General features: G+C 38.2%; 3 protein-coding genes and 1 pseudogene across 16 annotated transcripts; 3 read left to right on the forward strand and 1 right to left on the reverse strand.

Annotated features, from left to right (window-relative positions):
• Positions 1 to 15,017: 15,017 nt before the first annotated feature.
• Positions 15,018 to 19,274, forward strand: LOC113303420 (bifunctional TH2 protein, mitochondrial-like). Of its 2 annotated transcripts, XM_026552451.1 has the most exons (6): positions 15,018 to 15,530; positions 15,706 to 15,950; positions 16,039 to 16,150; positions 17,208 to 17,480; positions 17,606 to 18,434; positions 18,638 to 19,274. In XM_026552451.1, the coding sequence occupies exons 5-6, from the start codon at positions 18,131 to 18,133 to the stop codon at positions 19,084 to 19,086; spliced, it is 753 nt and encodes a 250-aa protein (XP_026408236.1). In that variant the 5' UTR covers positions 15,018 to 15,530; positions 15,706 to 15,950; positions 16,039 to 16,150; positions 17,208 to 17,480; positions 17,606 to 18,130; the 3' UTR covers positions 19,087 to 19,274. The 2 variants fall into 2 exon arrangements, with proteins under 2 accessions (XP_026408236.1, XP_026408237.1); XM_026552452.1 differs by having other exon boundaries at positions 15,018 to 15,950.
• Positions 19,275 to 19,310: 36 nt separating this feature from the next.
• Positions 19,311 to 20,871, reverse strand: LOC113303419 (annotated as a pseudogene).
• Positions 20,872 to 27,238: 6,367 nt separating this feature from the next.
• Positions 27,239 to 29,709, forward strand: LOC113303491. 9 transcript variants are annotated; one of them, XR_003337536.1, is made up of 4 exons: positions 27,239 to 27,554; positions 28,701 to 28,830; positions 28,932 to 29,042; positions 29,233 to 29,709. XR_003337536.1 is itself a non-coding variant. In XM_026552530.1 (4 exons), exons 1-4 carry the CDS (start codon positions 27,520 to 27,522, stop codon positions 29,271 to 29,273), a joined length of 264 nt encoding a protein of 87 aa, XP_026408315.1. In that variant the 5' UTR covers positions 27,239 to 27,519; the 3' UTR covers positions 29,274 to 29,709. The 9 variants fall into 9 exon arrangements, 2 of the variants coding, with proteins under 2 accessions (XP_026408315.1, XP_026408314.1); XR_003337537.1 differs by having other exon boundaries at positions 28,771 to 28,830; XR_003337532.1 differs by having other exon boundaries at positions 28,771 to 29,042; positions 29,233 to 29,377; positions 29,455 to 29,695.
• A 12,022-nt stretch (positions 29,710 to 41,731) lies between these two features.
• On the forward strand, positions 41,732 to 44,127 carry LOC113301221. 5 transcript variants are annotated; one of them, XM_026549972.1, is made up of 5 exons: positions 41,732 to 41,966; positions 42,272 to 42,347; positions 42,554 to 42,717; positions 43,800 to 43,878; positions 44,011 to 44,127. In XM_026549972.1, the coding sequence occupies exons 1-4, from the start codon at positions 41,951 to 41,953 to the stop codon at positions 43,844 to 43,846; spliced, it is 303 nt and encodes a 100-aa protein (XP_026405757.1). In that variant the 5' UTR covers positions 41,732 to 41,950; the 3' UTR covers positions 43,847 to 43,878; positions 44,011 to 44,127. The 5 variants fall into 5 exon arrangements, 4 of the variants coding, with proteins under 4 accessions (XP_026405757.1, XP_026405756.1, XP_026405759.1 ...); XM_026549971.1 differs by having other exon boundaries at positions 43,800 to 44,127; XM_026549974.1 differs by lacking the exons at positions 43,800 to 43,878; positions 44,011 to 44,127 and adding an exon at positions 43,313 to 43,596.
• Positions 44,128 to 72,089: the final 27,962 nt, after the last annotated feature.

Raw genomic sequence — 72,089 nt, forward strand, 5'->3', positions numbered from 1 at the left:
TTGCGCCATCATTGACCTAACCATGTCTAACAAAGTACGATTCCTTCTCTCTGGTACACCTTTTTTTTCGGAGTATCAGAAAGGTGTCTAAAACACCCAACTTTGATAACGATTTCTTACACTTTTCTTCTTAGTTCTCTTGGAATTTTGTATATTACGTTATATTTTCTTTGTTTTTAGATAGCATGGCTTGAAGTTGCGGAAAGGAAGAAGAAGCGCCACTAATTTTGTTTTCTTAAATGTTTTATATCAGAAAAATTCCAAGACATATACTCCGACATGTTTCAATTTGGTTACACCAAAATGGAACTTATGTGGTGGTCATGTGGCCAATTCATGGAGTGCATTTTATTTTTGAACAAAAGAAAACAAAAGATAACAGAAAAAAAGTAATGATTAAGAAAGTGAGTGAATGTCACACAAGGCACTACACGTGTGCTGGTGGAGGAAACAAAGAAATGGGATTTAGGTTTCTTGTCTTTGTTACCAGCAGAGAAGAAAAATTAGGTCTCAATAGAAACCAAAGTTCCCAGCAAATGAAGCATGTTTGGAAGTAGCTGGGAGGTGTATTAGGCAGTTGTGGAAGCTTGCAACTGAATGGAAGAAGCTGTGTTGTGTTGTGCTGTACAGGGACAATGGTGTTGGCTGAAGAAACTTGCAAGAAAACAGTGAAGAAACGAGGGTTGTTGTTGTTCATTTTGTGATGCTGTTTGCAAGGTCTTTTGGCAGAGCAAACAAGAGCTGGAGAAAGAGGAAGAGAATGAATGTGCTGTTGATGATTCTGGTGGTTGTTTATAAAGGGTTATGGTGGCTGTGCTTCAGCAGTTGGAGGTTGAGATGGGCAGAGAATTAGCTGAATACTACAGGAAGAAGACAATTTATGTGTTGCTGCAACTGTCTTTAGTTCAAGTTTTCGGTTGAAAATCAGTGAGACTGATGCTATTCCGTCCATTACAAAAGTGATATTGTAGTTACTGCCATGAATGGATGTGAACTGTGGTGTTATGATGTTAAGGGATTTGATGTGGAAGGAGAATACGGGGAAGAAGATAATGGTGGTGCTGTTTATGAACAGTTGATTGTGATGATACATGGAGCATATTATGAAGGCTTAAATGGTTTTTGAGTTATGGTTTATGTTGAATTGAATTTGCAGAAATTGAGAAGCTGAGAGAGAAAACGCATTAATTCAGAACAGCACCACCAGGTTATGCATATTACTTGTTCGACAGAAAAGCTAAACCACCAGTTTAATACCAACTAGTTCGTAGCCGTTACAATGGTTGCTGCTATGGACATTGCTGATTATCTGGGTCATGTAAGAAGAGGAGGAGGCTGTGAAGTATTTCCATGGATCAGTGGTGCGAATTGGGAGCTGATGTTGATGAAGGTCAGTTGAGCTGCTGCTAAGATATGGAGGAGGAACAAATGGGAATGAACTTGAAGACTATGGCCTGGAATGAGTTGAACTACAGTCGAAAGAAATGTTGTTGTTGTCTATTGTGTTAAGAGCTGTGACTTGTGACTTGTGATTGTTCACAGATGGGGTTTGTGGTGATTTTCAAGAGCTGAAACCAGCAGAGAGAAGTGGTTTGAATCAGTGATTTAGGTAGAGCTACAGTGGGAATATGGACCCAGTTTGAGCTGGTAAACATAGTTCAAGGGCTGAGTACAGGGGTTGTTTTCCAATGATTCGATGGCTGTCTTTGTGTTGGCACTGGTTAGAGTGGTGGTGCATATGAGTTCTGTGGTTCGAAGTGCAGCAGTTTCTGGGTCCATGGCAGGTCTGAAAATTATTGGGTTCAGTTGAGAAGAACAAGGAGAAGTGGCTGGTTCTTGGTGGCATTACAGGTCGAGTATTTGGCAGTTATAATGTTACCAGTGCAGCTGCAACCGACTGCACCACTCTGAGCTGTTTGCCGCGGATCTATGGGCTGTGTATGAAGCTAAAGAAGACAAGTGCTGGTGCTGCTAAGACGAGTAGAACTGTAGATTGTTTACAACTGAAATTCGAGAGGGAATGGTGGTTGGCACAAGCAGTTAAGGAAAAGTGGGTGTTGTGTGTTGTTGCAACAGGGCAAAGAAGATTACAGGGTGTATATGAGTCTAGTCTGTGAAGACAGTAAGCTGCTGCTGATAGATGGAGGAGTTTGTGTTGGTTAAGTAAGATCAGATGGAATTGTTGGAGTTCAGTTCAAGGTTTTGGCAGCTACAGTCACTGCACCATTCTCTGGTCATCTAAACAAGGTCAGTGGTTCCAAATAATGTGTGATTTAGGCAAGGTTCCGTGCTTAAGATAAATTTGGTGTAGTCCTGCCAGTAAGAAAGCAGGGAGAGAACCACCGGTTCTGTGCTTGTCATTTGAAGTTATGATCCATGGCTCTGTAGGCAATATATGAGGTTTATTGACAGTAAAGACGGAGAACGAGAAGTGCAGTTCTGCTTTGCTTGTGTGCAGCGTTTGACAGTGGTTCCTTGGCTAAGAACAAGGTGTATCTGGCAAAGGCTAGGGCTCATATTTAGAGCCAGCAGAAAGAGTTAACTTGGATACCAATTTATTTCAGTTTTTGAGAGAGTTTTTGAGCGTGAGGACAGCCAACAGATGATAACTTTGCCGAGAGTTTTGGGAGATGAATGGTTGTGATTTAAAAGCTATAGGGTTTGTGAATGTGGAGTATTGTTGGGTGTTGATCAAGTCACAATTTTACAGGGCAGAGAAGATATAAAAGAGAGGCGCAGGATACAAAGAAAACTACCTCTTTGGCACCAGTTTTCTACACATCATCTACTTGACGAAAGTTCTGAAAAAGCTTCACCACCAGTTTGCACAAGGAAGCAGCATCCTGAACCTGTTTTCTGCAGCTGCTTAGTTCTTCACAGTGGTTTGCTTTCGCAATCGTTTAAGCTTTGAAACCTTACTTATTTTGAATATATTTTTGTGTTTGAACCAAGACTATGAGTAGCTAATTTCATTGATTTGGGAGGATTTCAAAACTCCAAACATGTTTTATTAATCAATTCAAGCAAGTTATTCTTTTAGAAATATTCTTTTGTTGATTATCTTTTACCGTTTATATGACCATGAGATGTATGCTTGCTATCTAAGTGCGCAATTAGGTATTTTGTATGCAACTCTAAGGCTAGTATAGAGAACTTTAATCCGTAATTGTTAGAGTAATCTTTACAAAAGTAGCGGTCCACTATTTGTCGCAAAGGGATTTTGTATGCAATAGTGTGTAACAGATAACCCTAGGTTAATGTGCCGAACTTACGAGCATGTGACTAGGAACAACTTGATTCACAAATATTAATACAATCGTTTGAATTACACCTAGAGAGCTTATTTTAGGTGGTTCACTTGATTAGAATCCGCTAGAGAACTTATTCTATGCGGTGATATAAGGAATCTAAAGATTAGTTGAACTTATAACTTGTCTAAAAGTTGTTAGCAATCGAAATTTATTGAAAATAGAACTTGTATGATTAGTAATATCTTATTTGGTAGTGGCGAATGAATCTCTAATCAATTCCATCTCATAATTTGAAGTACAATCTTTGCAATCTTCTGAATTTGTGTTTTTCAATCACAACAACTTGTTACAAATAATAACTTAAAACTCACACCTCCTTGTGGATACGAACTCGACTTGCCTCACTACTTCTTTATAGAATTGTGTAGCATAAGAGAATTATTATTGATAGGTTGACAACCACATCAAAATTAGCGCAGCTGCCGGGGAGGCAGTGGTAGTATTAAGTTGTTATTTTTCTTTTTAGCTATTATTTTTGCTTTTTGTTTCACTTTTAGATTACTACGTAAAGTTCCTCGTTACGCAAAGTTCTTAAAGAAATTGTGCACTAGTAAGCAAAAATTGATCGGTAATGAGGTTATGTATGTGGGTGAGAATGCTTCCGCGTACCTTCAAAAGAAACTTCCACCAAAATTGAAGGATCCCGATAGTTTCACTATACCATGTACAATTGGTACAACCAGGTTTGATCGTGCTTTACTAGTCTTAGGTGCAACTATTAATGTTATGCCAGCCTCAATATATGAATCGTTAGACCTTGGTCGTCTTAAAGATACCGGTATTATCATTCAACTTGCTGATACGTCCACTACTTACCCAAAAGGGGTTGTGGAAGATGTCTTGGTGCAGGTTAACGAGCTTATTTTTCCTACATATTTTTATGTTCTAGATATGAGGGATGAAGATTCACCCTCGTCTACACCTTTGTTGTTGGGTAGACCTTTCATGAGAACTGATAAAACTAAAATCGATGTCTTTAAAGGCACCGTAACTATGGAATTTGACGGTGAACCCATAAGTTTCAACATCTTTGAGGCTATGAGATACCCGAGTGACGTACATTCCTATTTTTCAGTGGATGTGATTGATTCTTTGGCTCAAAAAACGTTCGAGTTAGATGGAAATGATGCATTAGAGAAAGCTATAATGAAAAGTTTAGATTGTGGAAATCATGATGACATGAAAAGTGATATAGAAATGTGTGATGAGCTTAAAGAAGTTATTTTCTCTCTTGCTGCATTACAAGAACTCTCACCTAGAAATGATGTTTCTTATATTTCCTTACGTTGTACTAATGAGAAACTCTTGTCGTCTATTTTGCAGGCACCTGTCCTTGAATTGAAACCTCTTCCATATCACTTCAAGTATGTTTATTTAGGTGAGAAGGAAGAGTTAGCGGTTATTATTGCCAAAAACCTCACCAAGGTGCAAGAAGAGAATCTTATTCGTGTGCTAAGAGAATCAGCACTTCATAGGGTGGACCATTGCAGATATCAAGGGAATCAACCCTTCCATGTGTATGCACTAAATACTTCTTGAGGAGGGGGCAAAACCAACAAGAGAATCTCAACGTCGCTTGAACCCTCTGATGATGGAAGTGGTCAAGAAATAAATCTGAAGTTGTTGGATGTAGGGGTCATCTATCCCATATCCGATAGCAAATGGGTAAGCCCAGTTCAAGTCGTTCCAAAGAAATCCGGTGTCACAGTGGTGAAAAACGAAGATAATGACCTAGTTCCAACTAGAATTCAGACAAGTTGGAGAGTTTGCATTGATTACCGAAAGCTGAATTCTACTACCCGAAAAGACCATTTTTCCTTACCATTCATTGATCAAATGCTTGAGAGATTGACTGGACACTCTCACTATTGTTTTCTTGATGATTTTTCAAGGTATAGTCATATTGTAATAGCTCCGGAAGATCAGGAAAAGACGACATTTACTGTCCATTCTGAGTTCGTAAGAGAAAACAAGAACTTAGAAGACTAAAAGGGGGAAATGGTCATTTTCTAAGGGAAATGCTATTGGCAACCCTACCAAATGTTAAGAGACACCTTCCTGTTAAGGGTCAGATTGTTTCAAGGGAACTGATAAGGGAAGTTCGGTCTTTTACAAAGGAGAAGGAAGGTATTTAAATGATATTAAGGCAAATGCCGAATTACTCAGGGCACCTCTTCTTCTTCCTTATTATGAACATAAAGAACATGATTTGATTGTGGTAATCATGATGATCACGATGATGATGGATTTGATCAGCAATGATATTCTAATTTGAATACATCACTAGGTTCCTGGGGACGATAGAATGCATGGGTACTAGCCTGATTTCGATAAATCAATCATACTCGAGTTTAGAAGTGGATTATTGGTTGCTGCATTGATCTGATCTTGGAAATGAAGAAGATTGCAGGGTTACGAAGTCAGTAAAGAGATGGTTACAGTCGAGCTTGGTTTGATGGCATGGCAGAGAAAAAACATTGATGGAATTTGCAGCTGCCATTAGTGATTGATTGCTGATGACGGAGAAGCTCGTGATGTTCACAACAACCATGATAATGGAGATCTCGATGAGAGATGGGTTTTGCTGTGACGAGCTCGAGAAGGCGATGATCATGATGTTATGAAGCAGAGAAGTATTGAAGATGGGTGATGATCATCATCAGTGGAAGAATATAGAGATGAAATCGAGCTTGGCAGTGATGGTGGTCGAGCCAGTGATTAAGCTGCTACCATTATCGATCATGGAACTCAGGGTCTCTGTTGCTACAAAATATACCCGCGAGTATAACGGAAGTCGATATGATAATAGCAATGGCAGAAGATGGAGTACGAAGCTCGGAGCCGTGGACGATGTAAGTAATAGAGAAGTTCATGATGATCACGATGGTGCTGTTTGATCGGTGATGATGGAGCTCGATATGAAGTTCAGGGAGACGCTGCTATCATTGGAGATCGGGTTGATGATCATGGCAGGGAAGATGGTTTGTTGATGTTTGTTCTAACGTTATCTGCGGGGCCATTCAACTTCCAGTTTCACGTGGTGCAACATAAGCTGGGTTGCACGGACGCTAGACGCTGACACGACGCGCGCCCGATGCACCAATGTGTGCGTCCTGTGCACGTCTTATTTGGACGCACTGATGACTCAGATTTGAAGCATTTTTTTTTTTCATTTTTATTTAAACTCCTTCCATTATTTTTACTATTATTAACTAAATGAAGAAAGACGAACATTTAGATCAATCATTATTAAGGTTTGGTAATTGGATATGACATCAGCTATACCCTTAGTTGGGAATGTGTTGTTCTAAAAATGCATTTTGATTGTTACATGTGTTTAATAATGATTGATTGTGTTACTCAAACATGAATCAAAGTAAATGGATTCGGATAGGAACTTACCTGCGGAAGATCCGAAATCCCCAAGACCGAATGATTGTTGTTACAAGCCTCTTGAGAATCCTTCTTTGATCTTCAATTGCAGTGAAGCCTTGAATATAATATACTAGAGAATATACTACTTGTTCACACTCTAATCTCCTAGAGAAGTAATGGAAGAGAAGATACTTTCTGTGTAAACCCTAAACCTTGCGGCAGTTCACATAACCAATATAAGAATAAATTATACTCTTATATATGTCGTTTAGGGAAGTGGAAGTAGTCGTCCGAGTACTTCTGAGTCAAAACTTATCAGAGAAACTGATTCCTCCACATCTCCCACGTTCAACTATTCGACCCAATATATGCGGGTATACAAGAGTATTTGGTCATGGGTCAGGGTACGTAACTTGACCGACCAAATACTAACATATCGCTTGACCTTTGGTGTATATAAAAAATATAATATCTTCTGCTTTTTCGAAATTTATACACATGTAGCATCGTTTTCTAATTTTAATTATGGAAACACTTAAATTTGTTGCATAAATACATGAATGTATATATAAAAATATATATATATATATATATATATATATATATATACGTGTCCGCATCCGCGTCTTAGTTTTTTGAGGATTTTGGAGTGTCCGCGTCTGCGTCTGCGTCATGTCGTGTCCGCGTTCGTGCAACCCAGAACAGAAAAGAAAATAAAGTGGCTGATTTTCTTCTTCCCATCTCAATCAAGTGGGTCCGTATATATTTTGATAAGGAAGAAAATGTCCGACAATGTATAACGGGATAAGAGAATATTTGACGCGTTTTGGGAAAGGTAATGGTCGGATGCAACGTGTCCCATTGAATCTAAACATATGTATGGACTACATGAAGACACGTGGAGTTCTTGGTGATCGAATGGACTGAGAATCTTGTATACGTTTCTTAGGTGCATTCCGGTACTCCCGATCCACACCACATAATTTCAGAAACTTCTCAACCGCCTCTGTGTGTATATCAAGTACGGAATGTTAGGAAAATGTCGGGATCCTTTTGTATAAATAGGGGTCAAATATAAGAGACGAAAAGTACGCTTCTTCTTTAGTCATTTTGGGTTCATTGCGAGTAGTCAGAAACATAGAGTGAGAAATAAAGTTTCATAGTTCTTGTTGTGAGCCTTTGTTTTTTGTTTTATCTTAATTCCTTCTTCCTTATTTATTTGGTAGTACTTTTAATTATGAGTAGTTAAACTTTTTACTGATTAGGGATGATTTCAAAGTCCTGAACAGTGAAGCACTATTTTCTTTAACCACGTTTATTTCAAGTTTTATTTTATTATTGATTTCTTTATTATTTTTATTATCTAAAAATATTGAGGGTTATTCAAAATGATCAATTAAATTAATCAATCAATATTTCTTCTACTAGTTTAGGGTTGTGTGATACGTGTAATTGTCACATCAACTCTTTACAAAAGTAATAAATCGCAAGAGCTGACAGAGGGATTTTGTTAAGCAATTGTGTGTAAAGACAACACTAGTAAGCAGGCCGATCCTATGCGTCTGATGCTGTGATCAACCTGATTCACAGAGTGTAAAGCATTCGACTAATTTACACCTTGAGAGCTTATTCTTGGTAGGTTGGTTTAATAGAATCTGGTAGCCGATCGTTTCCGTATATAGTGACAGTAGGAATCCGGGGGAATAGCAGAGCTTATTTCTATTCTACGGTTGGTAACAATATAAGTTCAACAAGAAATAAATTTGCATTTAATTAGGGTTCGGTTCAGTGACTGCGAATGATTCCCTGGTCATCTTTCTCCATATATTTTCTTTTATATTTTCTTTTAAATCAATCTTTTATATTTTCTTTTATTATTTAATTCATTCAAAATCTAAAAAAAAAAACTTTTGGTTACTTTTTAACAGCTAAAATCTCCCTACTCTCCTTCCCATTATATTACCAGTTAATTGTGTAGAAAGAAGTAATTAATTTGTTGTGTAAACGACGCATACCAGTTGCTCCCGAATCTACAACGCATAAATGAGGAGAATTAGCAACTAGTGCTTGACTATAAACAAAACAATTAGAGCCACGAAGAGGTTCAGAAGTTACCTTCTTTGGCTCAGTGCATTCACGAGAAAAGTGTCAATTCTTATCTCAGTTAAAGCATGTCATCTCTGTTTTGTCTTTCTTGCCAGCACGCTTGCCTCTTTTGTGCTTGGGAGCGTTGGAAGTGGCTGGCCCAGATCCATCACGAGGGAGCTCAAACCCATTAATCTTACGCGAAACAGATTCAACAACGAAAACAGACATTGTCATTATGTGTCAGTCTTAGCAACTTCCAAGTTCTCGACTTCTAGTTCCACACGACGTGAAATATCCTCAAAAGTGCAGACATTGTCATTATGTGTTATGTTTTGCTTCATATGATCTCAAAAGTTAGGTAACGAATGAATAACAGCTTGTACATGTTGCTCATCTGTCAAGTAATGACCTACAACCTCAAGTTCGCGTATCATTGACAACATTGTTCTCAAATGTTGCCTCATTGTAACATTCGGCTTCTTTTGACAAGTGTCAAACTTCATAGTTCAAGCGCGCAACTTAGCCACAGAGGTAACTCTGAATTTCTTCCTGACTGCCTCTAGCATGAAATGAGCAAATTGGTGGTTCTAAAACTCGCCAATGAGATCATTGTGTATTGATCTCGGGATCATATGACGACCACTGCGATCTTTCTTAATCCATTCCTGGTAAGCCTCAAGGATGCGACGGTGTTGAGGCATCGTACCCTGCTCAGGTTGAGGCATCACATGCTCAGTTATTTCCTGCAGCCCATTATCATGCAAGAGAAAAACGATCTTTTCGAGGACAAATGTTATAGTTGTCGTCATCAAGCTTTTCTCCCTTATTCAAATCAGTAATGATGTTCTTGAAAGCAATTTAGTCTTGAACTTAGCATGCGAAAAAGAGTAAAGATATTAAACTTATGGCACTAACACACATATTCAAAAATAACTTTGCAGCATTATTCTAAATAAATAGAAAAAAAACATTACAAGTCGCAAGATCGAAAATTCGTTAAACTCCTAATCATCTTTCGCGCCACAAGTAACATTTTATACATCTATTTAATATATGCGCAAGTTAATTGTTTTTGGGAATTAAATAAACCCAACCAAACAACCTCCCACTAAATTGTTTAATCACTTAAACAAGCAATAACATGTTATTCAATCAAGATAATAATTCAATCTAACATGTTATCAAATCAAGATGATTATATAATCAATCAATATGTTATGTAGACATATAATTCAGTAAGATTATGAATTCAATCCAGCACCATACATGTTGTATATAAAGGAAAGAGATATTTTGTAAAAGGGTCGTATGTTTAATGGATAATTAGGGTCTGGGTCGTATAAGATGCAGTTGATGCGTTAGGGTCGTTGAATATCCAAAGACCGTTAAAAAATTGTTAGCTGACTTTTTTTTGCATTGCTAAACACCTGGACTATCAGTTGACTAGCTCTGACGGTTTAATATTATCAATATGTTTAGCTCTCTCGTCCCTTTTCCATTTGTCTTCCATTTTTACGAAGTCTTCTTTCTTTAGCCTGAATTTCACCATTCACCCGATTCATAAACCCCAAACTGAAGAGAGAGGTAATTGTACTCCTGAGTTTTGAGTTAATAGATTCAAATCAATTAAACCAAAAGATTATTCAAATCAAACAATGGGTTTACCTGAACAAGTATCCAATCTTCAAAACCCCATTAAGAATCGAAATCATTTGATCTATGTAGCCGCAGAGAAGAATGAATTGGGGCACGAATTTGCGAATCAATCTTGTGTGTAAATACAAGGGAGAAAAAAATATATTTGTGAACAATCTTCTGGATTTGGTGAAAGAAGATCTGTCTAAAAATGCAATTAAAATGTTCGATAAAATGTTATTGTGTAGCTTAGTTAAGTATATAACTGGGTTAGGATATAATGTCAATTAACTATTTTACAAAGGCATTCTGGTAAATAATCAGATGGTCAAAGTTATTCAACGACCCTAATGCATCAACTGCATCTTCTACGACCCAGACCCTAATTAGCCACTAAACATGCGATCCTTTTACAAAATAACTCTAAAAGAAATTAGACAATCACAATATAGAACCATTCACATGTTATCATGGATTAAGTGATTAACCACATAATTTCAAATAACTCTATCATGTGAATCTAATCAGGTTCTGAAAATAGTTTTATTGAATTCGGAGCTTCGAAAAATCCCAGTGTACCAAAATTGGAGTTGATTCGACAACCACAAATAGAGAAAAAAAAATGTGAACAAATAACTAGGGTCGAACCACCTGTCTGAACCCCGAGTTGAACCACCGATCCTGGACTGGGTTGACTCGCCGATTTGACTCGGTTACTGTTCATCGTCTTCTCCAAATTTACAGCAGCGTGCAGACGTGGATGGCCAACTTCGGGAGATGATATCTCACTCATACAAGCTTTCATTCAAGCAAATAATATGTCAAAGGAAAGGTTTCATAGAGAACTATCTATATACATTAATTTTAATTAACATGGATCGACATATATACATCAAAAACAATAAACAAGTCACTGTTCATAAACATGATATAAAACTAGGGTTCTGCTATATCTCTCAAAACACACGTTCAAACGATACAAAACTTTCCAAGATATCATTTTAATCAATAATGAACATACTCATTTAAATATTTCTAAACAGAAACACCCTTATCAAGATTCAAAATATTTATATATCCATTAATGGTTTTGAACCAAAACAAGAACCTTAATCATGATACTATCATGTTGTCAGCAACTTTAACCACACAAAGCAAGTTGTTTCAAGCACGAAAATTCCTAAAACCAATAGGTCATGATAACAATATCAGAGATTATACGATTAAAGCGGAAGCGAGTATCAATTTATACCTTGAACTTTAACTCCGATAAGTAAGAACAAGAAGCAGCAACAGAAGTAACGTTTCAACATGACGGTCAGCAGGTACTTCAATCTCCAAAGATAAACACGAACTTGATTCACATGCTAAGAACTTGAAACCTTTTATCTCCTGATGATAAATCTCTTTGGGGTTAGAGTTACCACTTTTCTAATGGTAAAACTTTGGTGTGATATCGGTGGGAATCACTTACCATTCTACACACATGCTAGAGATGCTTATATAGATTCCAAACCCTAAAGGAATATGGAACCCCACGGACTTTCCACATACTGATGCGTGTCGTAAGTGAAAAAAATTAATCAAGATATTTCCCACTAATTAACTAGTAATATAGCGGTAGTAAGGATCGTTCCCACAGAGAGTTGTGTAATTGATATGTTATTTAGATAGCAAAACAAAGTAAAAGGGAGGGTGGTTTATGAAATAAATAAAAAGACAATAATATGAAATGGATTATCAAGGAATCTTTTACTGTTACCAAGCATTAACAGAATTAGTATACTTATCTATCTTTCGTACCATTCATCACCAATCGTAAAATAACAACTCGATCAGTGTTATCCCCAAAACTCCTTCTATCACTGGATACGGAAGTTCTCGACTACCATATTTTCCCTAGACGGACAGATGTAGGAGTTGCGAAGAAGAAAACTCTCTTTTATCCAACGAACCACCAAGTAGTAGATCACTCAAGGTGTTACCCAATCGAATGCCTTAAGCTTTGTGAATTAAGTTGCTCCCAGTAGTTAAACTCTTAGATTAAGGTCCACTTGCTGATGCTTTATTCACTGGCAATTGCTCCACAGAGTCCCTCTGCAAGGTCTCGCGATGTCAACTTGTGTAGAGAGTCAATCGATGATTACTTATCTCATAATTTCTACTAGCGATAGAACAATCAATATATTAATATCGCATGCATCCCAAATCACTTTAAGAATCATTCATAAGCCCTAGATACAGTAAAGACAAACAATGATGATTAGAATTTCAAACAAACTTATATAATAATAACGATCACGTCTAGAACATTAAATTCATCCTTAATCAAAAGAAAGTTTATCTACTCATATTACAAAGATGATGAAGATGGAAAGATAGATAGTTTCCCCCTAAAGGGGTAAACCCTAGGTTTTGATGTGGAAATTATGATATGAGTAGAAGAGTATATTTGTTGAGGCCTTGGATGTCTTCTTTTATAGCCTTCAATACTTGGACTTTAAGTCTCCTCTCTTATAGGGTTAGGAAACCAATTGGGATCAAGTTTACTACTTTTAGAAGTCTAATACGCGTCCAAGAAGTCTCTCTTGACTTGCTAGCTACAGTCATCACGGTCCTTAACCACGACCCCAACGACTCTAAACACCCAAAATATATAGATCATACTCTCTCTGGAAACGCTCAAGGGTCTTCATGGTAATTTCCCTAAATCCTAACGACTCTAATTGCTCAAATTGACTCTTCTTTGCCCAAAAATCTCAGAGAATCGTCATGGTATAAAATTGGGTCGTCACTGTCTTCTTCCTTGTATTTTTCAACTCGTTGTTTTGGTCGTAACTTCTTCGTCCGAATTCAGAATGACCTCATTCTTTCGACATTCACTTCGTATTTGAATTCTCTTCAAGATGGTGATAAGAACTTCTATATTTGAATGAGTTGAATTTGTACTTTGGCCTTCCTTCATTGATATACTCCACTTTCTTGCTCATTTAAGCCCTTTGTAGCTCCTTTTTGGATGATTCACCTAATATGATACACAAACTAGAAAGTAATCATAATAGCAAGTAATATGCAAGAATAATAGCTTAAACAAGTATGGAATTCACATTCTAAACATGTAAATTATGCACTTATCACATACATAGCGACCATATTCGGATCCAACACGAATATCTAACAATATGCAATGAAGGGGAACAAACAACAAAAACAAACAAGTAAATTGCTTAAGCATTATCAAATATTATTGTTCATATATATCTTCCAAACTTTTCCTAACTGAAACTAAACCAAGAAAATATGACTGCGACTAAAGTTCCGCCAATCTCCAAAAAAAATTTCATAATTTAATATGACAAAAGTATACCTTAAACCAAGGGAAAACACAACCCTACCATGAACAAAAATTAATGAAACTAGCGAACAATGTTACTTATGTATTCTATATATTGATATTGTTTTATCTGGCGTTTGAGATTCATAATATAATGTTGTCCCGTGGAGTTCATGTTGTTATCACAAGGTAGACATGCTTTCACATTGTGCTCTTTCACTATCTGGAATATTTGGCTAGCTATAAATGCAAGAGTATACAAAAAAATTATCCAGGTGCCACAACAGACTTTTCAAATTGTACTGCTTCAAACACAAGAAAACAGATGGGCCCACAACACAACCTTTCCATGCAGGGTTCTACTACAGACTCCCAAAAAAAACACAATGATCGACAACAACCGAAAAACAAAATATTAATTTGGGTAAGGTGGATCCCACCACCTAATAATTGGTTGAAAATTAACACCGATGGAGCAAACATAGGCAAACCGAGAAGCCTACTGGAGATAGTAGAAGCGAGATGAATTTGTAGAAAATGATCAAGGGTTGGTCATAAGGGCGATGATCTTACCCATTTGAGTATCGACAACATTATTGGCGGAAACTTGGGCTTATCTACTAGCACGAGAATGGCAAGTTCACAAAGTTGGAGGAAAGTATGGTTTGAAACAGACTTAGATACACTAATGAACTTAATAGAAAAAGCTAACATACAAACATCATGGATCACTCATAATGTGATAAAGGAAATATACCAACACCTATACTTGATAGGAATTCAAATTAACACACACTTATCGAGAAGCGAATTACGAAGCAGGTGGATTGGTGAATTTCGCAATAGAGATATAACTACAACTACGAGACATGGGAACGCTTTATTTGAGACAATTCATACCCAACCTTCCTTAAATCGAGCAGTATTCATGATAACGATGGCGATAAAGATTTTGTCGCTGAAAATATAATCTATTTTGTTCGCTAGAAACTCCACTGCTCAGTGGTTTTCTCATAACGGTATAACTCGTTTTCCATGCTACCTATTATACCAAACAAGTTTTATAACCACGGATGTACATGAAAATAGGCCTAGTGTGATTTTTATTTTATTTTAATGATATCCCCGAAAGATTTGGCATCACCCTTTAGCAATCATGCGAACTATTCAATTGGAATTGATTTGGCTGGTTGTGAGGTTCGGCTTGGGCCAAATTTTGATCCGATATGATCCAATCCGATCCAACTATTATGCGCCATTCAAATACAGATCACTCGAACTCCAACTCGTCTCGTCATTTGTTCCGTTTTCCTTATTCATTTAATCGAGGTTTTTCAAGCGTTTGCCTGAGAATTTCATTGATTCTCATTTCAACAATTCACCTAATTCTCTGTTGAAAGATTTTCCCATCGCCTTCTCAAACCGGTGTTGCTACGGAACCTAATCGTACTAGAAGATGTTCTCAGAAATTGCATCGTTTCTCCTTACAATTAAGGTTTTAGATTGGATTTTAGGGTTGCAAATGAATCTTTTCTTTATAATTTTCAGTACTTGAAGCAGCTTTCAGTTGCCAATTTGATGATCATGGGTGGTGTTGCTACTTATTATCTGAAGACTGAAATACTTCCTACACCAGCGGAGATGATTCAACTTCGTTATGCCCGAGAGTATAAATTCCTAAACACGCAGCAGCAGTCAAGGTATGAAATACTACGGCCAAGGGTGGCTAACCAAGCTTGTTGGTGTACAATCTTGGTGCACCCAAGGTACAAATGGCGCTTGTTCAGGTTAGTTGGTTAACCCTCTTCATTCTCCACAGCCGATGATCAGTTAACTTCCCCTTTGCTTATAAATAATCAGTCACTCTACTTCTTGGTCTCTTGGATTGTTCTAGAAGCTGATCAAGAAACCATATCTTCTTCTTCTCTTAATCTCTCTGCTTATCACTACTCCACATTACAGGAATCATCAGAAGAAGTTGTTGAAATCAACAGCATGTCGACATTAAAAGAAATTGAAGAAATGTTAGAATCTGATTTCGAGTAGATTAGTTTTTCAGAACAATTATGGACAAACTGTACAAATGAAGCACTGTACTTACTGTATTCACCTTTGTTTGTTCACATCGCTTCTGGAAGTTTAGATGATAAAGAATTTGATCAATACGTTGCTGATTATGCATATCTTCTGAAAGATTTTGTGGAAGTGTAAGTCTAGCCTTTTTCTTGATTACTTTGGTTTTCTTGCGTTTGTGTATTGATATCCATGTGTATTTGTTCTGGTGTACGTACTCAGGTATAAGTTAGCAGCAGTTCAATGTAAAAATGTTTCTCATAAGACTGAATTCTCAAGGTGGAGTTTTAATGTGAAGCAACAATTGGGAAGGCTCAATTCTCTTGTTGGTCAAGTAAGTAGTATGAGGATTCTATTTTCTTGCAATGATTTATTGATTATGCTGTTTATTTACGATTTTTGGTGAATTCCATCTTTCTTTTTCTTGCAAGATTACTAGGTTAGGTCATTTCAATTAAAATAAGTTGCGTGTGATATCGTACATTCAGCTTTCACATCAGAATCATAGATGGCTAGGAACTATCTTCTTTTCGTACAAAACTCTTTGGCCGTTTCTGTCAGATGTTATGTTATAATGCGATGGGTAATAGATTGTAGAAGGAAAACTTCGTTGCCGCACTTCTTAATTGGCATCAGATCAGTGTAATGTGGGTCTGCTTATTGAGAAGTTCATGTGGGTATTTTCTTTTATTTTCTTGTGTTACACCTGATGCATAATATCTAGTTCCCAAACAGGAGCGGAGACTATCAGGAACTGTCACATTCTTTGTCGCAACAATCTTGAAATATTTCGATTAATTTAGGGCAAGGACGCATAACAATGCTTAAAACTGGATATGTCAATCGTAGATGCAGTGGCGCCGTTTTTTTGCCTAGAGAATATTTGGACTGACATACATAGAAGTTTTAGTAAGGTAAATAACAATAAGAAATGTGAATCCTAGATGTAGATCAAATGCAGCTGTTAACCTACAGTGTTTTCACCTGCTTACATAAAAGTTTGTATAAAGGAATAAGTGGATGATTTATGTGCAGTTTATGTAATTCATTAGAATTGTATTAATTAAAGATGATAATGTAAATCTTCACAAATAAGCAGTAGCTGGAAATGGATCACAGTCCTTGAGAATTAAGAAGTATTCACCTTTCGAAATGATATATTCAATCAAGTTTGTCCGTCAAGCTCCTGCACGGTTTGAGTGCTAGATGTTAATTAGGAAATGTTGCATCTAAATGTTTTCAATGTTGCCCCTGTGTACTTTTTACGGTTTTCTTGATATTGTTTAATGATTATCTTTGCACATCTGATTTTACATTTACCAGTTAGCATGATTTTCGGTGCGTTCAAAGAATTTACAGTTATGTATAATGAAGAGATTCTCCTTGTACAGAAACTGGGTTTAAACCCTACAAAAGAGACCACTCTTCACCCTGCAACAGCGAAATACAAAGAGTTCTTGTTAGCAACTGCTTCGGGTAATATACAAGTTAGTGAATTTCCAATACAGCAGTCAAAAATTCCTGCTTATACTCTTGGTGCTGTGACGCCAAGCCTGAGACTCTATGCCTTTCTTAGTGAGACGATGCAGAAACTTGTCAGTCCTTATGATTATTCTCACCCATACAGAAAGTGGTTCACGGAATATTCTTATGCAAGTTTCGAGGTGTGTTTATCATTAGTCACAGAACTTTTTCCTTGATTTATCTTTCCAACACTTCTCAGGAGATTAAGAATGATTGATATTTTCTGCATAAGGAGCTTATGAACTTCTTTTACATTTCTCCTCAGACATCATACCTGGATTCTGAGGAAATGCTTGATAAGCTATGCAACTGACGAAGAGATTGAAGTCGTAGAAAGGCTTTATTATCAAGCTATGGCACTTCAAATGGACTTCTTTTATTCTCGACAGTCTGAGCAAACCCTGATCATCCCAATATATACAAAGCTTGATCCTAAGGAGGAACATCTGATGCTTTTTGCAGATTTTGATTTTACATGTACCAGTGTGGCTTCTTTGGAAATATTAACAAACATCGAAATATTGACTGCTCAAAATCCTGATCAGCAACTGCACGGTGAGGATAGAGAGAGACATTCTCAGGTTACATCAATAGATTTGAGGAAGACTTGGGAGCTTCTTTCCCAGCAGTATACTTCAGAAAATAATAATTTCGTTGAGAAAATTATGCTAGGTAAAAAAGGTAGGATCAGACGATCGGTTCATGAATTGGCATGTAAAAACTATCTAGAATGTTTTGAACTCTTAAGTTGTGTAAACAGAAAAAGAGCAAGTGTTTGCTTACTTCTTAGATGTCTGACCCTCAAATCTCAACCTTGTGTTTTCTTTTTCTTTCCTTTGCACCTGTTACTTTTGATTATGAAGGACTCTACAGTGCACTTGTAAAGCTCTCATCTTCCAAGGAGCAAGCAGTTTCAAGAATATTTGGTTCTGGTGTACTGAAGGGTATAAGCTTGGAGGACATAAAGCAAGCTGGCAAATGTATGATACTTCAAAATGGTTGCATGAACTTTTTTGAGAAGGTGAACAATCTGGATGCATCTCTCGTTGTAATGTCATGTTGGAGTGGGGACCTAACTAGGTCAGCTCTTTCAGGTGCTAAATCATTTCTTACTGAAGGAATTTTTATATGTTTATGTACAGATTGCTAGGTAATTCAGGTGTTTTTATGCTATCATCCAACTTGTCACTTTGCAAGGTCTTAGTCATGAGAATGGTTCCAGTATATGCTCCTTTCCGGTCTAAAGTGTTTTTGCATGGACACTCCTTAAACGAAAATATTTATGGTTTTTCTACAGGTGGTTTAGACATGTTGAAAGTAGACGGGAATGAGTTCAGTTATGGAGATGGAATATTTACGGGTGAAGTAACTCGTCAGGCACATCAGTCTGTTACAGCTAAACTTAAATATTTTGAGGACATGGTGCAGGAGAATGCAAGTGAACGTGGCGTTGGTGCCCGTACTGTTTTCGTTGGCGGCTCAGTTAGTGACTTGCTATGCCTGCTTACAGCTGATATTGGCATTGTGTTTGGGTCAAACAAAAGCTTAATCAAGGTGGGAAAGCACTTTGGTATTACATTTGTACCTCTGTGTGCTGGTGTGGTCCAGGAACAGAAAAAACGCTTCAAAACTGGCAACCCTATTGTCTGGACAGGTGGTCTATCTGGTACTCTTTACACAATTACTAGTTGGATTGAAATACACGCATTCATTCTGGGTTGTGATTTAGTAAATGAGGAACTCTGATCCCTAGTGACTAAGTTCTAGAACTCAGCTTTGGGTATGTACAGATGGTGTGTGATGGCGAGTTTTACCGAGGGCTGTGAATTTCATTAGCGAACTGTTTGAACGACGATGAAGATTTATCTGAATAGTTTTTTGTTTGTTTGTTCGCTTTTACGTCTGTTTTGTCAATGGACTTTGGTATCTGTTCACCTTTCTTCTTCAATTATTTGAAATGACAACATTGTAGTATTACCATACAGGAGCAACATAAATACAGATTTTGATTTGGAGTTCCGACTCTTTTTTTAACTGAAAATTTTAACTTTCTAAGTAATAAACTTGGGTCTGCCACCATGAAAGGAGCTACATGAATTTCTATTTAGAGTTAATTACCCAGACCAGCTAACATAGCAGCTTGAATTGCAGCACCCTCAGCCACAGCTTCGTCAGGGTTGACGCTCTTGGATAGTTCCATCCCAGGAAAGAATTCCTGCAATAGAGACTGAACCTTTGGTATTCTAGTGGACCCACCAACGAGCACGATGTCATGAATGCTGCTTTTTTCAATCTTGGATTGCTCCAAACTTTTTCTAACAGATCCCATACATTTTTTGAACAAATCCTTGTTCAGTTCTTCAAACATACCACGTAGAAATTCCACATCGAAATCAACTCCTTCATATAAAGATTCCAAGGTAATTCTTGTGCTAGGCTGGGATGAGAGAGTCCTCTTTGCCTTCTCACATGCTGTTCTCAGCCTCCTAAGAGCCCTTGGGTTTATAGTAATCTCCATCTTGTTGTTCTTCTTCTTGAACACTTTCACAAAGTGATTAACCACTCTATTATCGAAATCCTCCCCTCCAAGATGAGTATCTCCATCTGTAGCCTTGACTTTAATGACACCATCTGCAATGGTGAGTATCGAAACATCAAAAAGTAGCCCCACCGAGATGAAATATAAGAACATTCAATTCGTCAGCAACCTTCTTCTTATCAAGACCGTAAGCAATAGCAGCCGCCGTGGGTTCACTAATGATGCGCATCACATTAAGGCCAGCAATGGTTCCAGCATTTTTTGTAGCTTGACGCTGAAAATCATTGAAGTGAGCAGGGACCGTAATAACAGCATCCACAACACTTGTACCGAGATACCCTTGTGCAATTTGTTTCAGCTTACTCAGGACCATAGCAGAGATCTCTTCAGGTGAAAATTGTTTCTCCTCCCCCATGTATTGCACGTGAAACACCGGCCTCTTGTCTTCTCCAGCAATGACTTTGAACGGCAATAGTTTCATATCATTCTGAACAATCCTATCACTGAATTTCCTACCAATCAAGCGTTTAACATCTACGTAAACAACACACATTCAGAACAAAACATGCATTCAGTAAAGATACAACAAACAACTGATGAACCAAGTAATGAAACACATACAGAAAATCATACAACAAACAAGTAATGATGGACAGAACAAAAAAAACGAAAGAAGGGCTTGGTATTTTTTACCAACAATGGTGTTGATAAGATTCCTGGCAACTTGATTCTTAGCAGCATCACCGATCAAAAGATTGGTATCAGTAAAAGCAACATAGGAAGGAGTAGTCCGATTTCCATCGTCATTAAATGGAATCTCAACTCGACCATTTCGTCATACTGCAACACGCGAGTATGTAGTACCCAAATCAATCCCAATTGCTGCCGTCTGTGTGATTTTCCGACAAAATCGGTGGGGGCTTATGAAAATAAGTGGGGTTTTAGAGGGAGATTTGTTAGGAATTTAGGTAAGAAAAGTTTTGGAGTCTTGATTTGGGTTACCTAGATACTAGATTTAGGGAAAAGATGGATTATATATTCTTATCCAAATAGTTTTTTATATTTTAGAAAACTTTTTTAGATTTTTCTAAACTGATAATACGGAAATGCCCTTTTTTATATTGTTATTTACCTTTTCTGTCAAAGGTTGCACATTGTTGGGTTGTTTGTTTTGGGAGGCTAGGAACACCTACAATTTTGTTGTGCGGAAATCTAAAATTGATGATGCGTTAGTGAAGTTATATGCTTTACTTGTTATGGACTCATGGAGGGGAGTATAAAATTTGTTGCAGAAAAATAGTTGTTTCACTTGAGGTTTCTATTTATAACTCTTATAAAATAATAAGGTCTGAATCGACAAGACTCCTGATTTAAAATCCAAAATCAGTCCTTTTTATTTTGAGTTTTAATCTCTCGGTTCCTTCTCTCTCCAATGTACGACTCCTTCTCTCTCCAAACCCCCACCTGAGCTCTCCTCTTCCCGACCCTTTGTTGTCGTTTCTCTCTTGTCTCTTCTCTCCAACGGCTCTCTCAACGGTCGTCTCCTACCAGACTTTTCGCAGGAAACTGTCAATACTTGATGTTCTTCAATTTTGAGCTCTAATGGCTACTACAAATCACCACCAATTACGCTACTGCAATTGTATTAACCACATTCATCACAAGCTCGCCTCAACAGATAAAGGGAAGTGCATCACTCAACATTCTCAGTTTCCCCAAATCACATAATTCACCCAAATCACAAATTCGACTAAAATCACTACACATGAACAACTCACTAACTATGCTAATATGGAAGATGGAAATTCCCCTTCCATGAAGATCAATTAACTATTGTTACATCTTCACTACACTCCTCATCTAATCAATTTCAACAACACCAATAATTCTTTATCTCCTGTTCATATCAAGTTTGACGATTACAAATTAGTTCAAGTTCTTACTATGCCAATATTCCATAGTAGTTCTCTTTTGATTCAGCATAGGCAAACAAGACTAATCTCTATGAAAATTTTCTACACTAATTTTTCTTATCTACTTCCACTCAAGGAGAATCACTATAAGTATCACTCAGGGTAACCTAGTTTCTTCACTCTTCTATTTGTCTAGTCATTCAATTCTGATCTATCTTTTCACTTCTAGTAGTACTTTCTCAAGTTCTATAGAGTGTATGACCAGATATACTAATTTTTACATTTTCTGCAATCATACCAGTACCAACATGCTTTACTCTACATTTATGTTAAGATTAGATATAATATGTATGTATCTAATTGAAGTGCAAATCCAAAAGCACTTTAACCATGTCATATTTACACAAAATAAGTTTAGATGTTTCCTTAGTACCAAAAAAAACCAAAGTTTTATGTGCATCATTCTGCTTTTTAACTAATCATCACACCACCTGAAGCTTTCTAGTGCACTTTATCTTTTCAGTCAGCCACTGCATCGTCAGATAGTCCTGCAGCTCCTCCAGATGGCCCTGCTACTGCAACAGTTGGTCTTGTAGTCTCTCCTTGCACTCCTACTTGCTCTGGATGGATATGATCTGGCTCAGGCACTGGATTTGGACCTTCATTGGGTGGATTGACCTCGACAAGCTCTGCATTGACCTCACCATAGCCCGCATTAGCTATGTCGGCTACTTATGCTGCAATCCTACCAACTACATGAGTCAACATTTCCAATCGGGGGAAATGCACCGCATGAGGAGGCATGGGAAGGGTAACATTCTCTCGAATAGATGCTCTGACTGGTGCTAGCATGGTAATAGAATCGTTGGCGCACTCCAACGCACACAACAAACTAATCTCCCACCACAACCACACCTTCATTGATCACAAAGCGACCATGTCGAGGATGAGTATAAAAAATCACCCAACCATCCCTTACTCCCCCATACTCTATCACCGAGTGGGTGAGGAGGAGCCTCCTGTTTTCCTTAACCTTCTCCACCAATATTTGGTTCCCCTGCATCTCCAATGCCACTTCCCCCATCATCACCAACACCTCATGCACCTCCACTACCACTTCCAACCTCGTTAACACTATCCCGAAATACATGTCTTCCAGGAGCAGCACCATTACCATCTCTAGAAAACCCCTGAAAATGTGGTAGATAAATATTTACATCAACAATCAAAGTACCATGTCAAAAACCAGTGTTCCAAGAATAGGCTACTATGATTTGAGAATCAGATAAATCAGATTAGATAACCCTATGCATGTCAAAGAAATTTACCTGGTTAGACCAAGGAAAATTAAACCTTGGCCTTTTCACCATTGGCCCATATCCTGGAGGGATCTGATCATACCCCTGCTCTATCTTTACTCTACGATTGTTGCGCATATTAACCCAATGCCAATTGAAGTTACGAGTATAGTTCCCTGCTTCTCTGCCATTTGGAAATGCAATTCCATATGGAAAACTGGATATTGGGATATGGGGACAATACCACTCCAAGGTATGATCCATAAATATATCTGGAGTTTCTTCCACGACCTCCCCATCGCTACACATTACTCGAGGCATTTTTCTAGATTTACTCTGAAACTAGGAATTGTTTCTCTCTGTGTCTATGATACTAAGAAACTGAATGAGAAACTAAAAATATTTCTCTTTCCTCTTCTTATAATTTGGTTGGGAAGAGCAACTGACTCACAATCTCAACCGTTTATCTTTTCAATTTCCCTCTTTTTTATTAAGAGAAAAGTCTCTAATCACTACAATCATACGCATTTTAGCCCTGTCAAGTCGATTGACTACTTGATTAGGCACCACACCCCTATTTCAATATCATTGGCACATGCGGCGGGGATTCAATCACTTGGAAATTGCAAGTATTTTAATCTCCCGGGTCTGGATCCGGGTTTTTTCCATGTAAAATTGGTCCTTTTACCCAATTTTCAAGTTACTGCAACTCTATATTCTTTGGGGTTAGACCATTACTATGTTAACATCGGTCTTCATAGGCCTTTTTAAACATAGTTCCTAGTAGCTGTTGGAATCTTTTTCTCAGCAATCATCAAATACATCAACACAATTGGCATCAGCTGTCTCAAGGTAAAAAATATAAATTGTCGTTTAGCTCTAAATGTCTACTTTGTTTCAGGCAAACCAGCCGAATCCCGTTAGCCATCAAGACCACGACACAGCACATGCTAACTTATTCGCAGGTGAAATTGAAAGCTAATCAAGGTGCAACAGGTTATCTTATGGACTACCTCATCATAGTTGTACTTGCACAACAACTAAAACTGCATTGCTAACCCCAATACTCTGAAAAATTGCAAAAGAGTAATTTGGCACCAGAAAGTGGAAAAAAACAACCAACTGCAATACAAACCCGTGATACAAATTCAAATTAAAGCCTGCACATATTCCCTCAATTCTTACATCTGGCTTATTCACCTCCCTAAAACCAGTGACCTTTACCCTCTTCTCTCCTTCTTCTCTAAAAACATATATCTAACCATTATGGCTTCCTCCTCAAACACCACATCCCCCACCATTGACAATCTTGTTACAAAGATGAATACTGCTTTCACTCTTCCTGAAGATCTCTTCTCTAAAGTCTTCATAAACCCAAAAAATGTCAGAACTAAACAACCTCTTGACTGGAAATGGTGTTTCATTGGGAAACTATGCAGTAACATTTGTTTTCAGACATCAAGGGTAAGTAACTTTATCAACAACAATTGGGAACTTCAAAGTAAAGTTGAAATGGAAATTTGGAACAGAAGGAGAAACTTTTATGTTCTTAGGCTTACTCATGAGGAAAACTACTCAACCCTGAGAAATGGAGGAACAAGAGGAGTGTTTGACAAATTGATGGTATTAGTTGGAGTGCATGCAGAAGGTCCAGATCTGATCCATGAAGAACAATTATCAAAGGTTATGATATGGATTCTCATCAAAAGGATTCCAACCCATATCATCCCTGACATCCAAAAGTTACTCAGGCCTGTTGGAGTCTACCAAGCTGCAAAAAAATCTTATGGGAGGAATAGATTTGAAAATAATATGGAAGTGAAACTAACAATTGATGTTACCAGGCCTCTTAAGTTTGGAATTGAAGCCTTTGAAACCCCAACAATCTCACACTGGCTGGAAATTTTCTTATGATCTAAATGGAATAAAGTTCTGTAAAGTGTGTAGAGTTTTGGATCACCCAAGTCCACCTTGTCCAACACCACCAAATCTCTCCCAATCTCACTACAACAATCTCCCAACTCCCCAACCAACCCCCCCACCTCAAACCCAATAATAAAAAATTGTTCAAGCTGAAAGAAATGTCATCTACAGGCCTTACTCTGATGTTGATGCTGCAGCTGAATTTGAAATAAAAATGAAAAATGCAAAGAAATTGAGCTAGAAAAAGCTATTGCCAATATTTCCTCCACCTCAAGTGATCCCATAACCTTTGGATCTTCCTCTAATGTGGTGCCTGATTCCCCCCATCCTGATGTGATTGCTTGTCAAATCAGAAACAGAAAATTGGATCTCTCCAAGAAAATTGCAAGCAACTACAAGAAAAATCTCCCAAAGTTGAAAGCTGCGGTAAGAGCCAAACATGCTAGCACCTCTAACATTGACCAGACTCAATCTGTTGATCCTAATGGTATCCCCCCCCCCCCCCCCCCCCTCCCACCACCACCACCACCTAAACCTTTCTCATTCAACACTCTACCAACTCTTCCTCAAATTAAGGAAAGAATGGAAGCTGAAATAACAAAAAAAAAAAGAGAGGAAGATTGGCAAGCCAAAAAGAAAACCCATGTCTTTGATCAGTCTAGTCCCCCTTCCTCTTTGGCCAATCAGATGGAACCAAAAAGAAAGAAACCTGCTCCTGCTGAAGATGCTATGGACACCACCTCAAATGATGCTAACTGTTTCAAAAGATTCAAAGAGCATGATGATCTCTATGCAGAACCTCTGGACTCAAGCATCCCCTTAATGGCTAATGGTGATTCTGGCAACACTTCCTCAGACACTGTGGTACTTTTTTATACTCTATACAATATAATTTTGCATGCCATAATTTACCATGCTAGATTACTTTCTCACTATGACCATATTGTTAGAAGACCTACTTCCAAGTACCCTTTCTTCACATCTTTGGCATGGAATTGTCAAGGTTTGGGTACAAAGAATGCCAAAAATCATCTCAATGATATGTTAAATAAACTAAACCCTGATATCTGTTTCATTTCTGAAACAAAACAAAAACAAGAAAAGCTAAGAAAAACTATGAAAGATATCAATGTCCAAAACTACTGGTTTGTTAATCCTGGAGGTGCTAGTGGTACTGCTGGTGGACTAGTTTTGATATGGAAAAGTAGTCTTGATGTTGAGAATCTTGACTACTCCATGAATCATATCAATGCTATTGTTAAACCTACCACTGGCACTTATTGGTTATTTACTGGCTATTATGGTAGCCCTTATGATACTAAGAGCAAAATTGAATCATGGAAAATTTTAGAACAAACTTCAGTCAACAACTCGATCCCCTGGTTGGTTATTGGTGATCTCAATATCATCTTGTATGATACTGAAAAATACAGTACTCAACCATTAGACACAAATGAGGCTAATCTTTTTAATACCAAAATTCTTGAGTTAGACTTAACTGATCTGGGCACTACTGGCTGCCCTGTCACTTGGTCAAACAAAAGAAGTGGTCCTGCTCTTGCTGAACAAAGATTGGATAGAGGACTACCCACTGAAAGTTGGATTCTCCTTTATCCAAATACTATTATTTCTAATATGTTAGCTATAGGGTCTGATCATCACCACTAGCAGAAAAATGACTTTTGGTAACAGTTCAAGTTTTTAAAAGGTGACAGTTCAGAAAATACGTGTTACTAAATGTTGGGTTCTTGAGCAATAGTAACAGGTTCCTGTAAGAACTGTTACACATATTTTCAATGTATAAGTATTATACTGCAACAGTTTCAAGGCGTCATCTAAGTTTCATATTATAACAGTTCTAGAACAACTGTGATTGTATACCACTGATTCTGTAACATATTTGATCTGACACCGTTGTTGACATTATCGTGACAATTTCTTAAACAAACCGTGTCTAATATCTGAGTTACTGTGTCAATGGGCCTCCAGATATAGTTATCAGGGCAGCCACTTCAGAAAACTTCTTAAGCAGGCGGGGATTTATGATCTAGCGCACCAATACGACCATTGTAATCTGGAGTCTGGACCAACACGTCACAGTACACTTCTTTGGGGTTCTTTAAGCTGCACTAGGTTGGTCATCACCGTGTAGCCATGGCTCGTATGGCTGGTTACTTAGGTTTAAAGAGAGATTCACTATTTCAAGATATAAGAAGAATCAGTGGTTGCAGCCGTCAAAATTATCCCCATCTTCGACCTAAGGAGTAGGACTACTATTCTTCTCCGCAACAGAAGCAGAGCCACCACCTCGTTAAAGATCTGCATAACCTCATCACTATCTTCTCTACCTTGCCACCATGACCAGATTCACCACCATCGGCTACCAGTCTAGCACCACCTTTTCCTCCTCCTCCTTTCTGTGTTGTCTCGAACCGCTCCTTCCAGTTCAGTTACCAGTATCAAGTGACATAGACGTATTTTTTTTGATCAGTGTTGATCAAAATCAATGAGTAGCTTGGTGGAGAAATTGATGATAATTAGGTATGAATTCTTCATTCGTGTTACTTTTATTGTTCAACGTTGTTTGATTTCAAAATTGAAACCTAGGGTTTCATAAATTTTTGGGAAATTGTTTGTGTTTTTTTTTTTTTAATTGGGTTGAAAACTGGAAATAGCAAGATTAATCCTGGGCATGGTTTTTTTTTTTTTTTTTGGGGTTGTATTATATTGAGTTCGGTTATCTGATAAGAAATTTGAGCAGTGGTTCTCTAAGTGGTCACTGGGCTTCCTTGTGAGTTTTTGGCCTTTTTATTTCATAATCCTCCCTCAATTTCAGAATTATGTATCTGCTCTAAGCTCAAAGCATTCCCTGCTCAATTGATAATCTTCCTCTGTGAACCTAAAATGGAAGCTCAAAAAAATCCCCATTCCAATAATATGTATTTTATGTCAACGAATTTGTGTAGGTTAAGTGTTCGCTAAAATGTTTTCTTCAAATGTCATCCTGTTTACGAACTAGGTTGCATTTCTTATATTTGGATGTCGTATTTTGGGATCCATATCCACTGGTCTGTTACCCCTTTAAGTATACCAAATTTCTGGATTAAGAAATTTATACAAGACTTGTCCAATAGAAATTGTTAGACAATTGATGAGGATCAGTTTCTGAAACGGGTTTGAGTTCCTGCAAACTCTGTTTCTTAGACATAGGTCCTTTGTGGGTTGTTAAAATGTTCCGTGGGGATGCATTGGTGCTTAGTAATTCGTAAGTGCTATTTCATTTTTGCTTATGTTATAAAGCATTAGACCTGTGCTATCAATCACTATTAGGAGTTTTGAGGTGTTGATTTCGTATATAAATGCCGACGGTAGTTCCCCACATAAGTAATATGAACAATTTATTTGAAATTATATTTGAAATTATTCCACCAGTCCAACATATATTGGCCTCGTTGTAACCGTCATCACAAGGTAAAGTTGCGCCTGGAAATCTGATTGTTTGGGCTTGTATAATCGCACCACATGCATCTTAGTTATTTACCTAATTTCAACTAATTGGTGGTACTGGATTCCAAAATTTGTTCTTTTCCCTCTTGTTTAGTTCCCATATTGTTTATAATTAACATTCTTTATTGTCGATAGTCAATTGTTCGGTCTATATCCTACTATTCATTGCCATGTATTCAGTTGTTTCTGAAAAATTAGGTCCTACTGTGGTCTCATTGGATTGATTCCCTTAGTGGTTGCAACTCTTTAGTGGGGAAAAGCGAACAAAGAAGTGGGCATTTAAGTGGGATTTATACAAATGTGGAATTGAGTTAAGTATTGAGGAAGATTATAAGAACATAATGTTGAATTACAATTTTACTGTTAGAATGCTATCTGTTTCAGTTGGTAATTATTATGTGGACATTGCAGGACAGAAGCTGATTCTTGCAAAAAATGTTGTAGCATTGTTTAAGAAGGAAAAATATATTAAAGGCCTACAAAATCTTTGTGCAGAGAACTTAATGGAATTTCTGGGTCAAGGTATTTCTGGTCAAAATCTATATTTCCTATCGCACTTTCATTAAAGACTCTTTATTCCTACTGTTTTAAGAATACTACTCTCAGATCTTTTTCTCGGTTCAGGCTAAATACACAACTTGAAATCTTATACGTAATCCATGTCTTTAACCAAAATACGGTAGATACTGATTCTGACTTGCTTCCTTTGCAGAGGTGGACCCTCAGCATTGTAGTAAAAGTACAGTAACTTAGAAGGCACATGTTTACAGCTTTGGAGTACCTAGTGGTTAAACTTGCAGCGTGGAGTGGACAAAAACCTTTCAACTTCCCAACAGATCATGCAAGAAACCTTCAAGGTCTGGTAAATTACACCTAAATTTCATTCTAACTCAGACAATGAATTGGTCAAGTATTATCCAATCTAGCATTTCAGAATTTCAGTTGTTAGGGAGACTGGAAGGTGTAAAAGAGACAGATACAGATTAAAAGAAAACAATGGAGCTGCACATATGGATTGATTACGTACAAGCTGCTGTTATTTGAAGCTTATTGTTTCATGTTCTTTTTGTTTTTGCTTTTTTAAAATAATTGTAGTAATTCTTTTTCTTTGGATTTTTCATTTAACTTTTTTGATATGATAAAAAAAATTAAGACATCATTGATACATTTATTAAGTATATTTGTGCAATAGTTTACTTTTGCCTACGTAGGAATATTGTAGTAATACTACTCTAGGCCTAAACCTGCCCCCGTGCAGGCCTACCCAACCCAACCCAACATATGCCCACTTGGCCCACCTCGCTAAAGTGACATATGATAACGCTTTATAGAATTATGTGTCACTTTAACCCGACATTTAGTAACAGAGTGTTTAACAAATGTTACTGTAACACTTTACAATGATAGTTTTATCATATTTATACCATGTTTAAGTCGAGTCTGGTGACATTTTGTGAAAAATCTGTTATGGTTACTCTAACAACAACAATAGTTTCTGTAAAAACAGTTACCATAATAATTAATTCGATAACATAAAATCCATATAAAGTGTTGCTGAAAGCAACAAACAGTGACAGTTTTCGAACTAACGCAACATTTCTTAAGAACCATTCTGTAACAGTTCTTATAAACATTCCGTAACAGGGGATTTGATAACACCGTGGAAAAATGAAAACTGTTACAGAATAATATAGTAACAGTTTATAACTGTCACCTAATTTTCCTCAACTCCAACCCTACTTGGAAAACTGGTAAAATTGCTTTCAAATTATTTGGTCCCTGACTGGACCACAAGGATTAGGGCTGAACATGGTTTCGGTTTTCCTTTGTAACCGGACCGAACCAGACCAATTAAGAAGAAACCAAACCGAACCATTTACTAACGGATCGGTTATGGTGTACAAAGTGGAAAACTGATAGTGTTGGTTTTGGTTTGGTTTGACTTCTAAAACCGAACCAAAAACCATTGGAAAACCGATTAATTTTTAAACTTAGTTTCTACCTTGATTAACAAGTATTAGATTCTACCCATTGATTTAGAGGATAAATAGAAACCCTAAATCTAATATTTCAGTATGATATTCTCCCTCTTTCTCTTTCTCCTTCTCTCAGTCTCCTCCCTTCTCCACCCCTAACTACAACAATCACTGCTGCTACTCGACTTTCTTCTTCCCTTCTTCATTCTTTTTTGTTTATCACTAACTAAATTAAGATATATTATATATCTTCTTTTGATCTCTAGATTTAGAGTAAGCTTTAACTATTCTTGATATTTTTTTTTTATTTTTTTTGTCTGTAAATTTGTGTAAACCAATACTATCGGCAGCTACGATTTTTTTATCTGTAAATTTGTGTATCTTTTTTTTTTGTTTGAGTCGTTTGACATAACTATTGGTTAACCAAAAACCACTGGGACAAACCGAAACCGGCTGGAACCATTTAGAAACCGAACCAATGGTTAATGGATTGGTTTGGTTTAGATTTTTAGAAACCGATAGTATTGGTTTCGGTTTTGGTTTGGCTAGAAAACGAACCAAAACCGAGCATGAATAGCCCTAATAAGGATTGTAGGAAAATCATTGCTGAATGTTGGAAGAGAAATCTCTCTGGTTCTAGTGCCTTCCTTATTGCCAGAAAACCCAAAGATATCAAACTTCAACTCAGAGTTTGGAACAAGGAGGTCTATGGTAACATCAAAACAAACATTGAAAATTGTAAACAACACCTTTCTTGGTTACATGATAACTACTTCAGAGTTGATAGAAGTGATGCTATCAGTTTAACAAGGCAAAAGCTCAGTGAATGGCAAGACATTGAAGACAAATTTTGGAAGACTAAAAATAGGGACCAATTCATTAAATTGGGTGACAAAAATGCAAATTACTTCCATAGAGATACAAAATGCAGAACAAGAAGAAACAAGATAGACACAATTCAAGATAGTGCAGGAAATTGGATAATTGATTATCAAGAGTTGAAGCACTGCTTCACAAAACATTTCACTAGGATGGCTACAGAAAAAACAACCTCAATCAACCCAGAAATAATCAACCTCATTCCCTCCATCATCACCAACTCTGACAACATCACCCTCAACAGTCCACCTGACTACAATGAAATCAAATCTATTCTGTTGAGTATGGAAAAAGACAAAGCCCCAGGGCCTGATGGATTTCCACCAAATTTCTTCCAAGCTAACTGGGATATTGTTGGAGATGACATTGTCAAGATGATGCAAAATTTCTTCTTATCTGGCCATTTTCTCAAAGAGATGAATTCTACCTTCATTTCCCTTATTCCTAAGATAGACAACCCAACTTCCCCAAGTCACTTTAGACCCATAAGCCTATGAAATACTACCCACAAAATCATATCCAAATTGTTAGCACAAGGAATGAAACCTTACCTCAACAAAATCATATCACCCTACCAATCAGCCTTCATACCTGGAAGACAAATATATGACAACATTGCCATTTCTCATGATCTCATTCATTGCATGAGATCCAAAATAGGAGTCAAAGGTGATAATGGAAGTATGGGAATAAAGATTGACATGGCTAAGGCTTTTGACAGAGTGGACTGGAATTTTCTCAAAGTTATCATGTCAAAAATGGGGTTCAATGACTCTTGGTGTCAAAAAATAATGCAATGCATTTCTACCACCACATCTTTTGTTTTTATTAATGGTTCTCCAGACTCTTTATTCACTCCATCTAGAGGTCTTAGAAAAGGAGACCCCCTGTCCCCTTATATGTTTCCGTTCTGCATGGAAGCCTTCTCCAGAACTCTAATATATGCTGAAGAACTTGGTATCATCTTTGGCATCAAGATTTGCAAAGGATCTCCATCCATAAATCATCTCCTGTTTACTGATGACTGCATGGTGTTCTGTGAAGCAAACAAAATTGAAGCTCAAAATCTCATGGACATTCTACACCTTTTTGGAGATACTTATGGCAAACTAATCAATTTCAACAAATCTGGAGTGTTTTTCAACAGGAATACTGATCCAACCCTCATTCCTGTTATCAGCAACATAATGGGAGTTCAAGTTTTGCAGTTGGATGATAAATATTTAGGATCTCCCCTCTTTACTCATAGAATCAAGATAAAGTCTTTCAGACCAGGAGTTGACAAGATGAAATTAAGACTATCAAGTTGGAAAAATGCTCCCCTAAACCCTGCTGGCAGGGAGGTTCTCATCAAAACTGTTACATCTACATCCAATATCTATCAAATGAATTGCTTCATAATTCCTAAACAAACTTGTCAAGACTTGAAAAAGCTTCAAAGAGATTTCTTTTGGGTAAAAAATCTGTAAAACCCAACAGGTTACTATCCAAAAGCATGGACAGCCATCTGCAAACCAAAGTAACTTGGTGGATTAGGTTTCATGAACATGGAAATCTTCAACATCTCATGATTACAAAAATTGGTTAGAGATTGGAACAAGATAAGGACTCTTTATGGTATCAACTAATGGATGCTAAGTACATGATGGAGAGAAATGTTCTAAATATGGATACCAAAGCCAAAGATGGAGACTCTTGGATCTGGAAAGGTATTCTTGAAGGAATACAGAATATACAACAATATTGCTCTTGGAAAATTGGCAAGGGGAACAAAATAAAAATTTGGGAGGATTTTTGGATTCCTAACACCACAAATAATCTCTTAAAACCATCTCACTGCCCACGACATATTGAGTTACTGATTGTTTATGGGTAAAAACTGATTCCGCTATTTTTGGTAAACTTGGGTGTGTTGATGAGAAAAGAATTCAAACCCTAAACAATGCACTGCACGGGAGTACTTTTATATTAGAGAGATCAATCTGTAAGACGCTGGACTAAACCAAGAAATGGTCGTTCCAGATTCAATTCGGTCACAAGGTGAAGGAGAAGGGTTGATCTTAGGGAGGGAAGCGAAAAACGTGTTTGAGATTATGAAGGTGTTGGATATTTTATGACTTGCATCAGAATGTCGAACTGGTTGCATAATGTAAGATATCAGTTCTAGGTGTTTTTCTGGATACTGTATAGAAAACACTTGTGTTATTCGTGTTGTTGTTGAAATAGGCTGAAATCCTATTTATACAAGTCATTGAGCGCAAAACTCTGATCTCGTAGGAAGTGGAGGAGATTGAATAATGGAGTAGTGGGGTTGTGTAGGTAGTGGTGATCGTCATGTTTCCACTATGAGGGAAAATTGGTCACTCTTTCACCCACTACTCCCATTACTGCTGACCGTCCGTATTTTACTAACACTTTCTCATAATGGGCGAGTTGCACGCCGCACGCTGTAAACCGCCAGACCAATACACCAGTGAGCATCCCCCAGTTTGTGACACGTTTGATGTCTCGAGTAAGTGGGTCAAGTCGTGGGACTTTCCGCGGAGAATAACACATGATTCTATTAGGTGAAACAACTAAGTTTTTTATGAGGCCGACATAAAATATCGTATGTGTTTGATGCATGTGAAGCATCACATTTAAGCAGCTCAATTTAATGATGTGTATGCATCATCATTGTTTTAGAGCCTGATTGAATAAGTCGCGGATAAGCGTCTTAAAAGGATAGCGGGGTCGACCACTTTGGGTGATCGTTCGAGTGTCTTATGGGAAAACTACCATCTGGTCGATCACTCCCTGTGGAGGAGTGATGGCCGATGTTCACAATGCCACTTTGTAAATTTTCTGAGAATAAATCTACACCATCCGACTAAGCTGGCGAAGTTGGATGGTCGTGATTGATTTGCGGCATTTGTTCAATGTCGTTGACGCGATTTTTAGGGTTTGGAGGCCGATCGACCAACTCCCTTTTGAGCAAGCGATTCGAGGTGTTGCGTTTGGGTTTGAGTAAGTCGATCGACCATGTACAAAGGTGGGTTGCCAGCGAGCACGCATACATCCTCTAGGTCACCTAAAATTAAATCTAAGTCATTCAATTCAGCTGGCGAAGTTGGATGGTTGTGATCGATTTGCGGCAGTAGTGTGTTGCCGCAAACGTAATTTAGGGTTTCTAAAGCAGCGCGTTCACCCTACTTTGGGTGAACGATTCTATACGTTCTCCGCTTGCCGTGAGTAAGTTGACCAACCATGGGTGTAGCTGGGTCGCCGGTGGACATGCCAACACTTCTTTGATCGCTTAAGATGCGATCTAAGCCGTCCAACTAGGCCGGATAAGTTGGACGGACGTGATGCGTTTTGAGACCGTCTTTGCTGGTCTCAATTCGTTTGAGCTATTTTACGCAGCGTGAACGCCCATGTTTGGGGTAAGCGGTTGAGCATTCTATAGGTTTGTCGCATGCAAGTCGATCGAACAGGGAACTAGTGGGCCCACTGATGATCATGCTTGCGATTCCTTAACTGTTCGTAGGAGGATCCAAGCCGTCCAACCAGGCTGGCAAAGTTAGACGTTCGTGATGCTTCTAAGACTGTTTTGAACAATCTATCTCATTCGAGCTTTGTTTTTACGCAGCGCAAATTCCCATGTTTGGGTCAGCGTTTGAAACGCTTGTGAATGGGAAACATGGAATTCGATCAACTATAGGACTAGTGGGGCCGCCAGTGATTGCTACGACGATTGCCTAGTTCTACTAGGAGTAAGCTATGCTTGTTAAACCGCGCGACCAATTCGTGTGTCCGTGATTGTTTTTGAGACTGATATTGACAGTCTAGATTTTCTTTAAGAATAAATATGTGTTCAATCACGCTAAATTTAATTAAAAGTGTGTGAACGCGTTGATCTCTTTGTCAGAGAGATGTAGCCTGTATGAGTATTTTTTGCGCAGATCCTGATACTAGCACTTCGGGAGATTCATGCTACTCTGCTGAGAGTGAGCCTTGATCGTCATATCATGTCAGTATTGAGAGTTTGGCTGAGAACATAGCATGGAAAAATACCAGACGCACAATGCATTAAATGGATAATGCTACTAGGAAAATTCATAGAATATTCGGGATTGTTGCACCATTCTGAATGAACTCCATACATATTGAATTGCTCAATGAGTGAAGATGTTTTTTGCACTCATCACTTCATAAATGGATTTATACCCTTGAAGGGCGTCAGCGCATTAAATATAGGGTTTTACAACTTTAGCCCTATTCGAAAAACCACCATCAACACTGATATATCTCCTGACACCATCAGGAGAATGGAATGCTCAGCTTGTTCAATAGATCTTCAGTGCAAACACTGCTCAAACTATCTTGTCCTTAGATACCCACCCAGGGGCAGAAAATACTATGAGTTGGAACTTAAACAATACTGGGAAGTTCTCTGTCAAAGCCATGTACAAGGCAAATATAGACAACCTATACAGAAATGAAACCATTACAAGAAACTGGAAAGTTGTATGAAGAATGAATATTTCTCCAGTTATAAAGATATTTATCTGGAAATGTTCTCATGAAATCCTCCCCACAAATGCAAAGACTACAAGCATCCTCCACTATATTGGTCCTATATGTCAAATGTGCAAAAATGGGGAGGAAACTGTGACACATATGTTCTTAAACTGCCCTGCTGCTACTGATGTCTGGCATGAAGTTCTTGGCACATCCCATGGAAATTTTGATAATACAACAAACTTCATGGATTGGTTCAACTCCTGGTTCATACCTACAGACAACTCTGAAATCTATAATACCTATGCTACCATCTGTTGGTATATTTGGAAGGCTAGATGTGAGCTAGTTTTTCAGAACATAAAGCATAATGCAAAGAAAACTTCCATTTTAATTAAGAAACATCTCTATGATTATAAAATAGTCCACAGATTAACCTCCCATGCTCTAAACACCATCTCTCTGAATGGTGAAGAATCTGACAATCAGGAAGATCTTATAGTTCCATATAATCTGAATATTCAGAATCCTCAGGATTTTGGGTTCATTATCAAAATATGTACAATGCAGGACCCTCAAAGTTTTAAATACTTTTCTGCACTAACTATCTGTTGATGATGGTTTTTAGTTCAAGGTTATAATTGTAAAACCAGTATTTAATGCGATGTCACCCTGCAAGGGTAAAGCCATTTGAAGAGTGAAGAGTGCAAAAAACCCTCCTCGCTCATTGAGAAATTCAATATATATATATATATATATATATATATATATATATATATATATATATATATATATATATATTCACTCAGAATGTGCGCGTATTAGCAATCCTAAATATTCTGTGAATTCTATTTTTTCCAGCATTACCAACTAATGCATAACTTGCCTAGTATTTTCATATGCTATGTTCCCAACCGAACTCTCATTATTGACATGACATGATGATTAAGTGTTCACTCTCAGCAGAGTAGCATGAATCTCCCGAAGTGCCAGTATTGAGATCTGTATGAAAATACCCACACTGGCTACATCACTCTCTGAGATTTTCGTATCGACGCACTTTTAATTTAATATAGCTCGATCGAACATGTTTAAATTCCTTAAGAGAACTCTAGACTGTCCATAACAGTCTCAAAATGATCACGATCACACAATTCGGCCGCGCAATTCAACAAGCCTAGCCAAGCCCTGACAGAAATAGGCGACCATCGCGATGACCGTCGGCGGGCCCACTAATACCCCGACCGGTCGTACTTCATCTAACATGCTTCAACGTCATTGAACGCCAACCCCAAACATAGGTGATCGCGTTGTTGAAGAGGAGAGCTCGAACGATCTAGACCGGCTAAAACGGTCTCAGAAACATCCCAATCGTCCAACTTTGCCAGCCTAGTTGGAAGGCTTAGATTTTCCTACAAACGGTTAAGGAAGTGTCGGCATGTTCATTGGCGGCCCAACTCCTCCCTTGGCCGATCGACCTACCCGCAACAAGACCATAATGCTTCAAGTCGTTCGATCGAACTAGGATGGACGTGGCCGTTTCAAAACCCTAATTTGTGTTTGCGGAAATATGTTATTGTTGCAAATCTATCATGGCCGCCCATCTTCGCCAGCCTAGTCGGACGACCTAGATTCGATCTCGCTCAACGTATAGGATGCAGATACGTTCACTAGCGGCTCGGCTATTGTGTCAAACGATCGAATATTCTCTAACAGGATGATGACGCCCAAAATCGTTGGCCCAAAGTAGGATGGCTACACGACCTTAAAAACCTGATATGGGTTGCGATATCATACAACTATAACAAATCGATCACGATAGTAAATCTTTTCCAGCCAAAGTAAGTGGCTCAGATTCAATTCCAGGCGACACAAAAGACGACAGCGCGTTCACTGACGTCCCGCCTTTGCATAGGGATGATCGGCCTGCTCAAATTACCACCCCGCGTTTTCAATCGATCAACCAAAATAGGGTTGGCCGCACGACCCCTAAACCCTAAAATTACATTAACAGCAGTATGCAACTGCCGCAAATCATCTCCGCCGTCCAACTTCGCCAGACGAGTTGACCGGTCTAGATTTGATTTCAGGTGACCAACAAGATGTCGTTGTGATCACCATCCACTCTTCTTTCATGAGGTACAATCGTCCAAGCAACAACTAGCTCATAGGGATCCAAACGATCGCCCAAAGGTAACTAGTTGTGCTGCTTGCATGAAATTCAACAACAGTCATTAACTGCCGCAAATCACCTCATCCACTCAGCTTGGTTAGCCGATTTAAGCGGTCTAGATCTAACTTGGATCGACCGATAGTATTTTAGAATGGCTACCAGTCGCCACTCTTCTATAGGAACTGATCGGACACTCTTTGGGATGCGTGCGTAGCACCCACCAACTCCCTGAAAAAGGGCGGTCGTGCTCCTTTGAGACGCTCAATCCGTGACTGATTCGATCGAGCTCTAAAACAATGATGCTCCATGCACATCGATTATTTGAAGCTACTTGTTTAAAAGCGATGCTTATACATACGATATTTCATGAATATCGACTTCAAAAATAACTTAGGTATTTAACCTAAAGCGCTACGTGATGCTTTCAACGGCAAGTCCCACGACTTGACCCATTTACTCGAGACATCAAACATGTCACAAACTGGGGGATACTCACTGGGGTATTGGTCTGGCGGTTTACAGCGTGCGGCGTGCAACGCTCCCATTACGAGAAAGTGTCAGCAAAGACGAACGGTTAACAACAATGGGAGTAGTGGGTGAAAGTGTGACCAGTTCTCCCTCATAACAGAAAAGTGGTGATAACCACTCTTTACACAACCCCACTTATCCACTTCCTACGAGATCAGGGCGTGCGCTCAATGACTTGTATAAATAGGATTTTAACCTATTTCAACACAACACAAGTGTTATCAACACAGTATCCAGAAATCACCAAGAACTGATAGCTTATATTCTGCAAGCCAGTTCCACATTCTGATACAAGTCATAAACAACCACACCTTCATAATTCAACATTCTGATCTCAAACACCTTCTTCTCTTCCCTCCCTAAGATCAACCCCTTCTCCTTCACTTTGTGACCAAATTGAATCTGGAACGGCCATTTCTTGGTTTAGGCCAGAGTCTTACAGATTGATCTCTCGAATCTAAAAGTACTCTCGTGCAGTGCATTGTTTCAGGTTTGAATTCGTTTCTCATCAACACACCCAAATTTACCAAAAACAACAGAATCAGTTTTTACCCTCAAACAATTGGCGACCACAGCGAGAGATTGATCTCTCGGTTGCAAAATCAATATTTCAATATTCATTCCAGTTTTCTCAATTTCAAAAGGGTGGATCTTAGATCCAATTCAATCATCAAATTCAATTTAGGTTCAACAACCAATTTCAATTCCGGTGTTCCATTCGCTAAGAAGCTTCATAAAAATGCTTTTTCAAGCAATGCTACTGGAAATGCCTTGGATAGCTGAGCACCAGTAAATCTCCCAGATGAAAGGACCAGAAAGCCGCGTGGAGACACAAGAAGATGTGACTACTGCTTAGAAGAACGCAACGGCTTCTCTGGAGATACGGTTGGAGCAACCGCCTTTTCTGCAAACGCCACAAATGTTGTATGGAGCAAGCTAGAAATTCCTCAAAGGGTCCACACCCAGAAAGACAAAGTGAAGATTAGCGTAGTCGTTGTTCCAGTATGGAGATAGTCGACAACAAATATCAACACTATTGGATTCCTAGGGAGATACCTGCAAATATCACAAAAGAAAAGGTCTATCTCTATTCCACCACTGCTACCAATTAAAAATCAGGAATATCCGCTACCACTTCATCAACAAAAACGTGTAGATCCAGAAGACGGCGTAATTCCGAGAATTTGTACATCTACAACAACAAAGGATGCTTGACCCATTTTGAAATCATCATAAAGGGTTCGCCTATTATGTCAACCCAGACAACAATGAGCCACTCCCTTAGATGTGACACCTCCGATCACCTGAGCCAGAGCCGGTGCCGCAACCAATATTTCTTCGAGCATAATGCCCCCGGTCATTACTAGAGCTACTGCCACTTCCCCATCAGGACGAGAGACCGGAGGATCCAGACGAACTGGAATGAATATTGAAATTGATGATTGAATTGGTCACCCCTCTATCACCATTGTTGATTTAATGGAAAGACGAGAAGTTCTCGCTAAGGCTCAGACGAACATGGCTACAACTCAGAAAGAGATACTCACTTTCCTCAAGACGCTAATGGAGCGACTACCACAAGAGCCGTGTCAGCCCATAGAACTAATGAGGAGTACATTCAACATTTTTGGTGCAAGCACTTCAACATGGCATGCGTTCATAGATGAATAAATTCGTGCTGCTCCTGAGCACTCAAGGGAAAGGAATCAGCCGTCCAATTTCATCACGCGTGAGGATCTAGAACGACTTCTCCAACATCGATGCAAGGAGAATCCGGTGGACCCGCACCATCATCAGCCTCCTTAATTATCCTCCTGATGTACAAAGAGTTCCTCTTCCGAGAGGATACTCTTCTCCTCAATTTTCCCTTTATGACGGAACTGGTAATGCTCGTGAACACATCTCTCGTTTTCTGGAGTCATTAGGAGAGCACCAATACAATCATGTCGTCCACATGAAAGAGTTATCAAAGTCATTTACTGGGAGAGCGTACACCTGGTACAACAACATTGAACCAAACAGCGTATCCAACTGGTGTGAGATAGTAACCGCTTTCTACAAGAAGTATTTCTTTGTATCCGAGCAAATCACCTTTTCAGATTTGGGGAGAATGTTCCAACGAAACAGTGAGCATCCAAATGATTATGTCAATAGGTTCAAAATCCAGGCACTGGATTGTCACGATCCAAATATGATTGAACAACGATTGATGGAATTATGCATTAATAGAATGGTACCCATCTATCGTGCTATGCTTAAGAATCTGCAATTTCAGACATCCTCTAAACTTCGTGAAGATGTTAAGCGCTCGGCTACAACGACACCTTCCCTGCTAGAAAGAACAAGGCCTGCCAGGAATTAAGAGCTTCATGATATTCGTGAAATCATACATCCCACCAACAGGCAGTACAACTTTCAGCTTTCTGTAAGCAGTTTCATTGAAGAAGCAAGAGGAAAACCACCTAGCTACAACATCCTGCGCGTCCAAAACCTCCACCTCCAATTACAGTACCACATGCATGACTGTCACAATTATAAAACAACGTCTAAAATATACCATATCTGGCTTGTCGGCAACAACATCAGTGAGAGACGCTTTCAGAATTTCGTCTCCCGTAGAAGGAGAAGTTGCATCACCGAAGGAGGTCGCACCTGAGACTTAAGATATACATACATACTCTCCATGTCAAGAGCTTCATCATATTTGCACAACATGTTAGTTAAGTCGTTCGCATGAACTCCTTAAAGTCACGATCCAAAGATGATAAAGACAAAGGAGTGTAGATGGGGACTGCTCAGCACTATCCATCTCAAAGATGCTGAATTTAGAGAGGCGCAAGCACGCTATCATTATGATTCCAGGATGTCCAAACACTACACCATTTTCCATATTAGCAACAAAAATTTGCAACAGATTAAGAGTCGTTGCGAATTCGCAACAACTGCTCGAAAATTAGCAACAGCTTTTAGCAGTTGTGAGATTTGCAACTGCTTTCAGCCGTGTTGCAATTCGCAACGGCTGACCTTTCACATGTGCTTCCCAACCGTGTGCAAAGTAACACCTGAATTGCAGGTGTGCGAACCAACCATGTGCAGGTAACGCCTTAAAATCCTAGATTTTATCATTCTATCCCATTCTCTTTATTCCAGAAAAAACTGCCTCCTCCTCCTTCTCCTTCTCCTCCTCTCCCCTGCTCGTACTCCTGAGATATTTTACTTTCTTCTTCTCACGACTTAATCACTCGAATCATAATTTTATCAGGTATTACTTCAACTTCTTGTTCAACGAGATCCATCAAAAGCATCAATTTTATCGATGAAGAAGATTCGACGAAGATCATCAACAACATTAAACGAAGATTCATCAACAAAAAATGAATCGAAAGATGGGTATAATCTCTTCTTATAGTTTTAGTTCAATATATTAACTTAACCATCCGGAATTGAAATTTCAGAAAAAGAAAATTTTCTATGTTGGTAACCTAATAACTTGTTTTCATCTTGTCTCTTTTTCTGCTTCATGATAAGAGTTTATATCTTCATTAATCTCATCTTGATCTTTCTTTTGAGATAATATTTTCGAAAAAAAATTACCAAAAAATTTCTAGGGTTCATGATTGATTTTCTATTTTAGAGTTTGCATCTACTCAAACTTGCTTGTTAATTTTGTGTGTTATTTGTCCTTAACTGAATAGAGTTGGATTATTGCTTGGATACGGGTGATAAAAGATACACAGTTTACCCAATAATGTATTTGGCTCCTAAAATCAGGTCACCTAATCTTCATCTTAGTTGTGAAGCTTACTGTTTGGAACTCTATATTATATATGAACCTCTTCATCTGGTTGCCACATATACGTAGTCGTGAATGGTGGTACTAAACTGTGGTTTTTTTTCTTCTACATGGATTACAATGTCAAAATCTTCTACATGACCTCCTTAAGTCTCATTACCAATATATAAAAGTTCATATGCAGTGGAAAGTCGCCAAAGGGAATGGTGAATGTGCCAACTATCATTGTAAAGGTGAAACATAGTACTATTGGGGAAAAGGTTGTTGCTGCAGCACTAATTCCAACACATGGAATGGCAGCTCCTAATAGCAACAATGCTTCTGCAGATGGCAACATCATGGAAGAAGGTAATTATCTCATTTGTTTAGGCACATAGGCCACATCATTTATTACGAGAGTATTTGCTTATGTTCTGTGTTGGCTAATTTTATTTTATTAAATCTTACAAATGCTGTATATATAGTCTACCTTATCCCATATGTTATCGCATTTGTTATGCTTGTTCATTGTTTTGGAATGGTTCAAAGTGTACTAAAATATTTAGACTCAATGATACAGTGTTGCCTGGTTCGCCATGTGGTCATTTCAAACCTCAGCAGAAGAAAATAACTATCTATTCTTATCTAATGTGCAAAAACTGATTACGTATAGGAAGGGGATTATAGAACATGGTAGAAAGAATGAGAAATATGAGTATGTAGAAGTGTTAAGGTTTAAGAGGGGACTTATTAACAAGGAGTTAGATTAATCATTTACTTTAAGCTCATAACATCTTAAAATGGGGGAAACACTAACTTGTCAGTATATGAATGGCCTGAAAATCGGTATTGATTTTTTTTGATACATACTCATTGGCTTCCGGTTTGCATCTCAGTAGTAAGATATGCAGGGAATTTCATTTTTTTGTCTTTTTAAACCTCAGTGCTCTTGTTGTTCATCCAGAGAAACTGTGATAAGCTCTATGACACAATGAAGTTTGATGGATGCATTCACATACTTGTTATTTCTGCATAACCCTACAGTGAGTGTTTGTGGTTTGGTTAGTCAATATATATCTTGATTTTATGGCCTCAATGTACATGTAATGTTTACACTTTACCGTTCTTGTAATGTGCATCATTGATGGGGGTCGAATGCAAAAGAGTTTCTATCAAATGAGAGATTGACTGTGATAATGACATGAGCTGACATGAGCATTGAGATGGACTATAATGTGTAGCATTGAGATAGACTGTGATAGTGACATGAGTGAGGGTCTGAGGCTTGTACTGAAAATTTGAAAAATCTAATTGGCCTTCACATTTGAAAGTCACTATTATCAGATTGCTGTGATTTGAATATTTTTGTTCTTTATTGGCAGCATCTTCCTCTTAGTTATGATAGGAGGTTTATGGTGTTAAATTATGATATTAATGGTGTCTTTAAACAGGTCACGACAAAGTGGCCTCCAGAAACCGCACAAAGGCCTGTCCTTGAGGCTGACTTTTCTCGATGAAACCAGTATACGGGTAAATTCTAAATATTTTACTCGTATCCACTTGCATTTTAAGGATGCTTTTCTTGATGTGATACATGTTAGGCTTATAATACGAGCTCCTCGGATGCCATACATTCACAACTCTTCACCGCAAACATTACAGGGTTAGGTTTCAGCTTCGTAGGAGTTAGTTTGACAGTTCATGAATGAAAAAGTATCTATCAAGAGGTGAGTTTGAGTGCAATTTTATTTCATTCTATTAAAAGGTGTTCATATTTGTGAAAAGATACATGAATCACTTGCAAGTAGACTAGAGCTGGCAAACGGGCGGGCCGGGGCTGGCTTGTGACCAACCCGCGGGTTACGGGTTAATACAAGCCTAAGCTTGCGGGTTGAAATTCTTCACGGGTGGTCATTTCTCCAACCCGTGCCCGTCCCGGGTAAAGCTTGCGGGTTCACGGGAGCTCACGGGTTAGCTGGTTTTTGTTGAGTCAACTCGCCAGAAATCGATTTCTGGGCTATTTCCGGCCATATTCAGGCCATCTAAAGCTCCTTCCCAACCACAAGGGATTTCTGGTTTTTGTTGAGTCAACTACAAAAATGTTGCAGAAGAATATGTGCATTAGCTCCTTCAAATCACAAGGGATTTTGTTGAGACAATTTTTCAACCACCCTCCAAGCACGAACCTTGCCATTTTAGTCACCAACTCTTACTGCCATCAATAACTCTCTATTTCTCTCCTTTTTCCAAACAAGAACAATCCCATTTAACCAAATCATCTTCCACTTTTTAAAGAAATAAAAACAGAGATGAAAATCAATTTCAATTAGAATATATACTTCAATTAGAATTATCATCAACAACTGCAATTACATCCACATGACCATATATACTTCAATTAGAATTATCAACAAACAAAGGCATACCTCATTCAACAATACTACTAGTAATTCGATCACACCAGGCATATTACTAATACTAACTCACTTCAGTGTTGCGCTAATAACTGCAGTTCAACCTAACAACATGCACATCCAAGTATCAGTTCAACATATATACAATATCTTAAATACTCGTCTCAAATCCTGGTTCATCAACAACCACATAGTCTCGACAACATACATAAATAACTTTACTAATTCGATTGAGAAGAATAATTACCTCAAACCAATCCAACTCAAGCAATTGAATTAGATTCTTCTTACTCTGACCTGACTCAGAATTCATCTCAAGATCACCACCATCTACCAAAACCAACTCTACCCTTCTTCTGTCTCGATCTGAGTCTCATAATCAGCAACCCTGAGAAACTCTAATTCATAAATTGGGGAAGAACATGAGGAACCCTAAATCTGCAATTTCTTAATCAATTTTTCAGGATAACTCCACCATTTACATCAAATACCAATCAAAAACAAACTCATCTTCTAACTTCTCCTTATTCACCTTTAATTGAATTCTCGATCAATTACAGAAAACCCTAACTATTGATTCTTCAATGACTCGTCACTGAATCAACTTCAAGGCTTAAATTAAAAAACTACTCATGAATCTTCAACAACAATAACTTCATAATTTATCTTTTAAATCTTCATAACATCATCCAACTCTATAAACTCTAATTCATATCTTCACTGATTTAATATTTCCTCTTCTCTCCTTGGTCAGCCAAGAACAACACCACCTCCAGCAACAACCCATGACTCTTGTCTAATTATCCCAACCTCACCACCTCAGAGCCCTCACAAGAATTCACCAGAGGTGAAAAACAGAAAGAAGAGAAGAAGAAAGAAACGAGAAGAAGAAGAAAATATAAATGAGAGTTTATCCTCTCGGACCTCGGTCGATTAACCCAGAGAAGGAGAGGCGACAGTATGAAGTGCGGGTTAACGGGTTAACCCGTGGTTTCACGGTCCGGTCCGGATTAACTCGTTTCTCGACGGGTCACCATATCTCCAACCCGAACCCGGCTTGTTTAGAAACCAGCCAGTCCGGGTTCGGGTTTTCACGGTCCGGGCACGGGTTAACCCGCGGGTTTCGGCTTGTTTGCTAGCTCTAAAGTAGACAAAGCGTACTTTCGGGGTTTTCTGGTGTTCCATATTGATGGCGTTATAGTCTGAGTCTTTTTTCATCTAGTGATCTATATTCCCCACCTCCTTTGCAGGAAAATCAGTTGGATTTGGTTGTCTCACATGGTAGTATCTCAATACAATTTTCCATCTCAAATATACCCTGACTAACTTGGTAGCTTAAAAGATGTTAACTGATTTGATTTGTCACTAACTGTAACTTTAGCTATATGTAATGCTTCTATTTCTCAATGAGTGAATATCTGTTACATGTGTATGGTTGATTTTTATTGTGTTATTTTACTATTATATGACTAATAGTAAAGTTAGGTACTTGAACTTATTACAATAAACAGTTTGATGCTCTTCAGTGCCACCTTTCCAACTGAGATACAAGTTCATCTTTACCACTTCTTCATCTTCTTGGTAAAATGATTATACTTCCACTAAGTATGAGAATAATATAACTTTCTTATTTTGATGTAGTTGATAGTGGTGCCATTGTGTATGTTCTTATTTTCGTGGAGTTGATTGTAAATTTGGTAGCCATCTGGGATTGTACACTCGATCGAATTACTCATCATTCGCGAAAGCATGCATGTGTGGTAAGATTCCTTCTCCACCTCTCTTAGTTCCTTGTAGTAACTTCATATGCCTTCTACCCTATAGTTTTGCAAGATTAAATGGTGTGCTTTCAGGCAATGCATTGGGGTAAGTCTTTCGTTTCTCTGTTATTAAAAATCTAAGTTATTTAGCTTCCTGCTCACTTAATCCTGTGATAGGTTTTGAACCTTGGAAGAACATTATCCGTTTCACCAGTTGCACTATTTATCTGACTGTTAATCTTTATACCAACATTGTTTTGTTTTTGATATTAAGAAATTGAAGGCAAGTAATCTTCAGGTGACAGACGCTCCATTTTTTACTATTTCGCCTTGAATTTACAGAAAAGATGAGCAACTATGTATGCTGAATTTCTAGGTGGATTCTCATTACATGACTGAGCCTCATCCTGATGGTACGTAGGATAATCCTCATCGTATCTGTCAACTCTGTCATTGATTATGCAGCTAAATTGGTATGATTATTCTTATTTATTTCCATTGCTGAATTAGGGACTAAAGTTATAATTTTCATTGAGACGGCCTTAGCTTCTGCTGGGCTGTCATTGTTTTTCTCAGAACCCTGAGGTAATGTGAACGTGATTGCTAAAATTCTGATCATGTGCCCACGTTGCTTCTTCTGTAGTACTTTTCCATTAAGAAAAAAGTCATGAACTTTGTAACTTCTACTTTTATTATATTTTTTTAGAGACTGAACTTCATTGGCCTGAGTTTGGAGACCGAGCTTCATTGGGTATATTGATTGTATGTTATTGGCCTGAATATATTGTTCAGATGGAAGACTTTGTTGTTCAGTGCGCACTCAATGTGTCTCTCAGTAGGATTTGTCCTGAAAATGTAGCAGGGAACTCATGACTAGGTAAACGACAAGTTAACTTGACTTTCTATTCCCGTTGCAAAAATTAGCAACGACGAAAAAATGTTGCTAAATTTAGAATCAGAATAATAAAATCGGGTCCGACTAAGTTTATCCCTTCTAAGTTTTTCTGGTTCTAGGTTTCGCAACAGCTGGAGGCTGTTGCGACAAAAATATAGCAACATCAGTCAACAGTTGCTAAACCTATTCGCAACATCCAGACCGTGGGAAAGCAGAAAAACAATGAGTGAACTGAAAACCGTTGCGGAAAAAACTTCGCAACGGCTTAAGCGTTGCTGCAAAAAATATGCAACGCCACGTTTCGCAATTGTTGCCTGCTTTTGCAAGTCCATTTTGCAACTGCATGCAGCCGTTGCTAATCCCGAAAAATGGTGTAGTGAAAGATGAGGACATACTCAAGAGAGCAGACGTATTGTCAAAAACCAGCGATATGCCTGGACGTCTATAAAATACAACGCAGACGCAAAGACGGCCTCATGATCAGCAACTCGTATGATCCTCATCAAAATTGGGTTCAACTCCAACTCTCTCCTAAATTATTTCTTCAGAGACCCAGCGTGACAGCATCTATCAAATTGAAAGTTCAATAGATACTCGTGGGCAGGGGATCGTCTCCCTCTTCTCCATTCCACGAGGAAACATCAAGGAAGCTATCGGTTCCTTCTCTCTCTAATAACGAGACGATATCTACCATTATATGAAGACTGCCAAGTTCGTGCAAGTATCTATCATGCCTCTCCCTCCCAGTCTCTTCTGATCATAGTTGCTGCCAAGAATCGTTGTTGCTCGCCAGAGCTTCACCGTAGCAACAACCACTACAGACAGAGGTAATCCGAACTTTTGCATATTTTGCTTTCCCATGAAGAAGTAATAGAGTCACCAGTACGGAGGCGATATGGTGATATCTTTATTATGGTAAACCCACCGACCATACAAGATAGAGCCATGTAACTCACGCTTGGGGACTGAGACTCAACATGAAATTCCTCATTTTTCAATCAAGGACTTCTTCAACACAATAGAGACGGTCAATCAAGAAGCATGTAATTTGCAAGGGAAAATCAAACTGAAGGAGAAGCCGCTTCAACGCTCTCTCCAGAAGAAGCCGCTTCAATGCTCTCTCCAGAAGAAGATGCTTCAATGCTCTCTCCAGAAGGAGTCGCTCGACGCTCACTCCAGAAGAATCCGCTTATGCGCTCTCTCCCGAAGCCGCTTCAGCGCTTCCTTTATAGCCCGAAGCCGCTTCAACGCGTCAGCAAGCCACACAGACCAACTGCATCACGTCTGCCACATCGCCGACTAAATCGGTGTTTCTAGATTTCCAATTTCCTATGGAGGGGTGAATGAGCTTCCAAAAGTTTGGATACAATTCAGATCTATCAAGAGCGACTCCCCCAATTGATCAACAAATGACGAATCCAAAAGATTTCCGCCTTCATCAATTCGTCAACCACCTTACCGGAAAATGCAGTGGAAGTACGTCTTTCAAGAGAAAATAAGCTCGGGATAGTTACACCTGGGGACAGCCAGCACAGGATGCCTTCATGTCCCTCAACCGGTTTATGTCTTATATCAGCATCATCATTGTTGAAGCTTTACGAGCCGCAGAAATTTCTCAGCATGAAGACGTACATGTACATCAAAGGCTCCAAAAATACAAATCGGAGATATTTTCACATATCCAACCACGCCATCGAATCTGAAGTGTAACTGGGGACTGGTCATCGCATCCCATTCCATATAACCATCCAAGATTCAGAAGACGGTTCAAAAGATGTCGCTTGCAGGAAGTCCTTAAAGATTCGCGGCACAACGTCCATCCTTCTACATACCTAGCTGGCACGCCACAAATCTTCAAGAAGCGTGTAGTATACAAGGGGATTATCAAAGAAAATAATGGGAGAGCTCAGATTGCAGAATCATGTACACATGGTCTACTCTAACCTTACCGAGGAGAGCCACGTCTAAAGTTTCAAGACATTGCGAGATCTTTCTAAGAATTTGGATTTCTTATTCGGGATATTTCATTCATTCATCCAACTGGAATCGTAAAATCATAAAAGCAACATGAATGAAGGATTATTATTCGATCAAGCCCTGGCTTTAACCGCAGACTACTAAATATCAAAGAAGTATCTCCAACGCCAGGGCCAATGGCGCCTTCACTAGAGTCCTCTCCAGGAGCTTCTTCAACATCCTCTTGATCCGCTTCAACACCCTTCTCGGAAGCTGCATCAACGTTCTCTTTGGGAGCTGCTTCAAATGCTTCAGCAGCCTTTTAAGGATATTCCTCATGACAGGACTTGTCCACACCAGAGTCGAGGAGTATGACATCGTCATGAATAAGGAGATATTGGACACGCTCTCGAACGATACTCAGATGTACAAGGGGCTTGGAATGCAGTTTGAGATCCCAACTAACAGTATGCCTAATCTACCTGAGGCCAACTGACATCATGCTAGGGGAACGCTTACCTGTACGCCTCTTGAACATGACATGTTCCAAGGACAGTCTGACCCATCTCTCCTGGTAACATCTAACTTTTTCTCATAAGTTTTACCTTTATTTGTCACCATCTAGCGCTTACCCCGCAATAGTGTCACCATTACGTGCTAAGCAGTGGACTTAATGCTGATGATGGTTTTTAGTTCAAGGCTATAATTGTAAAACCAGTATTTAATGCGATGTCACCCTTCAAGGGGTAAATCCATTTGAAGAGTGACGAGTGCAAAAAACCCTCCACGCTCATTGAGCAATTCAATATATATATATATATGAAATTCACTCATAATGGTGCGCGTATTAGCAATCCCAAATATTCTGTGAATTCTATTTTTTCCAGCATTACCAACTAATGCATGACTTGCCTCGTATTTGCATATGCTATGTTACCATCCGAACTCTCATTATTGACATGACATGACGATTAAGTGTTCACTCTCAGCAGAGTAGCATGAATCTCCCGAAGTGCCAGTATTGAGATCTGCATGAAAAACCCACACATGCTACATCACACTCTGAGATTTTCATATCAACTAACTTTTAATTAAAGATAGCTCGATCGAACATGTTTAAATTCCTTAAGGGAACTCTAGACTGTCCATATCAGTCTCAAAATGATCACGACCACACAATTCGGCCGCGCAATTCAACAAGCCTAGCCAAGCCCTGGCAGAAATAGGCGATCATCGCGATGACCTTCGGCGGGCTCACTAATACCCTGACCGGTCGGACTTCATCTAATATGCTTCAGTCATCGAATGCCAACCCCAAACATGGGTGATCGCGTTGTTGAAGAGGAAAGCTCGAACGAGATAGACCGGCTAAAACGGTCTCAGAAACATACCAATCATCCAACTTTGCCAGCCTAGTTGAACGGCTTAGATTTCCTACAAACGGTTAAGGAAGTTCCGGCATGTTCATTGGAGGCCCAACTCCTCCCTTGGTCGATCGACCTACCCGCGACAAGACCATAATGCTTCAAGTCGTTCGATCGAACTAGGATGGACGTGGCCGTTTCAAAACCTTAATTTGTGTTTGCGGCAATATGTTTTTTTCGCAAATCGATCATGGCCTCCCATCTTCGCCAGCCTGGTCGGAGGACCTAGATTCGATCTCGTTCAACGTGTAGGATGCGGATACGTTCACTAGCGGCTCGGCTATTGTGTCAAACGATCGAATATTCTCTAACAGGGTGATGACGCCAAAAATCTTTGGCCCAAAGTAGGATGGCCACACGACTTTAAAATCCTAATATGGGTTGCGATATCATACAACTATAGCAAATCGATCACGATCGTCCATCTTTTCCAGCCAAAGTAAGTAGCTCAGATTCAATTCCATAAGACACAAAAGACGTCAGCGCGTTCACTGATATCCCGCCTTTGCATAGGGCTGATCGGCCTGCTCAAATCAACGCCCAGCGTTTTCAATCGATCAGCCAAAATAGCGTTGGCCGCACGATCCCTAAACCCTAAAATTACAGTAAAGGAAGTATGCAACTGCCGCAAATCATCTCCTCCGTCCAACTTCGCCAGACGAGTTGACCGGCGTAGATTTGATTTCAGGTGACCAATAAGATGTGGTTGTGATCACCATCCACTCTTATTTCATGAGGGACAATCGGCCAAGCAACAACTAGATTATAGGGATCCCAAACAATCGCCCAAAGGTAACTAGTTGTGCTGCTTGCATAAAATTCAACAACAGTCATTAACTGCCGCAAATCACCTCAGCCACTCAGCTTGGCTAGCCGATTTAAGCGGTCCAGATCTAACTTGGATCGACCGATAGGATTTTAGAATGGCTACCAGTCTCCACTCTCCTATAGGAACTGATCGTCCACTCCTTGGGATGCATGCGTAGCACCCACCAACTCCTTGAAAAAGGGCGGTCGTGCTCCTTTTGAGAAGCTCAATCCGTGACTGATTCGATCGAGATCTAAAATAACGATGCTCCATGCACATCGATTATTTGGAGCTGCTTGTTTAAAAGCGATTCTTTACGTGCATCAAATACATACGATATTTCATGAATATCGGCTTCACAAATTACTTAGTTATTTAACCTGAAGCGCTACGTGCTTCTTTCAGCGGCAAGTCCCACGACTTGACCCATTTACTCGAGACATCAAACATGTCACAAACTGGGGGATACTCACTAGGGTATTGGTATGGTGGTTTACAGCGTGCGCCTTGCAACGCGCCCATTATGAGAAAGTGTCAGCAAAGACGGATGGTTAACAACAATGGGAGTAGTGGGTGAAAGTGTGATCAGTTCTTCCTCATAATGAAAATGTGGTGATCACCACTCTTTACACAACCCCACTTCTCCACTGCTTGATCACCTCCACTTCCTTCGAGATCAGGGCGTGCGTTCAATGACTTGTATAAATAGGATTTCAACATATTTCAACACAACACAAGTGTTATCAATACGTATCCAGAAAATACCAAGAACTGATAGCTTATATTTTGCAAGACAGTTCCACATTCTGATACAAGTCATAAACAACCACACCTTCATAATTCCACATTCTGATCTCAAACACCTTATTCGCTTCTCTCTCTAAGATGAACCTCGTCTCCTTCACTTTGTGACCGAATTAAATCTGGAATGCCATTCCTTGGTTTAGGACAGAGTCTTACAGATTGATCTCTCGAATCTAAAAGTACTCCCATGCAGTGGATTGTTTAGGGTTTGAGTTCGTTTTTCATCAACACACCCAAATTTACCAAAAACGGCAGAATCAATTTTTACCCTCAAACACTATCTCGGACACTGCAGGAAACATCATTGATAGCAGAGGATACTCAGGAAAATTGGGAGAATGGGGAGCAACAGAAGGAGAAGACCTAGCTTATCACTGGGCAAAGGAGCAGCAACACATGAACATTGAAGTACAAGCTGAATCCAATGAAATTCTGTTAAGATTCCAATCTCTCTACAACCAAGCTATCAAAGGAAGATTCAACCGCAGTTACTATGAAGAATTGTAGAACACCAATGAAGAAACTTCCTTAAACATTAGTCCTATTACTTTTGTTTTAACTAGTCTTACTATCATTCATAGACTTCAAAATTTGCAATCTCTTAATATTGCTATCACTTGTAAGAACTATGAAAGTAGTACTGCCATCCCTGGTCCACAACTTTGTTATTCTCTTAGGGTTTGCCTAAGTTTTTCTATAAAAAAAGGATCGATAAGATTTATGGATATTAAATTATTGATAGAATAATGATTATTAATTTATATTGTAATTTATCAAAATTTTGTACAATTCGTGCTACCAAACACTACACCAAGATTCAACATTTGTGAAAGAGGGATTATAAGAGCTTTCAAGATGCATTATTTCGATTTTATCATAGTTTTTGGAGGTTACGAAGCAGAAGACCCCAATCACGAGAAGATTAATGTTTTAGATGCTATGAACCTTGTCTTTTTACCTTAGAAAATATACATTCGTTCCAGGATAACACCAGTCAGAGAATTCAATTGAAATGTTAGATAATGAAGACACTAGAGAACCGATCAAAGGATTGAATTATCACAATGGAATGGACGATGAGTACTTTTTGAACTACCCTCAAGAGAATATTTACTATTTCGAATTTTTAACTGACGAGAAAAAAATTATAGTATAATGGGAAATGAGAAAAGTGATGATGTGGAAGCCGATGATAAAATTGTAGTTATAGAGCTAGCTTCACGTAAAAAAACTATCGGAGCTGTGAAGACATTAAATATCTTTTATTGGATCACCAAACGAAAACACCAAAAACTCTTCTGAAGTTAAGAAAAATCTAAGATGATATTCAACATGATGAATGAGTGTCCAGGCTATGCAAGCATACATACAAACATCATCAGTTCAGAGATTCAAAGATGCACAGTAGAATTACAATTTTAGCGAGCAACGATATTACTTCAACTATCACATGTGTTTATGGGTAAAAACTGATTCTGCTAGTTTTGGTAAATTTGGGTGTGCCACCGAGAAACGAATCTAACCCTAAACAAATGTACTGCACGGGATTACTTTAGATTCGAGAGATCAATCTTCACAATCCTGGCCTAAACCAAGAAATGGCCATTCCAGTCTTGCTTAGGTCATAAAGTGAAGGAGAAGGGCTAATCTTAGGGAGGGAAGCGAAGAAGGTGTTGAGAACGGAATGGTTAACTCTGAAGGTGTGGCTATTTTATGACTTGTATCAGAATATGGAACTGGCTTGCGCAATATAAGCTATCAATTCTTGGTATTTTTCTGGATACTTGTGTTGTTAACCAAAAATATGTTGTCGGTCTAAATAGGTTGAAAACCTATTTATACAAGTCATTGAGCACCCCTGATCTCGTAGGAAGTGAAGACAGTTAAGTAATGGAGAAGTGGGGTTGTGTAAATGCAGTTACCATCACGTTCCCGTCGTGAGGGGAAACTGATTAGCCTTACACCCACTATTCTCTTACTGCTATTAATCGTGTGCTCTTTCCTGACACTTTATTATAATGGGCGCATTGCACACCGCACGTCGTAAACCGCCAGATCAATACCCTGATGAGCATCCCCCAGTCCGTGACATGTTTGATGTCTCGAGTGTTTCTTGGAAAAATGTGCAACAAGTTTCCGAGTGGGTATAATGTGCAAGACCTAGTTATTCTAAAAAACCATACGCAAGTTAGGCGGCATAATTGCATAGTGGCGCCTGCATAGTGGCACAATGGCATAGTGTGCCTGCATAATGGCCTAATTGCATAATGGCACCTGCATAGTGGCATAGTGGCATAGTGTCACCTGACAATGGCGTAGTGGCAAGGTGTCAAAGTTGCGCCTGCCAATGACATAACGACAAGGTGGCAAAGTGGCGCCTGCCAATAGCATAGCGGAAAAGTGGCGCCTGCTTATCTTGGCATCTTGGTGTAAGATCCAAATATGGATCAATGATATTAGTTCTAGTTGCCACATCGAACTTAATGCCTAGGTGATATTATTTAGCATGGGGCGGCATAATTGCCCTGGCCAAATTAAGGCTTGGCATGTCAAAGCCCTAATTGGCGCGTGCGGCTATGAGGCACGGCATGGCGGCATCTTGGAAAGTACTGCCTTGGCCCTTTTAGATCAAAGAAATCATGGCAAGGCCATAACGCGGGGACGTCCATGGACGATCATGGATAATCATCATATAGCGCATGCGCCATTCTTTAGGGTCTCATGGGTCCCACATGGCTTATGGCATGTTGTGGGCCCAGAGTGGCATAATTAGGCCGTGACTAGAAAGAGTTTTCCTTTGGTTTGACCAAAGCCATCAAAAAAAAAAACTCTATTCTGATCAGGATAGACTGGTTAGAGTTTGAATATGACTCCATTAATGGTGAGGAGAGTATGAGCCAAATTGGACTCTTTTAGGCCGTTTGATTAGCTTTAGCTATAAAACTATTTTGGTCACGCTAGGATTTTGTCGTGGGTTTCCAAGATCCTAAAACATCATACAGGGATCTGTTATGGCATTGGCCATAAACAAAGAGTGAGGTAGCATGCAGCATCGCCGTTGTGGCACGTTAGTATACCGTTGTCGCGGGATAGCATGGCCTGCTGGAGAGATTTGGCAGGTTGGCTAGACAATCGTCATGGCGCCTGCGATGATTACTAGGCGCGGTTTGGGATGACTTGTAGGCCATCTCAGCACCTTGGTGCGGATTGCAGCATCGGTATTGGCACATTGCTTGCAGAGACATGGTGACGCCTATTCGGGCGTGTTAGGAGCGGCTGAGCTTAATAAATCAAGTGGCCAAATCGTGCGGCCGTGATTGTTTTTGGAGACTGGGTTGGGACGTCTAGATTAGGTTCCTAACGGAATTAGGCGCATCGACCAACCAATTTCCAAATTTATTAAAAGTGTGTGTGGCGGGTTTTGAGCTATCTGATTGGTCGATGGAAAAAAAGAGGGGGCCGGAAAGAAACATGGGGACATTCTCATTCTAAATGCGTGTGGCGCATTTAGAGCGACCTGATTGGTCGATATAAAAGAGGATTGGCAATGGCAACATGGAGCGTGGCCAGCGGCCACATGCGACGCTTGTTGGAGCGTCTCGGCCGATTATGTGGTCGTGCCTCCTTTGTCATTGCTCTTATTTTCCACATTTCCTATTTTGTTTCTTGTTTTCTGGTAGGGCTTTGTACCTACTAGCTCCATGGTGGATTATTTACCAGCTTATCTAGGTTTGGCCTCGACCAATAGGGTTTGAGATATTTGCACAAGGCGCAAAAGACCTAATTTTTGCAAATTAACTGGGCCAAAACTTGAATCTTGTGAGTTATCACAAAATTTAACAACTTTTGTGTGTTTACACAAAATTCTTTTATTCTCAGAGAGCAGTTAGCGCGTCTTATGATTGAGCATTTTCATGCATACCTTAATTTTGATACTTCGGGAAACTCATGCTACTCAACTGCGAGTGAACACTAATTGTCATGTCATACCAATACTAAGGGTTCATCTAGGGAACATAACATAGGAAAAATACTCAATAAACCATACATTTAAGAAATAATGCAGGCGAGAGGTTACAGAATGTTTGGGATTGTTGCTACATGCACCATTCTGAATAAATATACTGAATTGCTCAGTACATGTGTGAGTAGAGAGGCCCGAGCACTCATTACTTTTAAATGGCTCAATCTTTTTTCAGAGGCGCATTAAATACAAGGTTTTACAATTTTAGCCCTAAACTAAAAACCACCATCAACAACATGACTATGCACAAAGATACCATGTATAGCAGGGGTTTGAAAATGTTATATAAAGTCACTAGTTCAGCAGGCAAACATGGTATATCGATTACACAATTATCACATATATAACAAGTTTCGAGAACGATACCGCCGGTATAAACCGGGTTTAGGCACAACAAAGAGGTTGTTTCGCTCTTTTTCTTCTCCTCCTTGGGTTTGCACATCAGAGATTTCAAGCACCTGCTAGCTCAATAAAAACCTTCAGTTCCAAGATTTGAACAAATGAAGCAAGGATACAAAAATACTAATACTGAAAATTTCAGAAAAGTAATTCTGCAAGATGAAGTACACGGATGCAGGGACTGATGACTGCAGACAAAGATTACAAGAAAGAAGACTTCGAAATCTAAGTTCTGCTACAGAAAGTTACAAATGCAGAATTTTATGGGATGCAACTAACTACAGAATGCAGGTTATATCACAGATGAATTAATGCTTAGTTATGTTCAAATAGCAGGAAAATAATGATCTATTGATGGTATTATACTATGAACTAAGAAATCTAAAAACTACTGAAAATTAGATTGGTGTACAACTAACAGTACAGGGCTAAGATGCAAATTTGTACAGAATTGTTGAACAACTAAGTTATATTATCAAGACCAAGGCTGCAATAACAACGTTATAAAAGCTACAGGACACCACTAGATACAAATGCAAATAACTCAAACTAGGTACGCTATATGACAATGGTGCAATTTATGAGAATAAAATGAATGAGATTTCAAGTTACAACAACAGTTACAGATGATGATAACAGAAAGCTTGAAATAAAACTGAGTTATACAACGAGACAGTGAGGCAGGTGATCGTGACAAACAAAATTGAAAGAAATCTTAACTAGATGCAATTAAAGATTGGAATGGTATTATGACTATATGCACACTGATTCACAAACTAACATATTTACTATCTAAGTGATCGCTGTCGTAGGCGTCAAACATAATTACACTTTCTTACTACTCAAAATATAAATATAGCAAGGGCAAGAAAGGATCGTTCCCACAGAGAGGACTAAGGTTTTCAAGTTGTTTCGGTTTCCTATAATAACAATTGGGGGGTTTTCTGATTTTATGTAAAGGAAATTAAACTAATAGCAAACAAAGCAAATCAAGCACGCAAATATGTGAAGATATTGGTTAACGATTTCATCTTAAATCACAAACATATTCTTGTCTTAATAACTAGAATTGATATTTAATCTCTTATTATCAAAGGCCCTAGGATAACTTGATCGCAAGTTTATCCCGTAAATCTCCTATTATCATAAACAAACACATTAAAAGATGCGAATATGAAATCTATCTAAGAGAACAACCTAACGTGTAAAAGCACTAATCAAGTTCAATTCCCTAGATGCATTAAGTTCTATGAAATCAGGCTAATCAAAGCAATCGAACTTGTAAAAGCACTAATCCGATTTAACAAAGGTTAGGATTCACTCGTGACTACTAGGATGTATCACTACAAGCAATATCCACAATTATGCTACTTGCAATCAGAAATTTATTATTTTTGCGTATAATAAACTCTAATCTAGAAGTAAAGATGAAAGCAAACTCAATTGATTTGCGACTCGACTAAACATGCATTCAAATCATGTAACAATATTAATGGTGAATCATAAACGATAATATTGAGACAAAACTAATATATCAAACAAGGACTCATGTTATGTGAAATCAACTTTATCCATAACCAAAAATAATAATCTAGCTCATGTTCATGGAGTTCATAACAAGAAAAAAAAGGAAAGTTTTCATGTTTCTAAACCCTAGAACAAAAAGTAGAAGTAAAGATAAGATAAATCCCAATAGAATTCTATGTTTTTCCTTTTGTAGTATTTCCAACTTTCAAAACTAGGTCGCCACTTTCTGTATCTGGCTCAATCCAATTCACTTTCCATGCCAGGACAAGCCCAATCTGCAGCTCAGGCCAACTCAATTCCAGGCCCAATAACATGATATGCCTGTCAGTCACCTGGAGCTGACAAGCCAATTCCAGCCTTCGACAACACCAGGAACACGGCATACTCAGCTCCTTCTTCCCTGAAATATCAGTCATGCATTCATTTATTTGCAGTTTCAATCACGCCCTCTCCCTGGTTCAACAAGAACAACATCTCTTCCAGTAGCTTTCTTTATCTCTCAACTGCACAGTCACATCACTTTGATAGACGCATTTATGTGTCTAATATAGCCCAATTGTATATTGTGTTAGTACCCATTTTTGTACTTATTATGGTGTTTTATTTATTTGTAGGTGTTTTTGGAAAAATAAGGTTTTGCGGCAAAATTGGTTAAAAATGTGGCTTTTGGAGCTCCGTTGACAGTATACCGGAAGTAGCCCATAAGTACCCCGGAAAAGTCCGAAAACATCCAAGAAAAATTCCTAAAGGCACCCAAGATTTGGTTATTTCCACCCCAAGAATTTTATTTCAAACCCACTTGCTATTCGCACCCCATCAGAGGATAGGGGGCATTCCTTCTCAAAATTCAAAAATGGATTTTTGGCGGGAAGACTTGTTACAGCACTGGCAGATTTGGTGATCAAATTTTGGACGTGATTTTTGGAGATTCAATTGCTGTATTTGCTACTAATGGGCTATAATTGAGTAAACAAGTCTGTTACGATCGATTGGACCCAACCAATTGGGCTGGAATGACCGGGAGAATGGATCAAAGTCCAACCAGGACACGTACTCTCCGTTTAACTTTCAAAGCTATTTTCAAGAGATTCTGGGAGAGTTTTGCGCTGAAGTAAACTATACTTGGTCCTGTTCAAGTCTTGATAAGAGTTTGGTGGCAAATTTATAGCTAACAAACGCGTACAGGGAGATCACAAGAGATATATTGTCTCAACAGCGCAGAGAAGGGAGAAAAAAGAAGAAGTCGGATCCACTCGAGGTTTTTTGGGGTTTGATAGCTATATAAGTGTTGGTTCGAGTCATAAGAAGGGTGAGAAACCCTTAGGAGAGAATTGGGACTTGAGGAGAGTCGAGAAGAAGGAGTTACGATATTTGTTGTTGCTGCTGTTTCCGCCATTGAAGACCTTCAAGAGCACGAAGAACGGACTCTCAAAGTCCGTCGTTCCTGAATAGTATTTAACGCAGAAACAATGTGTCGTAGTTCAACAGCGCTGGATATGTATCGTTTATAAACGGCATTACTCATCTTTGTAACAGTGACGCTGTAACGTTTATACAGCGTTGCAAACTTCTCTTTATCACCATATTCATCAATAAAAACACCTATTAAGCAATTTTGAGCAAGTTTTTGATATGAGGATCTAAACCCCTTAGCCAAGGCGACGGAGGAAGCCATTGGTCCTTATTTATGGTATAATTCTAACTTTATTATTTATTTGCAATATTATTACATGATTATTTGCATGGAATTTTCATTGGAAAATTGATTTTTATTGAATAATTGTGATTCATTTTGATGGAGCATGCTTAATTTAAGACTCTTGATGTCTCATGCTTGGTGTTTACACTTATTACTTCAAAAATCTACAAAAGGCATAATATTAGAATCACTCTAAAAGAAAAATTGCGTGAATATTAATTATTAGAATTTATCAAATAATGGGTCAATGGTGGAATCCAAGTCTTGGTGTTTTTCCCTAAAGTTTTCAAACAAATTTATTTGCTTGTTTAAATTTAAATCTAAAAACTGTTTTATTCACAAGTCTGAAAAGACCCTGTTTACCACTATTACTACAATCACTTTTGAAAAACCATCAAATTTTTGGCACCGCCGACGCGGATTTGTGTTTAGGTAGCATTTTTTTTTTTAGATTTTTTTTTAATTTATTATTTTTATTTGTTCCTTTTTACGTTTCTTTTTGTGTCTTTGATTTACAGGTTCGAAGTGGAATACTAAGGACTTGGGAACAAAAGCTTAAAGCTAAAAGCTAAAAGAGAAGAAAAAAAAGATATAATTTTTTTTTTAGGATTTAATTTTTATTATTATTTTTTTTGTATATAGCTTTTATTTTATTTTTTTTAGAATTTGTAAATAGGCTTTATTTTTCATAATTTTTGTAATTTTTGGACTTTTTGTTTGGACTTTATTCTGGACTTTTGGACATTTTTTTTATTTTTTTCAACCCTACGGAAGGGTATCCTTAAATACAAACTGTTTGCAGGGAAGGACGACGATTACGATATCGTCTCGGCCCCTCGGGTTCGCACACGACATAGGAGTCGTGGCCCGAGTCGACTTCAACGGTTCATCCCCCGTCTGGTACGGGAGGTAAGTCCAATCGAAACACTCGCGAATCCCCTGCAAGCGAGTTACTGTACTCCTTAAGGTGTTAATTGTTTGAGGACGAACCAGACTGTCTTTATTTTCCTAGTAAAGGGCAAGGCCTGGCCTAAACAAGATAAGGGTTCGGATTTCATCACCGTTCTCTTCTTGCCCGCCTTAGGAAAACAAAACCTAACGCGAACCTAAGCTTTAAAAATATGATTAGAAAGAGACCTATAGGGTATCGAGCTTGTTAGGAAAAATTTTCGAAGGATATTGGTTACCTTTTAAGCAATCTCGAAGTTCATAATGGTTTCTGTGAGTTGAATGCGTGACTGCGCCGCCTTGTGATAGCGGTGAGGCCTTGGGTATCAAAGCTCCACTGAGCTTCCCTCGCCTCAATTCAACTTACTTTAACTCGGATTGATTCCAGAGGGGTTTGCTTAAACTGTAACGAATTCCCCTTCGAGAGATAGAAGCTGGTCTAGAAACAATCTAAGTGGATCCATCATGCTTTTTGTTTGCTAGAAATCTTTAGGTTTGCTTTGGTGGAGTCGAGTCGGCCTTGTTTGTGATTGTATAGAATCCTTCTGTAGTTTATATTTCTTCGGTGATGAATCCTTTTGAGGAGACGCCACCTGCGATGACGTTGCGAGAATATATGTCTAGAAATTCTCGTTATCAAGAGACGTCTTCGGAAATGACTCTTGGTGAATATATGCGTGGGCAGCGATATATGGATACTCCAACTTTTATTGAGGAATCACCTCTAACGATCTATGAGAAATATTATAAACATAGACCATGTAGTTGGGAACAAAGCTTGAGAATTCGTGAATATAAAAAATTATATTGTGATGATGATGATGAGGAGGATGGTGATGATGATTATAATGATATTTATAGTTCAAATCCAAATAATTTTAATAATTATTTACCTATTCAAAAGGACGAGGATTTGACTAGAAATACCCACGTTTTAGACGATGATTACGAAACTGATGATGGTTTAGAGGAACCAGTTTATCTTGAGAGTACTGTTTTCGAGTCAAATGATTTAGAAACAATAGTCTTAGATGAACTCGTAGAGATTAGCGGGGATGAACCTGACTTAGAAAAATAAATCGCCCACTTTCAGGAATCTGATGACCTAGAAATTAGGGAGATTATGACCAGTCTACCTAGAGACGCCGAAAACTCTAAGTTTGGGGGTGATTATCATTCTCCATGTTCTTTAACTCTTACAAAAATCCCTCACGTGGGACTTGACATCAATGCCTCAACCATCTTACAAGACTATCTTCGTACTCGTTTTCCCGAACTTAATAATATTCAACACGAGTCTCAACTGTTAGAAACCCATCCTCTGGTTGATGAGGTTAGCCCAGGCAATAATACCAAGATTGACTTTGTTTTCCCACCAAAAACTTTTCTACCAATTGTGGGAACTTTTGATTTTAAGATGTGTCGGTTATTAAGTTTTGAGACTAAACCTAATAACTTTAGGATATTAGGGTCGACACATTTTCTTAAGGAATACCACCTCTTTCATTGTGGTCAGCAGTGTGAGTCAATTATGATTGACTTAGAGGATCCCCAGTTATTCAGGTTGTTGTTATGTGCTTATAAGTTCTTAGTTGAGTTTTTCCAGACTCTAATACCTGAACCGGATCTTAGCTTTGAGGAAATCCTACCGATGAAAACCTTTTATTTAGACCCTTTAATAGAGCCTGAACCTGAACCACAACTATATGTAGTTGTCTTAAGCAAGGGTATGTTCGGTATCTTCTTGGTCTGTTGCAGTTTCCTCTTCTTGTGGGTAACACTTTTTGATCCAGATGACCCACAGTTATTCCGGCTACTACTATATGATTCTACGTGGTGACTAATACCTTTCCTACGTCTGGCTGAAGACTTTAAACTTAGCACTTCTTGGGAGGTAACCCAATATTCTTGCGACACGGTAATATCTTTCCTTATCTCTTTTGCTTCAAGTGGTAACAGTTTTTCCTTGTTCATGATTTTAATTTTATCTTTAGAACATTGAGGACAATGTTAGATTTAAGTTTGGGGGTATGGGAGAAACATTTTAGTCGCATTTTTGAAACTTCTAGCGTCACATGGTATTCGGTTAGCTAAGTTTACATACTGTTTCTCACCGGAAAGATAGAAATTGGAATGCTACAGATAACAACTTATTGAGACATTAGAGAAAAAGACATTGAGATCCTTGAAATTCAGGAGAGAACTTGTTCTTTTTAGAGGGTAACCGTGATGGACCTAACCATACATGATGGAAAGGCAAGTAGGTCAGGAAATGCCAGAAAGACAAAGCAACCTCACAATGTAGTCTTAGTTACTGGATTGCGACTCTCTCTCAGTAGAAACTTATCATCATCAACAAGCGGAGCTACATCAAAATCTATGAAGAAAGTGAAGACGTTTTAGGTTTAGAAGCAACAATAGAAGAGAATAATTCAAAAATCAAATTTGAAGTTATAAGAGCAAATGATATAAGTTGTTGGAATCCATGATACCAAGACATCACAAGTTGCGAAGATCTAAGTTTTGAAAGTCCTTCTCTCATGGCCATGTAAATTTTTGTCTTGTAATTTTATTTTATTTTAAACAAACAAAAAAAAAAAGCAAAAAAAAAAAGCAAAAAAAAAAAAATGAAAAAAAATGAAAATAAAATAAAATGAAACATCATTACGTTCTTTTTGTTCAATAAGGCTATAGGGAAGAAGAAATTTATAAGTCAATCAAGAAATCGAAGAGAAGAGTTAATTGTCAAGGTTCTATGAGGTTCGAGATTTTATCATCAACAGTTGAATACCGAAGAAGGCGTTGTTTCTACTGGGAACTGTGAGAGAGTCGAAGAAAGATGCATTTTGGTTGCTTTGTTAGTCTGCTTTCAATCTGACACAAGATCTTTCTAGCACTGGTTTAACTCATCACACGTAATTAGTCCAGCTGTATAACAGATGTCCCTCTCATTTTTATCTCTCTCCTAATCTTATCCAGCTGTAAAGCAGCGGACGCATCTTACAATGTTTATCTAGCTGTATAGCGGATATCTCTTTATCTAGCAGTCGTGTGGATGTGTCTCCCCTTTTATTCAGTTAGCTTTAGAGCTGACACCTTTAATTTCTCTGGCATTCTAGTTACTTGGAGATAGGTTGAGAATATGTATGTCCTCATAGCTCTTTAGATACTTGTGACCAATTAGGAGTACAGGTTTTGTGGGTATATCTCTGGTAAGCCCTCCCGAGACTATAACTCGGCCACTAGGGCCACCTAGGGGTTTAAAGGCTTATTGCATACGCTAAATGCAATCGACGATGCCTGCGACAGTGAGTTAGGATTTTATTTTGTAGTTTTGATTTGCTCGGGACTAGCAAATAATAAGTTTGGGGGTATTTGATAGACGCATTTATGTGTCTAATATAGCCCAATTGTATATTGTGTTAGTACCCATTTTTGTACTTATTATGGTGTTTTATTTATTTGTAGGTGTTTTTGGAAAAATAAGGTTTTGCGGCAAAATTGGTTAAAAATGTGGCGTTTGGAACTCCGTTGACAGTATACCGGAAGTAGCCCAGAAGTACCCCGGAAAAGTCCGAAAACATCCAAGAAAAATTACTAAAGGCACCCAAGATTTGGTTATTTCCACCCAAGAATTTTATTTCAACCCCACTTGCTATTCGCACCCCATCAGAGGATAGGGGGCATTCCTTCTCAAAATTCAAAAATGGATTTTTGGCGGGAAGACTTGTTACAACACTGGCAGATTTGGTGATCGAATTTTGGACGTGATTTTTGGAGATTCAATTGCTGTATTTGCTACTAATGGGCTATAATTGAGTAAACAAGTCTGTTACGATCGATTGGACCTAACCAATTGGGCTGGAATGACCGGGAGAATGGATCAAAGTCCAACCAGGACACGTACTCTCCGTTTAACTTTCAAAGCTATTTTCAAGAGATTCTGGGAGAGTTTTGCGCTGAAGTAAACTATATTTGGTCCTGTTCAAGTCTTGATAAGAGTTTGGTGGCAAATTTATAGCTAACAAACGCGTACAGGGAGATCACAAGAGAGATATTTTCTCAACAGCGCAGAGAAGGGAGAAAAAAGAAGAAGTCGGATCCACTCGAGATTTTTGGGGGTTTGATAGCTATATAAGTGTTGGTTCGAGTCATAAGAAGGGTGAGAAACCCTTAGGAGAGAATTGGGACTTGAGGAGAGTCGAGAAGAAGGAGTTACGAGATTTGTTGCTGCTGCTGTGTCCTCCATTGAAGACCTTCAAGAGCACGAAGAACGGACTCTCAAAGTCCGTCGTTCCTGAATAGTATTTAACGCAGAAACAATGTGTCGTAGTTCAACAGCGCTGGATATGTATCGTTTATAAACGACATTACTCATCTTTGTAACAGTGACACTGTAACGTTTATACAGCGTTGCAAACTTCTCTTTATCACCATATTCATCAATAAAAACACCTATTAAGCAATTTTGAGCAAGTTTTTGATATGAGGAGCTAAACCCCTTAGCCAAGGCGACGGAGGAAGCCATTGGTCCTTATTTATGGTATAATTCTAACTTTATTATTTATTTGCAATATTATTACATGATTATTTGCATGGAATTTTTATTGGAAAATTGATTTTTATTGAATAATTGTGATTCATTTTGATGGAGCATGCTTAGTTTAAGACTCTTGATGTCTCATGCTTGGTGTTTACATTTATTACTTCAAAAATCTACAAAAGGCATAATATTAGAATCACTCTAAAAGAAAAATTGCATGAATATTAATTATTAGAATTTATCAAATAATGGGTCAATGGTGGAATCCAAGTCTTGGTGTTTTTCCCTAAAGTTTTCAAACAAATTTATTTGCTTGTTTAAATTTAAATCTAAAAACTGTTTTCTTCACAAGTCTGAAAAGACCCTGTTTACCACTATTACTACAATCACTTTTGAAAAACCATCACACTTCTCCTCATTTCAGCTCAAAGCTACAGCACCACCAATTGCATTCATCAGCTTTCTTAGATTCATGCCTTTCCCAATTCCTGCCATTGCGAACTGTTACCAACACAACCAATTGTTGGAAAACGATTAATAAAAAAATAATTTTTTTAAGTTTTAATGAAAATTATAATTTGTTGTTTTCTTTTGTGAATGAAACTTATTAGTCCCACATCGGAAAGTTTTTCTTCTTAAGTTGTATTTGTCAATTATATAAACAAATTCACTACTTTTGTAAAGTCTATGGGAAAGGGGTTGCTCTATATTTAAAGGGACCCCTAAGGGAAAAAACATATTATATTGTTTTCTCAAGTGTTCGAGATTTTTCTTTATGGTTTTTTTTTCGGAGTTTCCAAGATCAAGTTGAGCATCTACTACATATGCTAGTAGTAGGTGTAGTAGGGTGTTTTATCTTGGAGATATCCGTCATGTGAGGGCTATAACATCACTCTTGAGTGTATCCGGGCGCTAATGTCTTAAGGGAAACGTGTTGAACACGTGACTCACTCTGTTTTTCCAAAGTTTTGTCTTGTTGCTGTTGTGGAGATATGGGGAGCTCGTCCGTTTCATCAATCGATCACTTATATTATAAAGGAGCTAAGTATCAATAACTTTTGCTTATTTGATTTTTCCTTGTTTTTGATTATTGCACCCAACAATCTTAAGAAATTATAATTTGTAATAATCGAGAATGGTTAGTTGGTTTCTGAATCATGGATGTTAATTGTGGAGTGAAAAACAAAAACGAATTTTTTGTCAGCTGTAGAGTTTCGAGTTTATCTCTTAACGTAGAAGGAATTTTGATGAACCCTTTTAACACAGCGTATTAGACATCCTGATAGTTTCCCACGTAAAATTTAAGAATTTTTGAAGTTGTAAAAGTATTTTTTTGATATTTTACAAAACAGAGAAACGTTCCTGAAAAATTCTGACGGGAAGAATTTTGTTGTTAACTAAAGTAGTTTTTGTGCGTACCCATGAATTTTTTGATATGGTGGTTCAAACGAAGTTTATAAATCTAGATATTATCTTCAAAACTCATATTTTATCTGATCTAAGGTTTGTGAGATGTGGTGTATTAGGTGATTGGGAAATTACCGTGTCCGTGGTCAGAGTATAAACGAAGTTTGTGACATGAAATTGAAAAGGAACATGGCTACCAGGCGCATGTGGATGAACACAAATCTTCCAAAGCTGACAAAGGCGAGAACATCAAACACAACTCTAAGCGTAGTCTTCATAAGAAAGGTATGTTTCGTAAAACTGAATCCGACATTCCTTTAATTAAGGGTGATTGTTATGTTTGTAAAATTTTTGGCCATACGACAGTAAAGTGTAGACAACATAAAACCTTAATAAGTAGAAAGTTAATGCTAATTTAGTTGAAACAAATTAGAACGAGTTCATTGACATGATGTCGGAAGTTATTTTAATAACCAATGTGAGAGATTGGTGGGTGGACTCTGGAGCCACTAAGTATGTTTGTTGAAACAGAGACTTGTTTACCTCTTATCACAGGATAAGGGATGCCGAGAAACTCTATATGAGTAACTCATCTGCGACAGAGGTTGCATAAAAGGGAAAGGTCGAGCATAAGCTCATATCTGTAATATTCTCACACTGAATTAAGTTTTCATGTTCCGAGCATATGAAAGAATCTTGTATCTTGTTCTCTTGAAGATGGTAAAAGATTGAAGATCTTAATTAAATATGGAAAACTTGTTATAACTAAGGGCATTGATTTTTTAGGCAACAGTTATAGGACTTAGGGTCTATATAAGTTTAAAGGAAAATCTGATGAAGTGAACATAGTTGATTCTTGTGCTTTGTTTTGTGTGTCTTTGAATGTTTTGCATGGTATACTTGGAACCGTAAAATTATAAGTCAATGCATAAACTTCCTAGCATAGGCTACGTACCCAAATTTAGTTTGAATCTTGAACATAAAAATGAAATGAATATGCTACAAAATATTTTAGCACAAATGTTCAGAGTAATTCTAAGCCCTTAGAATTAATTCAGTTAGGCCTAGTTGACATGAGTTCAACCCAAAACCACTATGGTAAAAGATGGTTTATAACTTTCGTGGATGATTGTACGAGGTACTATCTTGTATACTTTCTTAGGGATAAGGATGATGCCGTAGAAGCCTTAAGATGTATAAACTTGAAGTTCAAAACCAATTAGAAGCCTTGAACATAACAACTGTATCCTTAAGAAGATGATAATTGCCATGTTGATTAGTTCAGGAATACCTGCGGTCTTGTGGGGGGAGGCAGTCCTCTTAACTAGTATATCCTGAATATAGTACCCTTAAGGATCAGATAAAACTCCATATGATTTACGGAAAGGTAGATGACCTTCTTATGAACGCGTCAAAGTGTGGGGGTGTTTGACTAAGATTGTCATTCTTCTTCCTAAAAGAACTAGATAGAAACCAAAAATGTTGATTGTGTCTTCATATAGGGTATGCTGAGTATACTTCTACATATAGATTTTTGGTTGTGTGTTCTGATTTTTCATACTTTGGTGTGATTTTTCTGACTTTGTTGTGAATACTATTACATAATCTAAGGATGTTGAGTTCTTTGAACATGTTTATTCTTAAAAATGTACCTCATTAGAGATGTGTTGTTGATCCCCTAGATTTATTTTCAAATAGTCAGAACTTATCTTAAAGGAAGATGAAGTTAAGGTTGAGCCTAAGAGAAGTAAAAAAATTAGACTTGAGACTTCTTATGAAGCCGACTTCATAACATGTCTAGCTTAGTCTAAGCCCTGGACTTGTAAAGAATCCTTGATATCTACGGAAACCCCATTCTGGTAAGAAGCTTCATTTAGTGAAATGGACTCAGTCCGTCGGAACCTGACTTTGGAGGTTTCTAGTTTACCTCCAGAGATTAAGACCATGAGATGTAAATGAGTCTTTAAGAGGAAACATTAGGTATATGGAACTGTGGAAAAATATTAGGCTAAGTTGGCAGCTAAATGCTATAAACTAAAAGAAGGCGTATATTTCCTTGATTCTTATTCACATGACGAGATTTACTTCCGTTGAGATGCTAATTGTTATTGCTGTCATAAACAAATTATAGATACATCAGATAGATGTTAAGACAACTTTTCTAAAATCGTGAGTTAGATAAAGAAATTTACATAGACCAACCTGAGGACTTTGTAGTGAAAGGTTATGATGACAAAGTTTGTAAGTTGAACAAATTTTTTTATGGTTTATAAAATAAGCACGTAAACAGTGACATGGAAAATTTGATCATGTGATAATGTGTAGTGGATTTAAGTTAATGAATATGACAAGTATATTTACAAGTAACTTGTTAAGGATGCATATGTGATTGTATGATTTTATGTTGATGATATGCTTATACTTGATACAAACATAGATGTGATTAAATCCACTAAAAACATGCGCTGAATGAGAACGTTGACTTGAAAGACTTAGGCCCGTTGATGTAATCATAGGGATTAGGATTAGAAAATAATCTAACATATGTAGTCTTAGTCATTCTCATTATGTTGAATTTGTGCTTAAGAGATAAAATCAGTGTGATTGTAAGCCTGCTTGTACTCCATACAATTATTCTTGTAGACTCAAGAAAAAAGGGTAATGGAGTATCTTAACTTGAATACTCAAGAGTTATAGGATGTCTGATGAATTTAATGAACTGTAAGAGTCCAGACATTGCCTATATTGTGAGTAAGTTAAGTAGATATAATTATAGTCCAGAGCAATAGCATTTAGATGCACTGAGTAGAGTATTATGGTACCTAAAATACTCTATTACCTTTTATTTGATTTATGAAAGGTATCTTGTTGTCCTTGAGGGACTTTGTGATGTAAACTGGATAGTTGACTCAGAGGAGTCTAAGTCTACGAGTGGATATGTTTCACTCTAGCATGAGGGTTTGTTTTTGGAAGATTTACAAACAAACATATATTACTCAATTCATTATGGAATATGAGAGTATTGAGTTAGATAAAGCACGAGAGGGGGACGAGTGCCTAAGATGCTTTTTAGAAGACATTCCTCTCTGGCATAGGCCTGTGTCAGTTGTATCTATACATTTTGTTAGCAAAGCATAATAGCTAAAGCTGAAAATAACTAATCTCAATCGGCGTTATTTCCATTGAATGGATAAAGTCCAAGGAGAATATCGCGCAACCTTTGACGAAAGGTTTATCCCAAGAGATAGTTAGAAATGCATCGAGGGGGAAGGGGCTTAAGCTCATAAATTAAACTTGCCATGAAGGATACTCAACATTTCTGACTGGAGATCCCAAGATCAAGGTTTCGAATGAGACAACTAATTTGTGGTGGGTAAAGGTAAACACTATCAGATAATTTTATTCTCTGTCCCTTCCCTATGGTGTAGACGTGATAGTGTGACTGCATGTGAAGGATGACTTTTAAGAAGTCTTAATGAGTTATATAGTTTCAATTTAAGATTGAAGTGGGGTGTAGCAGTAACACTCTTTATGGAAACTCTCCTATCTGAATGAGGAAGTGGGCCGCTTCCTATGAGAATATGAGCTTTGATTCTCTAGAGCATTCTGAGAAACAGGATATGTCCAGGGCCAAATTGGACAAAACGGGACGAGCTTGGCAGCAACCTTGGAGATATCACCCGTGGTTTTTATCGCGAATTACATCAAATGCTAGCAGTTCAAGACATAGTTCATTGTCTCTAGCAAGTAATTCCGGTAATATCTCACTAAGAAAAGGTTCAAGACCTCATGGACACCTCTGCCTAAAATGGTATTTCATGTTCTTTCTACGTGATTTTCCTTTTGATGGTTTTGGTATTACTGGAACTTAGGACCTAAAGGTCACTAAGGGTTCACTAGTTCATGCTTTTTTCACTTTGGTGAAAGATACCTATAGTATCACCATGTGAGAACTAAAGATGAAAGATCTCAATACTATTATGATTTGTCCAATCCATAGTATGACCCTGGGGTCAACAAACTTTTGTGTGAGGGAGAGGACGTAGAAATGACTAGTATGATTTCAACACTTGCACGATCAGTCTGTTTGGATCGTGAGATTGGGATGTTGATTTACCAAGATCTATCTGTGTTTTCATGTTTTATTAAGTTTGCATTCATGTAGGGGATTGTTGGAATACGATTAATAAAAAAATAATTTTTTAAAGTTTTAATAAAAATTATAATTTGTTGTTTTCTTTTGTGAATGAAACTTATAAGTCCCACATCGGGAAGTTTTTCTTCTTAAATTGTATTTGTCAATTATATAAACAAATTCACTACTTTTGTAAAATCTATGGGAAAGGGGTTGCTCTAAATTTAAAGGGACCCCTAAGGGAAAAAACATATTATATTATTTTCTCAAGTGTTCGAGATTTTTCTGTATGTTTTTTTTTTCGGAATTGCCAAGCTCAAGTTGAGCATCTACTACATATGCTAGTAGTAGGTGTAGTAGGGTGTTTTATCTTGGAGATATCCGTCCTGTGAGGGCTATAGCATCACTCTTGAGTGTAGCCGGGCGCTAATGTCTTAAGGGCAACGTGTTGAACACGTGACTCACTCTGTTTTTCCAAAGTTTTGCCTTGTTGATGTTTCGGAGATATGGGGAACTCGTCCGTTTCATCAAATCGATCACTTCCATTATAAAGGAGCTAAGTATCAATAACTTTTCCTTATTTGATTTTTCCTTGTTTTTGATTATTGCACCCAACACCAATCTCCTTCGTTTCTCTTCTCTATCTCAATGCCACCAGACTATCACCCTATACTTCCATCTCAAATCTTCTCCTTCCCTTACAGCTCCACCAGAACCACTTCCAACTACAGCTGCAACGTCATTACGATCTCGGTACCACCAGCTCCTTGAATTCAAACTAAACTCCACCATATAGCTGCCATTTGCACAAACCACCTAGTCCATTGCAACAGCATTACAGCTGCTCCACTGGCTCGACAGAACCAATTACAGCACCAGCAACATCTCCTCCTTGAACTGCACCTGCAATCTCCTTGAGCTTCACATTCCCTGGCACTTTATTGGCTGCACAACAAACATCTTCAAATCCCAGTCATCTTCTTCTTGTTGTTAACTAC

This window comes from Papaver somniferum, chromosome 8 (genome assembly GCF_003573695.1).
Source record: "Papaver somniferum cultivar HN1 chromosome 8, ASM357369v1, whole genome shotgun sequence".
Lineage (NCBI taxonomy): Eukaryota > Viridiplantae > Streptophyta > Magnoliopsida > Ranunculales > Papaveraceae > Papaver > Papaver somniferum.

Excerpts from the sequence above, each read along its gene's own strand:
- LOC113301221 (XM_026549971.1), top strand. Across the intron at positions 42,348-42,553 it reads TATTTGGCTCCTAAAATCAG|TGGAAAGTCGCCAAAGGGAA; the intron begins GTCACCTAATCT and ends GTTCATATGCAG. Across the intron at positions 42,718-43,799 it reads TGGCAACATCATGGAAGAAG|GTCACGACAAAGTGGCCTCC; the intron begins GTAATTATCTCA and ends GTCTTTAAACAG.
- LOC113303491 (XM_026552529.1), top strand. The coding sequence starts at position 27,520 with ATGAGTAGCTTGGTGGAGAAATTGATGATAATTAG. Across the intron at positions 27,555-28,770 it reads GAGAAATTGATGATAATTAG|TGGGGAAAAGCGAACAAAGA; the intron begins GTATGAATTCTT and ends GCAACTCTTTAG. Across the intron at positions 29,043-29,232 it reads AATGGAATTTCTGGGTCAAG|AGGTGGACCCTCAGCATTGT; the intron begins GTATTTCTGGTC and ends CTTCCTTTGCAG.
- LOC113303420 (XM_026552452.1), top strand. The coding sequence starts at position 18,131 with ATGTCTGACCCTCAAATCTCAACCTTGTGTTTTCTTTTTCTTTCCTTT. Across the intron at positions 18,435-18,637 it reads AACTAGGTCAGCTCTTTCAG|GTGGTTTAGACATGTTGAAA; the intron begins GTGCTAAATCAT and ends GTTTTTCTACAG.